The sequence below is a fragment of the Ostrinia furnacalis genome, unplaced genomic scaffold (assembly GCF_004193835.3).
Source record: "Ostrinia furnacalis isolate ACB-3 unplaced genomic scaffold, ASM419383v2 OfSCF4475, whole genome shotgun sequence".
Taxonomy (NCBI): Eukaryota; Metazoa; Arthropoda; class Insecta; order Lepidoptera; family Crambidae; genus Ostrinia; species Ostrinia furnacalis.
Window position 1 is genome coordinate 1 of NW_021134714.1, and position 62,618 is coordinate 62,618.

Genomic DNA, 62,618 nt, shown 5'->3' on the forward strand with positions numbered 1-62,618 from the left:
ATAAAGCTATAATAATAAAAAATAATAAAGAGAAGAATTGAGAAATAGTAATATTAATGTAAATATATTAATTCATAAACAATGTCTTGCCTTGGATGGACTCAATTTCTTTGAACTGCAGAGTTCAACTTAATGTAAATTAATACACAATATGCTTGAACAGTAATCGAATTTAAGTTTTTAAGGTATAATATGCCTGTATCAGGTAATAATCTTTACAAAAACAATAAGTAATGATGTGAGACTAACCTAGCATGGATCTCCGTTTTTCAGCATAAATCTGTTCGTAAATGAAGACCCCGGCTGCTCCCACCAGGCCCACTATAGCTGCACCCATCATAGCTCTTGAGGACAGGAAATTGTTATTCATTTTGTAATTTTTAGGAATTCCACACCAACAAATTATTCAATGATATTTCATATAACAGCTGGTTATTTAACACCAAGAGGTGTAAAGATTCATGTTCTACGTTTGTAGAGTATTATCAATGATCACTGGTAAATAAAAATACAAAAATAAACACAAAATATGGTTTAAACCGCGTGTAAAACACAAAAAATACACTAAATGTCTTAATTAGTGTAGATAAATGCAATTCGCTGTGTGTTTGAATCGGCCGGCACGTAATTATTGTAAAGAATTTTTTAACTACAAATCCAAAGCCGGAATTATTAGAAATTCAGCGCATTTGCAAGTGAAATCGTATTTTTTTGATGTGACAATCAAAATATTTGTGTCAAATTTGACAGCCATAGACAATTTAGTCACAGATAAAAAATGTCTTTATCGGGATATCGGGCGTTTACACCTTACGATTTTTGATACCACGTTGCTGATCAAGCCTGTTATGGCTCATACCACATTGTTCAGCGCCATAAACCAACATTTGTATTTTAAAATGTTTTAAAACTAAAATCTGTCAAATAGTAAACGCCGTATTTCGTTGAAATTGGTGTTTTTGTCCAAAATTAAACTAAAATACTGTAAAATAAACAATATTTAGTCAATATTTTAAGTATAACCTATACGTAATCTCCTAACGCATAAGTAGTTTTAGTTTTCTGTATATTGTGAGTACTATTCCGTTTATTTTGCAATATCGTTGAGCGTGCATTTTTCACTTAACTTTTTGTGTTGATTTATTTTAAAGAAAATGAGTACTGGTCAAGAAGAAATGCCTCCAGCGAAGCCGGATGATGATGCAGAGACAAAATCTTCAAATGAAGCTGCTAAAATACCATCTACTGATGAAGTGGATCATTCTAAAGACCCATCCTTAGAAAAAAACGTTTTGAAACCTCTTGAAGATGCGAATAAAAACACAGATTCTGGCTTCAAAGATCTGGGTTCTGAATCTACTGAAAAGAAATCGAGTTCGGATAATACAGACGATAATAGTGAGTTTGAGTTGAAGTGGGATGACGATGAATCCAATGAACAAAGTGTTGGACCCTCAGAGAAGGTACAAGCTGGTGAGAACGATAAAACTAAGGCAGACGTAGACGGTACAACACTTAGTGGCACTGATATCATCGATGAAAATAAACTGCTTGAGAGCTCAACGTCAAACAATGAAGAAACCGCTAAGACTTCACTGTCAAACAGTACTGAAGAAAAAACTGCAATTACTGATGATGTTGGTGAGATAGTTGATGAAAATAAACTACTCGAAGGCCCGGAATCCGATGAAGTTGATGAAGAGAAATTGCTGCTCGAATCTGATGATAATAGAGATGATTCTCCTTCAAAGGATATACGAATAGAAGAGTCCGTTAAAACTGATATCCCTAAAACTAACGAGAAATTATTAACTTCTACAGAACCTGACGTTCCTCCTTTAGATCAAGCATCTAACGCTGCAACTGAAAATGTAACTTCCGACTCAGACTTTCAAGATGCCAAATCCAAAGATCCTTTGAGTAATGAAGAGCTAAAAGTAGATCCGTCAAAGATATTTGCCTGCGAGACCATCACTAAGTTAATAAACGAACATACATCACCGATTGATAGTCCAACGCCATCCTCCAGTTCTAATAACAGCTCCTCTATAGACACAACAGACGATATCAACACCGAACATGGATTAAATAAACCGGATATGATGCTAGAGATACCGACTCAAGAGATCATTGAACTTTTTGACGAGACAGATTCCATTTCTACTCAAAATGATGATGAGATGGAAGTTGACGATGCCAGTCCTAAAACAGCTACTGTAGATGATAAAAAACCTGTAGCAGAAGAAAAGTCTGATGTATTAATTCTAGAACCATCTGACATGTGTAAAGATTTGGATACTGATAATCAAAAAGGCTGTGATGAGTTTATCATTAAAGATGTATCAGAAGACGATTGGTGCGAAATAGAAAGGAAATTGGAAGGATTTGAAGATTCTTTTAAAGCTTCACAGCTAAACCAAAAGTCTAAAGAACCTGAAAAAGATGATGCCAAAGAAAGAGAGGGAAAAACAGAAGAGACTGAGAATTTACCATTGACAGATGCTCAAAAGATGGTAATAGAAACTGAGAACAAAGCATTGTTGAAAACGCTCCAGGATTCTATTCTAGACTCTACTGCCGAATTGACTTCTGCTTCAATGAACGTTGATGATGATGATGAGTCAACAAGCCATCTTGAAGATGAACTTTTAACAGAATCTCCAAAACCAGCCCAAGATATTGATACAGCAGTAAAAGAACTGGAAGATGCAGTGAAAGAACCAGAAAATGCTGTGGTATCAGAAACAGTATCACAATCTGCACCAAATACAACTCAAGAAGACATAATAAACAGTGGAAAAGAAATTAATGCAGACTCAAATTTAGATAACCAGAAACTGGATAGTAAGGCAGATAATATACCTTCAGAAGTAACACAGGAGATTCAATCAGAATCAAAAACGACACAGCCTAATATTGCCTCACCTAAAACTGATCAGCCTTCGAATAAAGATACAATAGAACTAGCAAATGAAACTAAAATTGATGACAAATTACCTACATCAAACATTGAAGATACCTCAGAAAGTTTAATTAAACAATCATCTACAGATGTGGCACTACCACTAGCAGAGCCTACCAAAACATGTTCACCAGCAGACCTAAATGATGATGAGGTTTCATCAACACAAGAACCTGTTAAAACTATATTACCATCCAAGTTAAGTGATAATGTTGACACTTCTATACCTATAGAAGAAGAAAAAGATACTTCTACAATAAAACCAGTAGATATTCAAGTGGCAGATAAGATAGAAGTTGATGTTAATCCTTCAGGATCTAAGTTACCCATGGAACTTGAAGCTAAAATTCAAGATGCTACTGTTCCACCATCGACAGCCAAGCCAAATGAAATTGAAGATACTCCATCAACTGCTGAAAACACTGAAAAGGATTCTAAACTTAAGGATTCAGAAGAACTAGTCAAACCAACTACAGTAGACGACAATACTTCAACAATTGATGATAAGACTTCAACAACTGATGAAAAGACTTCAACTACTGATGATAAGGCTTCATCAACAAATGATGCCAAGATTTCAACAGTAGAAGCAGAACCAACAAAAGTGGTTGTATCACCAGAAGGGTCAGAAGTCACTAAAGCACAACCATCTCTTGTCACAATGGACGTAGAATCAACAAATGAGGATCAAACAAAAACTATTGAGCAATCCCCAACCCCACCAAAAGACAGTGAAGGATCCAAAATGCCTGATGAAAATGCCCAGCAATCAATGGAAATTCATCAGTCAACAGAAGTTCAAGTTCCTCTAACAACAACTAATGCCTCTTCAACTGAAGAATCTGCAGAAAAGACAGTCAAAGAATCAGCGATGGAAGTTGATTCAATAACATCAGTAGTTGAAACCCCAGCAATTGCAAAAGACAATGAACTGTCCAATTCAAAGCCAGAGTCTACTGTTGATAATATTGAATCATCTTCAAAGGTACTTCAACCATCAACTTCTGCAAATCTTGAATTATCACCAAAGGAACCCCAATCATCAACTTCTGATGTAGCTCCAACATCTAAACATGATGATGAAACGCCTTCTACATCAAAAACTGATGATGAAACGCCTTCTACGTCAAAAACTGATGTTGAACCATCAACATCAGCAGAAAATACAAAACCAGTATCAGACCCGGATTCCGATGAAGTCACAGAAACATCTGACAGTCTAGGCCTGTTGGCTGAGTCGTCACGGGTGATGGAAGACGACGACGATCAGGATGACGACGACGACGCCGATAACGATGCTGATGACGACGATGATTATGATCCAGAAGATGGTAAGTACTTTAAACTTGTTTTACTTCCTTTTAGAGTCTTCTGCCTGCGCTGGTAGGGTAAAAAGATTATGAGACATGTAGAGGCTCCTTAAGAGTGCAAACCTCCTAAACCAGTAGTTTTCAACCTGTGGGTCGCGACCCCCTGGGGGGTCGCGAAGCGCAGGGCCGATCACTGACGTTTGTCAACAAAATGGTGCTTGACTCTTGAGATAGGCTAAATTACACCATATTGTTAATGACATTGAGCATTTTTTTTTAAATGCCTTCTCGAAGTAAAACTTCTGTACGTAGTACTTATTATTATTCTGTGACTATACTTAAATTATTATTTTAGTTTCTTTTGATCACTTTTGAATACACAGTAAACAGTCAATTTTGCCGTTTTCACATACGAAGGCCCCTTAATCAAAACGCTGTAATGTGCGCACTTCCATACATGGTCATACTATGGTTATAACGGTTTCTGGTTTTGGTTACGGTGCGGATAAGAGCGTCGTGCGACTACTGACCGCCTCGAGTTGATACGGCTACGATCCGTTTCAGTTAAGTGTGCTTCGTGATTAAAAGCAAATATTTGACTTCCAGAAAGCAGTAACCAAATGACAGCAGAGCATTCCGAAGATTCGAACGCTCCCTTCTCGGAGACTGAAGCAAAGCAAGATCCTTGCATAGAATCTCCTGGTGAAGAAAAGGTGGAGTTCAGTTTTGCCATCAGCGATGTGTTTAGCAAGCAAGAAAAGGAAATCGAAGAGACAGATGCTGTGCAAGATCAGATTGAGGATCAGATTCAGGATGTGAGTATCAGAGAAATTACATCTTTAGTCTGTTTTTTTTATCCACAACGAGGAAGCTCTTGGCCTGTATCTCACCTGATGGTAAGTGATGATCAAGCCGAAGGTGGAAGCGAGCTTCGCCTGGAATCCTCAACCACAGAGGAACTGGCTATCTTACCTCCAACTGCCTGAACACAACAATGCTGTTAACATTGTTGTTATGGCGACAGACTTAGGTAAGATGGTGGTAGCTAGCCACCCTACCACCAACCGAATTGAACAGAAAAATTTGCCCCTACTGAGAATCGAACCCGGGACCTCTGCATCTGAAGTAGGTGGTCTTACCACTAGACCACAGAGGCGGTTGGCGGTTATGAATCGTGGCGTGATAGCCTATAAACCTTCTGATAAATGGTCTACCCTGAACAAAAATATTATCAGAATATTTACCTGCCTATAAAAAAACAAAAGCATGATATTTATGTTACATTTTTTTATCAGGATATCGAAGTGACAGCAGATGAAGTGGCTGTGGCAACCATAGACGATGTAGAGGCAACCATAGACGATGTAGAGGCAACCATAGACGATGTAGAGGCAACCATAGACGATGTAGAGGCAACCATAGACGATGTAGAAGCAACCATAGACGATGTGCAAGCTGCAGACGACACGAACATAGAGCAAAAGGAAGAGGATAAAGTAAGTATACTTCTGAATTCGTCAGTGCCAGATTAATCCCTAAGCAAAAGCATTAGACTAGTGGCCTAATTTTCATGTATTTTGACAGTCAAGATCTCGCTAATATCTAACGATTAAATTAATAAAACATGGATGACCGCTTCTAAGGCAAAATAAAAGACTGCTCCGCTGCCCGCATCCAGGCTCTTCCCGCGACCTTTACCAGATCGTCGGTCCACCTAGTAGGAGGCCTTCCCACGCTACGTCTTCCACCTCATGCATATGTAGGAAGTGAGTCGGACAGAATGAATTAATAAGGCAGAGATATCAAGATATAGCTATTTTTATTAATTATAAGAACAGCAATTTAATCAATGGTAGTGATTCAGTAATTAGTCTTAATTAAGTAGCGTACAGCTAACACTTCAATTGTGGCCAATGCTCAGGCTTTAGCCACAAGTGACTTTATTTTAATCCCAACTAATATTATAAATGCGAAAGTAACTCTGTCTGTCTGTCTGTCTGTCTGTCTGTCTGTCTGTTACGCTTTCCCGCTTAAACCTCGCAACCGATTTTGATGAAATTTGGCATAGAGATAGTTTGAGTCCCGGGAAAGAACATAGGATAGTTTTTATCCCGGTTTTTGAAACAGGGACGCGCGCGATAAAGTTTTTCTGTGACAGACAAAATTCCACGCGAGCGAAGCCNGTTCGCGATCGGGCCGTATCGAGCGCATAAGGCGCCCGATCAGTGGCGAACCCAACTAGAGGGTTGTCCACCGCGGTGTTGGACCAAAGTCCAGCCTACGGCGGGCTCACTCTAGTGGGCCCGATCGAGGGACTGCCTGCTCCGTCGCTGCGCGCTCGATTTATACCCGTTGCAAAACAACCGTAGTGGAGGTGGGGGAAAAGTGAAAGGCCCTTGCTCTGACGTTGTACGGTGCAGCTGTTGTTTACGAGTTTGTAACAAGTTCGGCGTGCGATGACGCCGCCGTCATATCTTTAATGCTGAGTCAGCCTGTCCTATAANTGCTTGCTCTGACGTTGTACGGTGCAGCTGTTGTTTACGAGTTTGTAACAAGTTCGGCGTGCGATGACGCCGCCGTCACATATAAGTCTGAAATAGCCTGTTATGACCTTATCTGTCAGATAAACAACAACGTTGAGTTGCACAGATCTTAGTCGTTACCGGACTAATTAATTTACTTATTAAATAGCGCTTATGTCAGATATCTGGTACTGGTTCCATAAGCTTAACTTTACCTGACAGATTAATTCCTGATAGGCTATCAAGGACTTTATTAGTAAGATGAAGTAGGCCCTTAGTATTATAACACATTAAACTATACGTAAAAGTTATCTGACAGATAAGTTCCTGATAAACTATCAGGGACTATATCTGCAAGATAAAACTTGTCCTTAATATTATGAAATATTTTACAGGATGAATCCAACAAGCAAGCTGATATAGAAACAGTTAAACTGTCAGATACGTCAGATAACGAGGCCGAAAACGAGTCTATGTTGAAGAAACTACTTGGTAATGATGAAAAAGGTAAGCTGTCATTCTAATTTGAACCTTAACACGTTGTGTTCTTGTCAAGAATTTAGTGAAATTGCAGAAGAAGATGGGTAGAAGTATCATTTGTGGCCACTTAAAATTTAAATGTGTATAAATTCCAAAAGTTAAAAAAAAATTGATACATTTTTATAAATGAAACATACTAAATAATAATAAATTGATAATTTTATAATGCTTTAAAATATTAGTAAAATTTTAAACGGCGCAAAGATACAGTGCTTATAACTGGTACTTCTACCCTATACCTTTTTTACTATGAACCTTATGATCTTATAATATGGTTCAGAATCCGATAAAATACAAGTATATTAACGCCCGTATTCACAAACATTACTATGAGGTCTCACAGTGCGCGTGGACGCACAGGGTGACACACAGAGCTCTATTCAACGCTGTGCGTTCGATTTGCTGCTTCATTTAAGCAAGCATCGTTTGTGAATACCGGCGTTATTCAGGCTATAGTCTGGTCCGTGAGCACGTAGAATTTTGTCCAATGACCCCAAGCTACCCATCCTTATCGCTCGCGCGTAATTATGTCGCTGTCGCGCTCGCACACTCACTGCGGGCGCCCGTCGCACAGTCGCGACAGCAATGTAATTACGCACGATAAGGATGGGTAGCTTGGGGTCATTGGACAAAATTCTACGTGCTTACGGACCGGGCTTTAGAAGAATCTCAAATGAAATCTAACAAAATGTTTCATTCAGAAGCTGCAAAAGAAGAATTTGTCGATAAAACAGAACAGAAGAATGAAGAGCCATCTGGAAGTGATATGAATATCGTTGAGTTGGAAGAAAGTTCTTCTGAGGATGGTAAGAAACAAAAAAATATTACTATTCATCTTATACTCTTAGAATAGTGTTGCTAACTATCGATAGTTGACCTCAAAAAATATTTTGGATATTGATAGTGCTGTTAATATTGTTATGTGCAATAGTATCGATAACAAACTATCAATAAAATAATTAAAACTGAACTTGAACAATTTATCGATAAAAAATATAGCTCAAAATGCCCATGCGGCCAGCGCTTCCCTGCTACCTTTATGATATCGTCGGTCCACCTTGTAGGTGGACGTCCCACGCTGCGATTATATACATAAATTTTGTTTTTACAGACATACAAGAAGTGAAAAAGGCTTCCAAATCAGAAAAAAGCACGCTCATAACAGTAGACGGTTTAAACATTACCATACCAGGGTGCGTGGAAGTGAGCAATGTGAAGGTCGCCCATACACCAAACGTGGAGAAAGAAGCAGTGATCCAGGGTACTGATGATAAGGTAGGTCAAAAGTCACAAAGACTTCTATCATCAGGTCATTTAAGGACGTCGCACACTTATCAACCCAGAAAGGGCGTAACCGTACCGTACGTAGCCGGTCAGTATTCTTTGTATGAAATTCCTTACTTAAACGCACACTTAGGCCCAGAACACACGATGAAACGCAATTGCAACGAAACTGCATCTAAGTTTCTGCCATAGATTCCGTTGAGAGACCACACATGACGCGACCAGTTTGAAACCGGTTTGAAATGCAACTCAAAAGTAACTAGAAGTTGCAGTTTCGTTGCAATTGCGTTTCACCGTGTGTTCTGGGCCTTATCCGCACCACATCGGTACACGCCTCACCTCGCGATTGTCAGCGCGCGAAATGCGATACGGTGTTGATCCCTTTCCGAGTTGGTAAGTATGCTATGACCTTTAGTCTCCACTGCAGGAGCACGACCCACTAAAAATCAGAAGCAAATGGTTTGGTGTACTGTACATCAAGCACCAAGCTTGGGGCCAGTCAAAAAAAGTGGATAAGGTCGCCACTCGAAAACTTTTCTGCCCAACGGCCATCAGCTCTACGAGCTATGTGCCCCGCCCATAGCTATTTGAATTAAAGATTTTCTAATTTTCAGACATCTGCAGAGAAGCCTAAACCAAAGTTCAGCCTGGAAATTTTCAGTCTAGATTCAGATGAGGAAGACAGTGGTGAGTTTGGGTTATTAACCTAATAAATTATACAAAGCGAAACTAGGGTACACTATAGTTCTAACGCTTAACTCAGTGACTGAGGTATGAGCGGCACGGGAGGGGTTTTTGTAACGTCAAACGTCAGCGAGACTTCAGATTTATGCTCTAAGTTAAAATAAAAATTACTATTAAATAGTACAGTCACGGAATGAAAAGGTTCGTCAGTTTTCAAATTGATTCCTTCAACGAATCGCGAGCACATATTACCTTTTGAAACTATGTTACAGAATAATCTCGAGTTAGAGAAAATAATCTTTAACTGTTCGTCAGTAAAGTTCAAAATTATTCAGATCAAAGTTGTTTGACGATTTATCTTGTCAAGAAGATTATTATGATTGATAAACTAAAACCTTCTTGTTGGTTCAACCTGCCATTATTATTTCTTTTAAATAAAAAAAAAACTATTGTCAATTGGTCAATGTCATCATTGCATTGCACTGATGGGATAGAAAAATAAACAAGCAAAACCTTATTCGTTAGCAAACGTCATATTTATTTAAATGTTAGCAGCACTGTTTCTTGCACTGTTATGTTGGCAGGTTTGACTCTTACAGTACCTAGTGCAAGCGAAAACCGACACTAAGGTGACGAACCTTTTCATTCCGCGACTGTACTTCAAGTCTGGTCGCCGAGCACGTAGAATTTTGTTCAATGACCCCAAGCTACCCATCCTTATCGCTCGCGCGCAATTATAGTCGGAACAGGGCGCCCGCAGTGAGTGTGCGAGCGCGACAGCAATATAATTACGCGCGAGCGATAAGGATGGGTAGCTTGGGGTCATTGGACAAAATTCTACGTGCTCGGCGACCAGACTATACAAATCGTCAAATATTTTGCTCTTAAGGATCCTCTACATGTCTCATTTTTTTTTACCTTATACTACCCTACACTGACACTATAATACCACACAGTTTCTCCTACGGATCTCATTTCCGATTTGTTTTCTAATTAAACTAACTTTGTCTTTATTTATTTCCCAGCACCAACCCCAGCCGTGGACCAAAAGCCCACAGAAGATAAAAGCATACCTAAAAAGTGCATAAACATGACTTGTACGTCCACAAGTAGTTCATACTATAAAGCCGACGCGTCGTGTGTTGCGTATTACAAAGCACAGAAGAAGAAAAAAGCATTGGTCTGTGCGCAGTGTGCTGACGTTGTTGTGAAACGGAATGAGGTAATATAGGCTCTATTTTTAGTGTGTTTAAGCTCAAAATGCTTTAATGGCCAGTTTATAAAGTTAGAAAATCGACGCAAAATGTGTTTTCACTTAAGGCAAAAGAAGTAAGGTGATTTGAGACTTATAGACAAGTGTCTTTAGGCTCAAATTGCGTAATTCTTGTCTTCTTGTGCTAAAAAGCTCAGAGAAAAAAGGCTTTAGTCTGTTCATAGTATGCTGACGTCGTCGTGAAACGGAATGAGGTAATTTGAGTCCTATTGTAGTGCAGTAAAGCTCAAACTTATCATCTTTATTGATCAGATTATTTTACTTCAAAGCTGAATAGTATTTTTTTAGTGCACTGGAGAAAACTTGTTAACTAAGCGTCACTGTAACGGTGGCGTAACGTACAGTCAGCGTGAAATAGTTCGTCACACCCAAAGTGGCCAAAAATTGACAACACAACCTTATGTCAATTGCAATAAAGACGTGTTGCGAACTTCTTGCCTACTTTGGGTGTCACCAACTATTTGACGCTGACTGACGCGTAAGAATCTAGTACGAAACATTTGGGCTTTTTTTTTGGACTATCCTGCGGATTTATTGCCGCGGTGATTCTGCCAATGTCAAGTGACATTTAGGCTGGGTTGCACCATCTTACTTTAACTTTGACAAACGTCAAAAATCTGTCAAACTCCATACAAAAAGCACCGGTTATCGTCATAATTACTGTCAAAATAAGATGGCGCAACTCAACCCTTAGTACATCAGTGAAACGTGATATAAATAAATAATATGGGAATTCGAAACTTATGTATAAGTGTTTTAGGCTCAAAATGCATTCACTCTCCACTCGCACTAATTTTGATCAGTTTCAAACCCTATACAGTATCCCATGCTTTTCATTACAGCGCCTAATCCAAGGCATCAAAGACCTAACTCCGCTCCTGAATATGGACACCATAAAAGCAGCGGCAGACGTGGTGGAATTATCCGACTCAGAATCTGAGGATGAAGATACTACTGAACCGGAGACTTTGGGCGAAACTGGTGCTAGGTGAGTGGGGTGATTTTGTACCCCAAAAAACTTATTCGTTTCAGCAAAATCACGTTCACCGCTGGATAAAAGCCTCCCCCAAATATTCCTGTAACGACTGGTGTAGATAGTGCCATCCACTCGGACGCACCCCACCATTCTTCCGAATGTTTGAGTGTTATCGGTACACGCGAATGCTCCATGAGTGCACACGCACACTACAGTAATGCCTTACGGCTTGCTCGGACCACACTCCCCGCACCCCGCGCGACCGGGACCACACATTGCTGGGGCGCGCCCGAGTGGATGAAACGATCTATACTGCGCTGCTCGCATCCAGGTACTTCCCGCGACCTTTGCCAAATCGTCGGTCCACCTAGTGGGAGGCCTGCTCACACTACGTCTTCCGGCTCGTAGTCACCACTTGAGAACTTTTCTGCCTGCTATTAGCTCTTATCTCAATAAAGTTGTCATAAGAGATTTTTTTTGTAAATAGACTTTTATAAAGCGCTAAAACTTTTATAAAAGGCTTTTATAAGACGCGTAAGCGTCCCAGTATTATTTTAACTTTACCTCAGCTTTGGGACAATGTATAAGCCAGTGATGAGAAGAAGCAGTACAAGAAACTAAAGTAAACAATGCTCAAAATCTAAACACCCATTTAGAGTTTGAAATTGAATGAAGTTTTGATTTTCGTTCAGTAATATGGGGGGCTATGCAATGCTAGGTGTTTCTTTACGTGATCGAATCAGAAATAAGGAGATCCGTAAACTAAAGTCGCTGACATAGTCCAACGGATTAGCAAGCTGAAGTGGCAATGGGCAGGGCACATAGTACGCAGAACTGACGGCCGATGGAGCAGCAAGATTCTGGAGTGGAGAACACGTACCGGAAAGCGCAGCGTAAGATTTCCACCCACATTAGGTGGACCGACGAACTCATAAAGGTAGCAGGAAGGCGCTGGATGCCGGCCGCCACCAACCGGCCATTGTGGAAATCATTGGGGGAAGCCTATGTTCAGCAGTGGACGTCCTGTGGCTTAATGATGATGACGATGACGACGCTGATTAATATGGTCCTACCTAAGGTTACTAAGTTTGCTAAATCATTATGGTTCTGGGGTGGTTGTGTACCCCAAGTAATCCAGTGGGGTGGCAGCGCACCCCATTGAACCCAGTGCGGTAATTTTGTTATCTCTTACCTTGCAGTTTGGTAGAAGCCAGTCTAGCTCAACTGATTAATGCAACGTGGGACAAATTCCGTATGGATTCGAGGTTGCACGATGCTGAGGTAGAAATGACTAAAGAAATGGAGAAATTGCAAGGCAAGTATTAATATAAACCTTCGTTTCAGTCGAATAACGTCCACTGCTGGACAAAGGCCTTCCTCAAGGATTTCCACAAAGACCGGTCCTGCGCCGCCTGCATCTAGGCACTTCCCGCGACCTTCACCAGATCGTCGGTCCACCTAGTAGGAGGCCTGCCTACACCACGTCTTCCGGCTCGTTTATTAAACCTTAGCGTCTAATAATATTGTATTCACAAACATTACTATGAGGTCTCACATTGCGCGTGGACGCACAGGGTGACTCTATTAGACGCTGTGCGTTCGATTTGCTGCTTCACTAAAGCAAGCATCGTTTGTAAATACGAGCGTGAGTGGGGTATCTCTGCACCCCAATTTAAACACTTTTCTTCTTCCAGAGGAAGGCGACAAAATCAAAGCAATGCTGAACGAATGCCAAGTAGCCACGGACAAATTGAGGAACGATTTGTACGCTACTTTTGAGTACCAGAGACGTGAGAGAGACGCCATCATAATATGCGACACTCCTCTAAGCAAAGTAAGTATCCATTCATCCGTTATTCAAATCAAATCAAATAATTTATTCAGTACTTAAACCCTTTCCAGGGCGTTTAAACACGTCCCAAATATAGCTTGCTCTACCACCACTTCGGGACAACATATGGGCTGATACTGAGAAGAAGTGGCGGAAGAAACTCTTAACTCAGTCACCTTTGTCAGCCTGTTTTTCAGCTAGATACAGCAAATACATTATGCAAGATATGTAATAAGTGCGAGCTATAATTTTTTTAACGTTATGGACCCACTAGCTTTCCGCCCGCGGCTTCGCCCGCGTGGAATTTTGTCTGTCACAGAAAAACTTTATCGCGCGCGTCCCTGTTTCAAAAACCGGGATAAAAACTATCCTATATTCTTTCCCGGGACTCAAACTATCTCTATGCCAAATTTCATCAAAATCGGTTGCGAGGTTTAAGCGGGAAAGCGTAACAGACAGACAGACAGACAGACAGAGTTACTTTCGCATTTATAATATTAGTTGGGATATATAGTTGGGATTTCTAAAAAGTCTGTTAACGTGTTAACTTATTGTTACATGATTTACTGGGCTGTTAAAGATATCGATCGTCCTAAACACGTTAGCGGGTGTTAAACCACTAACGGACTGTCAAACTGTCAAAATCAAGATTGAAGTTTCATACTATAGCCCAACGACTCTGAAACGTCAAGTGGCAAAAATCAAAATCTAACAACCCAGTATTGATAATAGCGCCCTCCGTAAATGTCACAATTTTAATAGTTGTCCAACGCGGCAAAAATCGGTACTACTAGACTAAGAGCTGGTGAACGCCAGACCTACGTCATTTTATAAAAGCTGAAAGTTTGTCAGCGTATGCTCCCAATATAGGCTATAATGTTGGTGAATCATGAAGTTTGAGCCATTGTGTTTTTGGCAGCTATCCTAAAAAAAACTGTCTGGCAAGGAGTTGGAACTGTCAAAACTGTCTGGCTGAAATACTACTTTTAATTATAATAATTAGAAGTAGTTTCCTCATCATCATCATCATCATTTCAGCCACAGGACGTCCACTGCTGAACATAGGCCTCCCCCAATGCTTTCCATGTTGATCGATTGGTAGCGGCCTGCGTCCAGCGCTTCCCTGCTACCTTTACGATGTCGTCGGTCCACCTTGTAGGTGGACGTCCCACGCTGCGTTTTCCGGTACGCGGCCTCCACTCCAGAACCTTGCTGCCCCATCGACCGTCAGTTCTGCGTACTCACTCTCTACACCCTCACTATAGGCCTTATACAGAAGCTCAAAGTTGCACAGCGTGCTATGGAGAGGGCTATGCTTGGTGTTTCTTTGCGAGATCGAATCAGAAATGAGGAGATCCGTAAACGAACCAAAGTCGCTGACATAGCCCGACGGATTAGCAAGCTGAAGTGGCAATGGGCAGGGCACGTAGTACGCAGTTTCCTCATCAGCCAGAAAATAATCCAGTATTGATAATAGCGCCCTCCTGTCATGCCATAGCTGGGACGGTTCAGTGTTTAGACAACTAGATATTAGAACATTTAAGATATTCTAGAAAATAAGTTGAGAGATAATTAATAAATGATATTTTCGTTTCAGTACTCGTGTTTGGAGTATGCAGTTCATCAAAGCTCAGGGCAAGTCCCTATGCCGGAGGTAAGGAATATTCCTATTAACACAGAATAATAATAAGTACTACGTACAGAAGTTTTACTTCGCGAAGGTATTTAAAAAAATGTATGCTCAATTTCATTAAAAATATGGTGTAATTTAGCCTGTCTCAAGAGTCAAGCACCATTTTGTTGACAAACGTCAGTGATCGGCACTGCGCCGAAGCTATAGGGCTGACTTCGGTAAAATGATGTGACGTGAGGTGCCAAACTGCGGAAAATGGCGGAGGAAATACATGAATTATCATGAATAATATTAACTACTTATTTACCTCTCAGTGTCTTGAGGCAACTTAAAAAAGTACATTCTGTGTTTTTATTATTATTTAGGCAGTTAAACACTGCACAGTATTTAGTACACCATTTTCTTTATTTTCTTCCATCATACACAAGAATACGCGTGCGTGAGTCAATGTTCGCTCGTATGTGAGGCCTTGTCGAATAGTATCCTGTAGGTGGGCCATCGTGCGTGTTTTGTTTTCGATGTAAACTCGCGGAGATGAACAGGCCTGCTATTAGTGAAATCCTATCTTAGGCTGAGTTGCACCACCTTATTTTAACCTTAACAATAACCATGACCAATGGATGCAGGCCGCTACCAACCGTGCGATGTGGAAGTCATTGGGGGAGGCCGATGTTCAGCAGTGGACGCCCTGTGGCTGAAATGATGATGATGAATAACAAATTCAAATTCAAACATTTATTACATAGAATAGGTATTTTACATATGAGGTCTTATAATATAATTTACACAGTGCTTACTATTCTGCTAACATTTTTAGCATGCAAAATGGTCATTAAAAAGTCATTAATGTTGAAGATACAGCAGTCTATCAGCCAATTTTTGAGATTTCGTATCATTGCATTAGTTGACCCTGTCTTAAATATCTCTGGGATTTTATTATAAATTTTTATGCACATACTGTAGCAGCTTTTTTTGTATAGCGGGGTTTTTGGAGAAAAAATTATTACAAGTCTGCTTGGAAATCTAGTATTTCTTGGGTATATATCCCTTGCCCTTAAAAATTACCTTAAAAATGACCGGTGCTTTTTGTATGGACTTTGACAGATTTTCTTTTTGACGTTTGTCATAGTTAAAGTAAGATGGTGCAACCCAGCCTTAATGTTATAAACTAGCCTCTGCCCGCGACTTCGTCCGCGTGGAATAGTTACTTGTCTTAGCGTGATGATATTAGCCTAAAACCTTCCTCGATAAATGGGCTATCCAACACAAAAATATTTTTCTAACCGGACCAGTAGTTCCTGAGATTAGCGCGTTCAATCTTACTCATCAGCTTTATGAATGAGTTGCACCACTTAACTCTGACCGTAACTTTAACAATAACCGGTGCTTTTTGTGTGGAGTTTAACAGATTTCTGACGTTTGTTAAAGTCAAAGTAAAAACATTACTATGAAGTCTCACAGTGCGCGTGGACGCACAGGGTGACACACGAACCAATCACATAGCGCTATTCAACGTTTGTGCATTCGATTTGCTACTTCACATAAGCAAGCATCGTTTGTGAATACGGGCGAAGCTCTTCAGCTTTAAATGTACTGTTTTGTCCCCAGAATAGGGTAAAGCGCCGTATGTCGTCCGCCAACGAAGTGCCGGCCAAACGACCGGCCATACCGCTCGGGTACTCGTCGCTAGATGGTGACACTGCGCAGCCTCAAATTCAGACCCAGACGCAGGTTTGTTTTATTTATTGCTAGCTGTTCCTATGACTTTGTTCGTGATAACACCATACGGGGTGTCCCAAAATTGGAGTCCCACTGACACTGGAGGTGGCCGAGTCTAAGACGCATCGAACAAGCTTAATATGTCCATTAAAAAGTTTCATAAGTTTTAAGATATGACCAATTTTATTTATTCATTTCCATCGAAAAGTTTGATGAGTTTTGAAATATGACTCTTATTAGTTATTTTTAGAAATGGACTTAGTATATTTGTTAGATGCGTCTTAAGCTCATTTACCTCTGGTGTCAGTGTGACGTGCAAATTTTGGGACAACCTGTATATGTAGGTAGGTACACTCAGCCTCAAATAGTTCGTAACACCTAAAGTAGCCAAAAAGTTCGCAACACGTCTTTGTTACGATTGAAATAAGGTTGTGTTGCCAACTTTTTGACCACTTAGGGTGCCACGAACTATTTGACATGACTGTACTTGAGATATGAATAAATAGATTTTATTGAACTACAAGAAAACTGGTAATTTTAAGAAGTACAGAATTTTTGTCGACGGATACTTTAATAAAATGGTTTTTTTTGTAGGAAAATCCGCCAGCACCTACTATAGAAACTACCAAACAAGATGATGATGTGAGTAACTGATCTATCTATCTGCATAATAATAATACTTTCTCAAGTTTTGAGATTACTGAAATTTTAAGGTTCAAGTTTACAGCGGCCGGTATTTTCAAGGATTTTTAAACCCTTCACTCTTAACTGTATCGTTTCATTATTATTGTAGTGTGCGAATAATCTTTAGTACAACGCAAGCTATGTACACTGTTTATACTTAAAACGTCAACTGCATGACATAATATGTCATATTATTGCTGTCACGATTCGCGAGAAATGTGTTCTGTTTTTGGGCATATTGCTGCGACACTGGCCACGCCCCCTTTTCACATCTCCCTTTATTTTTTGTGATGTGCTTTAAACACTACCTTTTCCCCCACAGAAAGACATAGCGGTTCTGAAAGTATCAGTGGAAGCAGCACCCTCAGACTTGCCTCCCCCGGGAGAATTAGTCCCGCCTCCCTTGAGAGCGGGACTTTGTGTGTATGCGATGCGAAATTCCTTCGGCTGCTGGATCAGGAGCAAAGTGTTGGAGGTCAACGGGAAGAGCTCGGTGGCTGGGGTGAGTACTCGATGGACCGACGACCTCTAGCAATAATTCTGTCGCGGGGGTAACGGACTTTGCCAACCTCTCGTTCCCACCGCTGCAACTCCTGTGTATCCAGGATCTACAACTTGACCGCCAATAACCCAACCAGTGAAGGTCAAGTTTGTCCCGGGGGAAAGTTCAACTGTCCTTGGCTGTAAGTAACGGTTACTCGATGGACTGACGACCTAAACAAGGCAGCTAGTAGAGATAACAAAGTGTTTAGAGACAGCGGTCTTTAACATACTGGTTTATAGAATCAAGGGTCCCTCCTTTTTTTCTCAAAAAGGGTCATACCATAAAGTTAATGTTCTTTCGGAACAGAGCAACAACCATGAGCTGTCAAACAAAACCATTTTGGATGACACTTTGAGTCATTTTTGTGTCAGTGGTCAGAATTATTTCACTGTGTTTTACCAATCAATCACCGAACCAGTCACCACATTTCTGAAGCACTACTTCTCATAAATATCCACCATTTCACGTAAAATCTGAAAAAATATCAGCGTGCCAATAAGGCCCAGAACACACAGTGAAACGCAATTGCAACGAAACTGCATCTTCTAGTTACTTTTGAGTTGCATCTAAGTTTCTGATATTGATTCCGTTGAGAGACCACACATGACACGACCAGTTTGAAAGCGGTTTGAAATGGTCGCGTCGTGTGTTTTCTCTCAACGGAATCTATGGCAGAAACTTAGATGCAACTCAAAAGTAACTAGAAGTTGCAGTTTCGTTGCAATTGCGTTTCACCGTGTGTTCTGGGCCTAAGTGCTAACGACATGTCAAATAGTTGCAAAAAACGGTTCTGTTTTTATTACACAGTGTTGCTGCTAGTGACATGTCGCTTGCTCAGTTCTTTATTTATTTTATTTTTCTTTATTCAGAAAACCACAGCTCCTTATAATATTAATACTGACAGGTATTTTTATACTTCTTAGAGTAGGCGCACACCGTTGATTTTTCGTCGGCCGATAGTTTAGTCGGGCAGTTGATCAGTATGGGCATGTATGAGAGTGCGCACACTACGCCGTTTCGATTTGGCCGATTCTTCATACAATTTAATATCGGGCACAACTATCGGCCAACTAAAAATCAACGGTGTGCGCCTACTCTTACAGCCAATAATTCTTTGTTGCTCTATTCCGCTAGGTACATTAATTTTATGGGTCATACAAAGCCAGCGGTCGTCTATACCCCTGCAGTGGAGACTAAATGACCTGATGATGATGATTGTAGCAGGAAGGCGCTGGACGCGGGCCGCTAATCGATCAACATGGAAATCATTGGGGAAGGCCTATGTTCAGCAGTGGACGTCCCATGGCTGAATTTTATTTTATTCACAACGAGTTAGCTCTTGGCCTGTATCTCACCTAATGGTAAGTAATGATCAGGCCGAAGGTGGAAGCGAGCTTCACCCGGAATCCTCAAACACGGAGGAACTGGCTATCTTACCTTCAACTGCCGGAACAACATAACAGTGCTGTTAACATTGTTGTTATGGCGACAGACTTAGGTAAGATGGTGGTAGCTAGCCAGGCGGACTTAGAACAAGCCCTACCACCAACCAAACCGAACCGAAATAATCGGGACCTCTGCGTCTGAAGCAGATGGTTTTACCACTAGACCACAGAGGCGGTATTTAAATGATGATGATGATTGTTTTCCTTTCAGATGTCACAATCGTTCACGATGTGTCGTGTGAAGTACGACCACAAGCCAAAAGGCAGCAGTCGTCTGTTTCCAGCACGATGTTTGGCTTATAACGAGCCGGCGAATGTCAGACTTACTATAGGTCAGTATTATTGGTAAAATGTAAAATTATATTTATTTAAAGTAAGTGCTCTTTCAAGTTAGATGTTTTGAGCATAAGGCTCACGACGTGCTCACAGACGAGCGATGTTATGTCGGCGACTGCTTGCTAGGGATGTTATAGATATGTAGTTACGGTTACGGATATTTTTTTATTTCGGATATCCAAAAGTTTCGGTTACGGTTACGGATATCTGTGCTTTAGAATGCAATTATCCGAAACTTTTTAATCGGTTACGGTTTCGGATATTTTTTTATTTCGGATATCCGAAAGTTTCGGTGACGGTTACGGATATCCATAACATACTAGCTGCTTGCGACGGTCAGCGACTGTCGGCGACTCGTGCCTTTTGCTCTCATGACATGTTGACACTCTTGACTATACATTAGTGTCTGCCTGTCTCCGAGAGTCGCGAGTCGCGATGCGTTGGCGAACGATCGTCTAATTTGAATATGTCGTCGGGTACTGTCTGAACCGGCGACTAAAGTCCGGTCCAAAACGTCTTATTTGATGGCTCTAAAGGCGGTTCGCGCTGCGACAGAGACAAGCGACCGAAACGAGAAACCGCGACCGTTACTTGGCTTTAGGCAACGAGACAGAGACCTAAGTCAAATAACGGTCGCAGTCTCCCGTCTCGGTCTCCTATGACGCAAACCCGCTACCTTTAGGCTGCTTCTCCAGAAGATATATGCGAGGAATATGAGCGGTGCTAAAGTCCGGTCGCCGAGCACGTAGAATTTTGTCCATTGACCCCAAGCTACCCGTCCCACGCGACTGTGTGACGGGCGGCCGCAGTGAGTGTGCGAACGCGACAGCAGTATAATTACGCACGAGCGATTAGGATGGGTAGCTTGGGGTCATTAGACGAAATTCTACGGGCTCGGCGACCGGACTCTAGAATTTGTAGCAATGCTGTGAAACTACGTATATTAATACTAATAATCGTCTTTAGGCACAAGAATCATCGCTCTCTTCAAAGACGCGCAGAATCCGCTGAAAAAGGACGCCTTCTACTCCGGAATCATTGCAGAGGTTCCCAACCCGGTCAACAACTACAGGTGAGATTGAAATAGACGTTGTCACCACCAATCAATGAGGGTTAGACGGGAGGTCCAAATGCTGCATGATTGGTTATTTTTGACATGACATTGACAGATATGTCAAAATCCACTAATCATGCAGCATTTGGACCTCCCGTCTACGTATTTCCATCTGGCGGACTTTTCAATCGCGAAAACCCTCATTGACGTGCTTTTTAAAACTGGTAAAACGAGACTCCCATAGATTCTGTGTGGCAATACAAGCAAGTAACGTCACTATTTTGTCAACTCAATTAAACTACTTTTTTAATTATAATGCAGCCAAAAATCTTAATTTACAGGTAATTTAAAATTAATTAAGTTTCTGAGACCAGAATGATTTCGAATTATTGGGGAATGGTGTCAAATAGTCTATTGTAGACTCAAAGCTTTCTTTTTGTTAATGGCAATCAAAAAGTGGGATGTCCACCCACAAGGTTGACAGTCTACCTCATAAAAGTAGCAGGAAGGCGCTGGATGCAGGCCGTTACCAACCGGCGTATCTGGAAATCATTGGGGTAGGCCTATGTTCAGCAGTGGACATCCTGTGGCTAAAGCGATGATGATGATCAAAAAGTTTAAAATTCACACTATTTTTCACAGGCGTACTTTAATTTTGTAGAGATAATGAAAAGGGCATTGTTGCCACAGTTTAAAATTACCTAATTTACGTAATTTTCTTCTTTACTTTATATTTCTTACATAATTTGATTTCATTTGACATCCTAAGGGGCCATCTATAAGTTACGTACACATTAAGGGGCGTGGAATGTGTGGGAGGGGTCCTTTTCTTGACGTCACATTTCAAAATCTTATGCCTCTTTTTGATTTAGCAAAAACATTTCACAACACACAGTCATGTAAATTATTGTTTTATATAAATTACCACAAACTGTTGTAGAACTACCCATTCATAAATTCAAAGCACATATTAAAAGTACCTTAATGAAAAAGGGCTACTATAAAGTCGATGATTATTAAAAAGATAAAAATGTTTGGGATACGTTTCTGCCTAGCTCGCATAAATATTTATAACTTTGTACATTTTAAAGCCTGTAAACCTTTGAAAAAGAGGCTGACAATAGTGACTGAGTTTCTTGCGCTGCTTCTTCTCAGCACTGGCCCATTTATTGTCCTGAAGCAGTGGTAGGGTTAATACTGGGACGTGTAAAAGTGCCTTTTAAGCCTATTTACAGAAATAAATGAGTTTTAATGAGTTTTTAGCTGGAGATCCTTGGGGCAGGCCTGTGTTCAGCAGTGAAATGATGATGATGATTGTGTTTCAGATACCTGGTATTCTTCGACGATGGTTACGCTCAGTATGTGCGTCATCGAGACACGCGAGTCGTTTGTGAGAGTTCCGCGCTAGTGTGGGAGGAGGTATTTATTTATTTATCAACTAAACTATACTAATACTAGCTGACCCAACTTTGTAATTTTTATTTATACAAACCATTTCTTTCAGCGGTGAGGAATAGGTTTGTCTGGACCTTCTCTGGACTATGACAAGTATTTAAAAATCAAAATCAGCTAGTGCCATATAAATAGGTTTTATATTTACTTAACTTTGTGTTGATATTTCAATCGTCAGATATCTTCTAACTAAGGAATAAACTTGTCATTTTGACACACATATTTCCTATATTGAAGCTGTCAATGTGCAAAACTTATTCTTCAGTAATAAGTTATCTGACGATTGAAAAATCTTCTCTCTTCCCAGCTTCTTCTCAGCACTGCCCCATTTTTTGTCCCGTACCAGTGGTTTAAAGAGTCCAAAAAGCTTTCTATAAGTCTACTTGCAAAATAAATTAATTTGAGTTAGAATCTGCCAGTTTACCTTCGTACTAGTCAAAATCGTGTCATTGTCTAGTAGGTAATGCCATAAAGCATTATCTGCCTGCCAGTTACTTAACCTTCGAGCTAAACAGGACAAAAACGATTTTTACCCAGGTGCATCCATTCTCGCGGGAGTTCGTGAAGGAATACCTGATAGCCTACCCTGAGAGGCCGATGGTGCGGCTACACGCTGGACAGAGCTTGAAGACTGAGTGGAATGGTGAGTTGAACAACTATAGGCTTAGCGAACAACTCAGTCAGTGCCTGAGGTGTGTTAGCGGCAGGAGAGGGTGATTTTTATGTCAAACGTCATTGACACTTCAGATATGTATAGATGACCCACGCTGAACTGTAAAGTAAAGTAAAGTAATGTAATGTAATGTTTATTTCTCACCAACATAACAGATAATATTATGATAACAAACAATCAGTGAAAACAAAGTAAGAATGTTGGTGGGTTGATACCTAAACTAGGAAGATTCCTGTGTCTCAGGTTACCAACCCTCCACCCCATACAATGGTCTATGTTATAAATAAATAGATTATATTTTATTAACATTTAAGAAAATAACAATTATAAAAGTATGAGAATTTTCTAAGGTAGAAAAAAAAAACAAAATTTCGACTCGAAAAGTATTAAAAATATTATGCGGGTAGTATGCAAAAACTTACATATGTATGGCAGCAGCTACTTCGCCTGGGTAAAAAAGTATTGCTTGTGGTACAAGTTATGAGCTGTTGGCTTAATCTAAAATTAATGGCGGAGCTATGTTTACAATACAGTAAATATTGCAATATTGCGTGAATAAATAGGTATTACAGAATAGAAGTGTTTTTATTACTATAAAAATTAAACTTAATCTTAAGTACACTATTGAAATTACAAGTAGGTATAGGTGAGGTTTATTCGTGCGTGTGTGTGTATGTGTGCGACTGTCTGGATGTCTACATGTTTGTCACTCTCTCTCGCAAAAACCACTGAACGGGTTTCGATGAAACTTCACAGCATTATTTTTCACAACCAAGTATAACATAGGTATAGACTACAATTTATGACGATCCGTGAAAAAACAAATTTCACGCGGGCGAAGCCGCGGGCAAAAGCCAGTAAGTGCCTGTCCCACCGAACTCAATGACAGGGGGGCGCTACCATCGTTCAACTATATGGCTTCCAATATGGCAAAAATCGGAACCAGCGATCCTGTATTGACGGTGGCGCCCCACTGTCAATGTCATGCATAGGACAGTTCAGTATTTTGGAACTATATGCTTTGTCACATCATAATATGTCAATTCCACTCCTCCCATACCTCAGGCACTGACTAAGTTAAGCGCTAGAGCTATAGTTCCTAAATCTGTTAGATATAAGCCGTCTAGGGCAAGGAGGAAAGAAGCAGAGAGGAATGGAGCGGACAGGAAAGGAAAGGAACTATGCGGATCAAAAACAAGATTTCTCAAAAATCACACCTACATCAAAAATCACAGCTCCGCTCCGTTTCGCTCCGCTTCTCTCCTCTCCGCTAGTAGACGGGCATCTTTAAGGTAGTTCGTGAAGGAATACCTGATAGCCTACCCTGAGAGGCCGATGGTGCGGCTACACGCTGGACAGAGCTTGAAGACTGAGTGGAATGGTGAGTTGGAGAACTATAGGCTTAGCGAACAACTCAGTCAGCACCTGAGGTGTGTTAGCGGCAGGAGAGGGTGATTTTTATGTCAAACGTCATTGACACTTCAGATATGTATAGATGACCCACGCTGAACTGTCCCACCAAACTCAATAAGAAGAAAGAAAGAAAGAAAAATGGTTTATTTGGTTCAAACAGACGTTTTACACAATTTAAATTACATACATAATTTATTGAACCAAAATGGCTCCTACTCAGCTTGTATCATGTTCCGTTCAGAACATGAATGCTGGTATTCTGTAGGAACCATCTTGAAAAGAGCGTCAACCAGGGACGCAATAAACATTGGCATTTTACATAAACATTATATAAACCCCTACACTATAACACAGGGGGGCGCTACCATCGTTCAACTATGTGGTTTCCAACATAGCAGAAATCGGAACCAGCGATCCGGTATTGACGGTGGCGCCCCACTGTCAATGTCATGCATATGACAGTTCAGTATTTTGGAATTATATGCTTTGTCACATCATAATATGTCAATGCTACCCCTCCCGTGCGCTCAGGCAATGAATAAGTTAAGAGCGTTTACGCGAAGCGCGGCGTTTCAAGGGGCATCATTGGAAATGATTCGCGCGCGGCGTTTTTTAATAGTTTTCAAATGTTTATAGCAAAACAATAACAATTAATTAAATATCGTTTCAAAGTAAATATTTTAAATAAGATGTTGTTTTATTATATTAAGCTATTTTTATGTTGAATAAAAGAAGAATATTGGTGAAAAAATCACTTTGATTTTTGGGTATTTCACGTTCTTTTAATTTGTGATTTCTTATTGTAAAATGCTTAAATCTAAAAATTTTCTCAGATAACTATTTGCCCAAGTATCTATGCTATAGGATATAAATGTTTTTTAAATCGTTTTCACAGTATTTTTATAAAAATTTCAGCTTGTAAACTGACGCTAAAGTGGAAATTTACAAAACCTGTGTGGACTTATCTTGATAGAATTCTTAAATACTAAACTAATCGCAATATTTTCTCAATTAACTATTTAGACGACGAAATTGCCTAACTATTTATGCCTATAACATATTTGTAGTATTACTGGTTAATGATTGTAACGAGTTGAAAAAGTACTGTTTTTGCGCCAAACGGCGTAAACGCTCTTAAGCGCTAGAGCTATAGTTCCTAAATCTGTTAGATATAAGCCGTCTAGGGCAAGGAGGAAAGAAGCAGAGAGGAATGGAGCGGACAGAAAAGGAACTAAGCGGATCTGTAAAAAACAAGATTTCTCAAAAATCACACCTACATCAAAAAATCACAGCTCCGCTCCGTTTCGCTCCGCTCCTCTCCTCTCCGCTAGTAGACGGGCATCTTTAAGGTAGTTCGTAAAGGAATATCTGATAGCCTACCCTGAGAGGCCGATGGTGCGGCTACACGCTGGACAGAGCTTGAAAACTGAGTGGAATGGTGAGTTGGTACTAGATCTAGATTTCGGCTGTAGAAGGAATGAAGCGGAGCGGAGAGGGATAGAATGAAGTGAAGAAAAAAGGGGGTGGGCGGAACATTAGCAGAGCTACGCTAATGTAAACAAAATGATTGCTCAAAAATGTTGGCATAGCTCCGCTCCTCTCCGCTCCAAGTTTGTGAAGGAGCTAGGTAACGTACTCCTGGGGGCGTAGTGTGAGTTTTCATCTAACGTATTCGATATCGAGTGCGTAAAAAAAATCTATGTAGATTTTAGTTCTTGATAGTTTATCCGCTAGGGGCGCTGTACAATTCGTCATACATCTAGTGTCATTTTTTCGCAGTCGATATTGAATACGTTTGATGTAAACTCACACTAAGCCCCTTGAGATCGCGAAGGCATGAAAGCCGTGTCACTATGTCTTGACACTAAAGGCCCTTTCCCACGGCAATCGAGTTTTGCGGAATGCAGGATCCCAATGAGGGCTATCGTTTTTATACTTAACAGTTGGCACCCTTGGCGATTGACAGGACCTTACTCTACAGTGGCGCCATCTTGATGAGTGCAAATACGATAGTCCTCCTACCACTTTAGCGCTCACAAGTTGGCGCCAATGTCTTCGCTACTAGCAAGTGACAGGACCTTAGAGCTCTTACACACGAGCAGCACATTGACGACAGCAAAGGCGACCACAGTCGCCGTCACTTGTCGGCAGCTAGCCGTCGACGTGCCCGCAGCAAGCTGTCGACACGTCGACGGCAGACGTCGACGAGTCGACAGCTTGCTGCGGCGACCGTGTCGGCGTACGTCTTTGTACAGGAGCCAGCCAGTTGAAAATGGATTTCATTGAAGAAACACTGTTGTTGCATTTACTCCGTCGTCGTCGACGAAAGAGAAAGAACCGGTCATTGTGGGTTTAAGAAATGTTATTGAATAGAGAACGAGACTACACACACCGACGCCCATGCTCTATTTTTTAATGTTTTATTATGGTAGCCTTCTAAATTCGAGTTCCATATTATTTCATTGTTTTTGACTGCACCTGCCGGCGGCAGCCGCGAACGCGTCGACAGCACGTCGGCAGCATGTCGACAGCTAGCCGTCGCCTTCTGACGTCGACTGCAGTTACATGCGTCGACAGCAAAATGCTGTTCGTGTGTAAGAACCCTTACTCTACAGTGGCGCTAACTGGTGAGCGCTAAAACGATAGCCCTCATTGCATTGTCGTGTACACGCAAGTGTGAATTTGAAATTCGAAATCCAAATTCAATCGGTTTTTTGGTCGCGATCCTTATCAGTGAGGGGCCAATGAAGAATAAGGCCCAGAACAGACGGTGAAACGCAACTTGAAACTTTCAAACTGGTCGCGTCATGTGTGGTCTCTCAACGGACGCTATGGCAGAAATTTAGATGCAGCTCAAAAGTAACTAGTAGTTGCAGTTTCGTTGCAGTTGCGTTTCACCGTCTGTTCTGGGCCTAAGAACTCACAATAACCATTGAAACCAACTTCCTTTACAGGCAAATGGTGGGCATCCCGCGTGGTCCAAGTCGACGCGTCTCTGGTCCAAGTGCATTTCGAAGAGGACAACCGATCCGAATGGATCTACCGCGGGTCCACCAGGCTCGCACCACTGTTCTTGGCGCTGCAGAGGAAGCGAGCGCGACCCATGCCTAGGACTAAGGCGCAGCCGCAGGTGAGAATGCACCCTATGCCCTTGATATAAGACTTATTTCTGTGTGAACGCAGCGGCAAGAAATGTGACTATGATCCAGGCTGGCAACTGCAAGCGACACTGTGCCTTATGTAGACGACATTAGGCTTTTATTCGTGTGAACGAGGCGAAACAAGACATTGCAGTGACGTGACTACGCTCCATGCTGGCAGCTACAAGCGACATTTTACCTTATGCTGAAGACATAAGACTCACATTGCAGTGGGTCCACCAGGCTCGCACCACTGTTCTTGGCACTGCAGAGGAAGCGAGCGCGACCCATGCCTAGGACTAAAGCACAGCCGCAGGTGAGAACCTTATGGCCTTGAGATTAGGCTTATAATCGTGTGAACGCGGTAGCAAGAGACGAGACTTCATTCCTAGCTGACAGCTGCAAGCGACACTGTACCTTATGTAAATGGCATTAAGCTTCTTTTGTAATGGATCTACCGCGGGTCCACCAGGCTCGCACCACTGTTCTTGGCACTACAGAGGATGCCTCAGACTAAAGCGCAGCCGCAGGTAAGAATGCACCTTATGTTCTCAAGATTAGACTTATATTCGTGTGAACGCGGTGGCAAAAGACGTGACTACACTCCTAGCTGAAAGCTGCAAGCGACAGCACGCCTTATGCTGATGACGTTAGGCTTTTATTCGTGTGAATGCGGCGACATAAGACATTGCAGTGACGCACCTACAATCCAGGCTGGCAACTACATGCAATAGTGTACCTTATGCAGACGACAATAGGCTCCTTTTAGAGTGGATCTACCGTGGGTCCACCAGGCTCGCACCACTGTTCTTGGCACTACAGAGGAAGCGAGCGCGACCCATGCCTAGGACTAAGGCGCAGCCGCAGGTGAGAACCTTATGGCCTTGAGATTAGGCTTATAATCGTGTGAACGCAGCGGCAAGAAATGTGACTACACTTCAGGCTGACAGCTGCAAGCGACACTGCACCTTATGTAAATGGCATTAAGCTTCTTTTGTAATGGATCTACCGCGTGTCCACCAGGCTCGCACCACTGTTCTTGGCACTACAGAGGATGCCTAAGACTAAAGCGCAGCCGCAGGTAAGAATGCACCTTATGGCCTTAAGATTAGGCCTATATTCGTGTAAACGCGGTGGCAAGAGACGTGACTACGCTTCAGGCTGGCAGCTGCAAGCGACAGCACGCCTTATGCAGACGACAATAGGCTCCTTTTAGAGTGGATCTACCGTGGGTCCACCAGGCAACCACTGTTCTTGGCGTTGCAGAGGAAGCGAGCGCGCCCCATGCCTCGGACTAAAGCACAGCCGCAGGTGAGAACCTTATGGCCTTGAGATTAGGCTTATAATCGTGTGAACGCAGCGGCAAGAAATGTGACTACACTTCAGGCTGACAGCTGCAAGCGACACTACGCCTTATGCAGTCGACATTAGGCTTTTATTCGTGTGAACGCGGCGACATTAAGACATTGCAGTGACGTGACTACAATCCAGGCTGGCAGCTACATGCAATAGTGTACCTTATGCAGACGACATTAGGGTCATATTTGGATCTACCGCGGGTCCACCAGGCTCGCACCACTGTTCTTGGCGCTACAGAGGAAGCGAGCGCGACCCATGCCTAGGACTAAGGCGCAGCCTCAGGTGAGAATGCACCCTATGCCCTTGATATAAGACTTATTTCTGTGTGAACGCAGCGGCAAGAAATGTGACTATGATCCAGGCTGGCAACTGCAAGCGACAGTACGCCTTATGCTGATGACATTAGGCTTTTATTCGTGTGAACGAGGCGACATAAGACATTGCAGTGATGCGACTATACTCCTAGCTCACAGCTACAAGCGATAGTACACCTTATGCAGACGACATAAAGCTCACACTGGAGTGGATCTACCAGGCTCGCACCACTGTTCTTGGCGCTGCAGAGGAACCGAGCGCGACCCATGCCTAGGACTAAGGCACAGCTGCAAGTAAGAATAAATCTTATACTGTTGAGATTAGGCTCTTATTTGTGTGACTAGTTCACACCAGCTTGTCGCTACTCCTTCTGGAACTATAGGCAGCCGACTGACACTACACCTTATGAAAATCGATTATGGCCTTGATATAAGACTCTTATTTGTGTGAACTCGGCGGCGTAAGACATGATTACACTTTAGGCTGGCAGCTACAAACGACACTACGCCTTATGCAGTCGACATTAGGCTTTTATTCGTGTGAACACGGCAACTTGAGACATTGCAGTGACGCAGCTACAATCCAGGCTGGAAGCTACAAGCGACATTTTACCTTATGCTGAAGACATAAGACTCACACTGGAGTGGATCTACCAGGCTCGCACCACTGTTCTTGGCGCTGCAAAGGAAGCGAGCGCGACCCATGCCTAGGACTAAAGCGCAGCCGCAGGTGAGAATGCACCTTATGGCTTTGAGATTAGGCTTATAATCGTATGAACGCAGTAGCATGAGACTTACTACGAAGCTGGCAGCTGCAGGCGATAGTACACCTTATGCAGACGACAATAGGCTCCTTTTAGAGTAGATCTACCGCGGGTCCACCAGGCTTGCACCACTTGGCTTTGCATGGCTTATAATCGTGTGAACGCGGTGGCAAGAGACGTGACACACTCCTAGCTGACAGCTGCAAGCGACAGTACACCTTATGCAGACGACGTTTGGCTTTTATTCGTGTGAACGAGGCGACATAAGACATTGCAGTGACGTGACTACAATCCAGGCTGGCAGCTACAAGCGACATTTTACCTTATGCAGACGAATTTAGACTCACATTTGGATCTACCGCGGGTCCGCCAGGCTCGCACCACTGTTCTTGGCACTACAGAGGAAGCAAGCGCGACCCATGCCTAAAACTAAGGTACAGCCGCAGGTAAGAATGCACTTTATGACCTTGAGATTAGGCTTATTATCGTGTGAACTCGGCGGCGTGAGACATGACTACACTTGAGGCTGGCAGCTACAAACGACACTACGCCTTATGCAGACGACATTAGGCTTTTATTCGTGTGAACGCGGCAACTTGAGACACTGCAGTGACGCAGCTACAATCCAGGCTGGCAACTACATGCAATAGTGTACCTTATGCAGACGACAATAGGCTCCTTTTAGAGTGGATCTACCGCGGGTCCACCAGGCTCGCACCACTGTTCTTGGCGCTGCAGAGGAAGCGAGCGCGACCCATGCCTAGGACTAAAGCACAGCCGCAGGTGAGAACCTTATGGCCTTGAGATTAGGCTTATAATCGTGTGAACGTGGTGGCAAGAGACGTGACTACACTCCTAGCTGACAGCTGCAAGCGACACTGTACCTTATGTAAATGGCATTAAGCTTCTTTTGTAATGGATCTACCGCGGGTCCACCAGGCTCGCACCACTGTTCTTGGCACTACAGAGGATGCCTCAGACTAAAGCGCAGCCGCAGGTAAGAATGCACCTTATGTTCTCAAGATTAGACTTATATTCGTTTGAACGCGGTGGCAAGAGACGTGACTACACTCCTAGCTGAAAGCTGCAAGCGACAGCACGCCTTATGCTGATGACATTAGGCTTTTATTCGTGTGAACGCGGCGACATAAGACATAGCAGTGACGCTACTATACTCTAGGCTGGTAGCTGTAAGCGACACTACACCTTATGCTGATGACATTAGACTCACATTTGGATCTACCGCGGGTCCGCCAGGCTCGCACCACTGTTCTTGGCGCTGCAGAGGAAGCGAGCGCGACCCATGCCTCGGACTAAGGCGCAGCCACAGGTGAGAACCTTATGGCCTTGAGATTAGGCTTATAATCGTGTGAACGCGGTGGCAAGAGACGTGACTACACTTCAGGCTGGCAGCTGCAAGCGACAGTACACCTTATGCAGGTAGCATAAGGCATACATTGCAGTGACCGTGACCTAAGTAAGACAACTGCACCTTTTGCTCACAATATTGGACGTTTACAAAACTGCAGCACCTCTTGTCATAATGTTGAGATTTTATTAGAATGAACGCGACTGTCCAAGCAGCGTAGGACGTCCAGCCACAAGATGAACAGACGACCTAATAAAGGTAGCAGGAAGGTGCTGGATGCAGGCCGCTACCAACCAGTCAAGCTGGAAACCATTAGAGGAGGTTTATGTTCTGCGGCTGAAATGACGATAATGAATCTTGGATGTATTTATATTTTTAACATTTTCATAGCCCACATTATAAAATAAACGATTACTTTCACAGATAAATATGCCGTACGTGGAGTATACGAGGTCAGAAGAACAGAACAAGAACGAACCCGCACCGCCGGCGCCGGCGCCACCTAGCGAGGTAAGTTATTATTACAAATTAGTATTTTTTCTGGCACTTTGTGCATAGAATCGTGACACCTATAGTGGCATGACCTATCTGACATTGACTAGAGCATTCTAGACTCCATTTCACTTAACATCAAGTGCGATTGCGGTCAAATACCTTATTTGACACCTGATGTTTTATACAGGGTGTTACTTTGCAATCTTGCCATATTTACAGAGGTGACTATATTACTGATACTGATCACAAATCCGTTAAAAAATAATGCCCGAAAATATTTTTTAAAATCTTGAGTATTTTATTTTATCGACAATCTGTTAAACACATCACTAATTATCGTAACGCATACACATCACTTGTTGGCGATGGCGATGAAGACTTTTTACCTTTTTATTGTATTTTTCAATATCTTTTGCAATCTATTGTCTTTAAAATGTCTTTTTGACACTTGTAAAAAACTGAGAAATCCATCAATCACAAATCACGTTATCAATTATACAAAAATGTCTGAAGTGTATTCAAACAACGAATAATTTAATCAAAATGGTGCCTGGAGTGTCTGCAAGACGTCTTAGACGAAATGGTTGATGACGTACCCTTAGCGTTACACCAAATGCTCTACTACCAGCAGGATGGTGCTCCCCCACAATAAGGACGTCAAGTGCGCGAATAATACGTTTGGTGAACAGTGGATTGGACGAGTGGTCCAGTAGCTTGACCACCATGATCCTCGGACCTGACACCAATGGATTTTTGGCGTGACTTGAAACGACTGGTATGCGCAGAAGAGATAAACAGTGTAAACGCGTTACATGAAAGGATTGTTTTAGTGAAACTGTGGGACAAAACGTTTATGTGTTGCGAAAACTAAAGCGGAATACCTACGCTTCGCCGTGCTAGACTGTGCCTTCATCAGAACGGAGGACACTTTGAACACTTGCTTTGCAGTACGTAAACTTTGTAAGTAGGAACTTATAAATAAATAATTAATTGTGAATAAGGTGATTTCATTTCATACTTAATTTATTAATTTGTAAAAATAGGGTACAATGTTAAAATTAATTAAAACCTTAATAATTATTACGTATTTTTGACGGTCCTAAGCCCGTAAAGTAGAAACTGAGAGTAGAAAGGAAAATCTGAAATCAACTGAAGAGTATTTTAAAATAATTATTATGACTGGATAAAAAGGCTAGTACCCAGAGCCATAAAACAACAGATTATTAAGAACTAGGCCACGCCCACTAGGTTTATTCCACTTGCACCTGTAGAACGTGCAAGACAAAATTGGTTTATTCCGATTTGTACTGAAAAACCAAATTTACTAAAATCTTAGTGTACTTTCTTTATGGGAGTCTCTTGTTTATCTTAAATAATAGGCACGGTAATAATATCATACAGTATTGTAACTTCATATAAACCGACGAAACGCGAGCATTCCTTCGAATTTCAAATCTCGGTACGCGGTCGAAAGTAAAAGTTAGGGGTGTCGCGAATGTGCCGAACGGACGTCGATGGCCTAGTGTTGAAAATGACTAAGTTGATTGAATTTGACTTACCGTCTTAAACGGTCAAATTTGTCAAAAACTACCTAGTCATTAACTGTCAGAAATGGTCATTTTCAGTAAGTTTGATTTGAAATGAAAATTATATTGTATTTAAAACCAGCTTTGGCCCACGACTTCACCCGCCTGAAATTAAAGTAACAGGTCATTATGATTAGTAGATTCAAAATTATTTTAGTATATTTTTTTAAATTAAATCTACTAATCACAAAACAACACGCATTTTTATCCTATTCCATTCAAAAAGTATTTTGTTTGTCTAAATAAAAAAAAATAACAATACTAGATAGAAATTCTAAGTAGACAGATGTAATTAGAATGGGTACTGTAGGTGAGCAGCCCTATCGCATGTTGTCATACCGTGACGTACCGCGGGGCTGTTGACATTTATTTCAAAAATATGGCCGAGTTGGAATACTGTATAGATAGTATTACCGTGTAATAGGTATTGTTACCTACTTTTATCTCTGTGAATATGGCAAGAATGCAAAGTAACACGGTGTATATTTAATCTTTAATGTCATATATGTAGTGGGTACATAACATGTTTACCTGACCAGCAGCTCGCGAATATATTTTTTTTAGCAAACTGAGGATAGCGCTGTAAGCGCTACATTAGGTACTAATGATTTCTCATGTATTTATCTAATATTATTTTAATTATGTTGTTTTGTAGTCGTTTCCTCTTCCCTAATAGAATAGAATAAAAAAACCTTTATTTGACACGAAAACACAAATGAAAATGAACAAATAAAAGAAGAGAAAACACAAAAAAAAAAAACATTAAACACACAACATTACAATAAACATAATAAATATCTTTTGCCAAAAAGCCGCCGCCCGCTCAGTATTAATCACTGACACTGGTTTTCAGCGGGTGCCTCTGTGTGTGTAATAAATAAAATAAGATGAACTTAATGCCATTGGGCTTTCTCTGCCAGTTAACCTTTAGGCTAAACAGAAAAACTTGTTCTGTTTAAAACAAAACTTACATCTATCCAATAACTTTCAGAGGGAGAACCGTCAGCGAGCAGTGGCCAAGAAGTCCACAGCGTTACCGCCCGTGCCGCACGCGCCTGCGCCGCCGCCCGTCGCCGATAGCGTCACCAGCAGAGTCGTGGTCAGTATATCCCCACCATGCGTGTATGATTTCCCACCATTCCCACCTCTCGTTCCCACCGCTGCAACTCCTGTGTAACCATGACTCTTCCTAAAAGCAGCCGCCGCCCGCCGCCGATAGCGTCACCAGCAGAGTCGTGGTCAGTATATTCCCACCATTTGTGTATGATTTCCCACCATTCCCACCTCTCGTTCTCACCACTACAACTCCTGTGTAGCCAGGATCTTGTTCTTACCTCTCGTTTCCACCGCTGCAACTCCTGTGTAGCCAGGATCTTATTCCCACCATTCCCACCGCTTCAACTCCTGTGTAGATCCTGACTACTTATAGTGTTTCCAGCAGAGTCGTGGTGAGTATATCCCCACCATACGTGTATGGTTTTCCAACAATCCCACCTTTCTTTCCCACCGCTGCAGCTCCTGTGTGATCCTGGTTACTGACAGCGTCACCAGCAGAGTCGTGGTGAGTATATTCCCACCTCTCGTTCCCACCGTTGCAACTCCTGTGTAACCATTACTCTTCCTAAAAGCAGCCCGACACTGACAGCGTCACCAGTAAAGTTATGGTGAGTATATTCCTACAATTCCCACCTCTCGTTCCCACCGCCCCTCAGGCTTATAACCTAGATACCTCCCCGGCTTAGACACAAGTATGAAGTAGCCTGTAACTAGCCGTGTGTCTCGCAGTCTTGGTGAGTATATCCCCACCATTCCCAGCTCTAGTTCCCAACTCCTGTGTAGCCAGGATCTTATTCCCACCATTCTCACCTCTCGTTCTCACTGCTGCAACTCCTGTGTAACCATGACTCTTCCTAAAAGCAGTAGCTGCCCGCCGCTGACAGCGTCACCAAACTAGTTGTGGTGAGTATATCCCACCATTCCCACCTCTCGTTCCCACCGCTGCAACTCCTATGCAGCCAGGATCTACAGCTTGACCGCCAATGAAAAGCTTGGAATCAGACAGCGCTGCGTTTGACATCATCAGCAGGGTTGTAGTGTCAGCAACAGAGTTTTAGTGAGTTTATGATCAATTTCCCACCATTCCCACCTTCCCTTTGTGTGTCTAAACCCAGGAGATTTCTGAAAACCCTGCCCTGCATAATAGATCGATGGGGCAAACGTGGTAAGTGGACAGAAATACGTCCCTCGAAATCTACCTTACGTCCTCCTTATCCTTAAGTATCTAAACCCAGGGGACCCTTCTTGAAACTCGTCTGAGGAGACCCTTCTTGAACTGTCAGAGGTCGTGACAAGGCAATCTGTCAACGATGCAATATGCGTTCTTTGCTCCTAACCGCATAAATACAAAATGTAAAGAGACCGACAAAGTTCGTTGTTTTCACTTTGACCTGACCGCAGATTGCAGAACGCATCCAGTGTGGCAAGTCCTTTAGCTCCATTGAGAAACAGCGTTAAAAGCTCACAAAAATTTACTAAATTGACTGCTTATACATATATTCTCTCTTACAGTACTACACGCCCAAAAAAGTGGTCACGCCTCTAAAGATGATCACTCACAACTGCGGAGCGCACTGTAAGAGGAAGGATGTACTGGCGCTGAAGGATCTGAGGACTTACAACCCGCTGGCGAAACCACTGCTTAGTGGCTGGGAGAGGTGAGTCGATAAGGCACCTTGCGTTGTAGTGTTAAGTGTGGTTTTGCAATTTACAGTGTGATAGGCTGAACATAAGCCCCTTTGAAAATCATTACTTAAACTATGTTATTAATTTGATATTTGGTCTGTCTATGCCATTTTAGTAATCGCGTGTATTGCCTCATTTCAAAATCAGGAAATAAAAAGTAATGTCTATTGACCAGAGTATCCACTACCCTATGTATTGACTTCAAAGCTGTGAAAATCCGCAATTGTTATGTTTGCCTTCCCACTTGGCGCCACTGTAAAGTAAGGTCTTGTCACTCGCTAGTAGCTGAGACATTAGCGCCAACTGGTGAGTGTAGAAGCGGTAGGAAAACTATCGCATTTGGCGATCGTTTTTATACTTAACAACCACTGACGAGTGATAACAAAGAAAGAAACATTTATTACGATGAACATCACTTAGTTAAGGACAGAGAAGGTATACGGAAAAAAAGACACAACAGCGCAACAGCGATGCCCATCGCAATGGGATCCCACTCAGCATATGCCGTGGCCCACAGTGGGGAAAGCCACGACGCTGATAGTACCTTACTCTACAGCGGTGCCATCTGGTGAGGGCAAATACGATAGTCCTTATTGCAAGATTCTAAATAAAACCTATATTAATCTCCAACTACCTTCATCCAGACAAATCGTCCGCTACAAAGGTCACAAGGAAGTGATGTACAAAGCGCCGTGCGGCCGCCGCTTGCGCAACATGAGAGAGTTGCACAGATATCTCCGTCTCATCGAGTCTGACATGGCGGTGGACCTGTTTGACTTTACGCCACACACGCACTGTCTAGCTGAGTTCGTGTTGAACAAGTGCCTGGTTGGGAAGAAGGTGCGTAAAGTTGATAATAGATGGCGCTGTTTAGTTTGGCTGAACCGCGGTGTCCAGATTTTTTTCTTGGTACTTATAATAGCCACTGGGCTTCAGTTTAGTCACTTGACGCGCGCGCGCACGGGTTACTTACCACTGTTGTGATAGTAAAATCGAGTTAATGTTGCATTATAGCAAATCCCCCTCAAATTCAATTTACTAATATAGTCTATGTCTCTCCATAGATAACAATATGTACTACAGTGCCTCTCTTTTTATCTTTATAAAAGTGTAAAAGAGAAAGACATACTGTCACAGCGACAAAAAGTCACCCGTACGCTCATATCCTAATATTCACTATAGAAAACTTACTTTAAAAGCTGATTTTTCAATCGTCACATATCTTTTAACTGAAGAATAAACTTGTCATTTTGACATATTAATGGACAATTTGACACCATTCTCCAATTGAAATCACAACTTTTCTAAAAATACACTTCATTCTGGTCTTAAAAACTTAATTTATTTTAAATTACCTGTAAATTACGATTTTTGGTCGCATTCTAATTGAAAAAAGTAGTTTATTTGAGTTGACAAAATAGTGACGTCACTTGCTTGTAGTACCGTACAAAATCTATGGGAGAGTTTCGTTTTGACAGTTTTAAAAAGTACGTCAATTGATTGGTTGTGTCAACATGTCTATTCTCATACTGAAACTGTCAATGTGCCAAACTTATTCTTCAGTTAAAAGTTATCCGATGATTGAGAAATCAGCCCTAAGATAAATTCGGTCTTAGTTTTATATTATTTTAGTTACAGATTTTTTGCCTTATCACTTTTGATATTATGCTATCAAACACCAAACTAACGTCAAATCAATTCCCAGGACCTATCCCACGGCCGAGAAAACGTGCCAGTCCCATGCGTGAACTACTACGACGAGTCGCTGCCGGAATTCTGCTCGTACAACACGGAACGGACGCCCACTGCTGGGGTCCCACTGAATCTGGACCCCGAGTTCCTGTGCGGGTGCGATTGTACTGATGATTGCGAGGTAAGACTATAGGCTATATTAACCTTATCTATATATATAAAAGAAAGTCGTGTTAGTTATTACTCCACTTATAACTCAAGAACGGGTGAACCGATTTAGCTGAAAATTGTCAGGGAGGTAGTTTAGAGCCAGGAGAAGGACATAGGATACTTTTTATCCCGTTCGAAATTTAAAAAAAAAGTCTGCTTATTTACCATTAAGGCGGAACAAAGTTCGCCGGGTCAGCTAGTTAATGATAAATAATAACGTTAAACGTATAGACTATAATTACAACAATACTAAGTTAATTTGCTACTTTAAGGACGTTTATCAACTCGAGGCGATCAGTATTCTTTGTATGAAACTCCATACTGCAACGCACACTTATCCGCACCGTAACGTAAACGCCTCGCCTCGCGGTTGACAGCGCGCGAAAGGCGATACGGTGTTGATCCCTTTCCGAGTTGATAAATCTTCATTATTATTATATATTCATATATATTAAATTCAAAGATAATAAAATACCTAAAATTAATAGTATAGCCTGACCAGGAACATAAAAACCCTGGCATAGAGGCGCTTCAATTGCATTTGATAGTGCAACACTGAGTACAGTCGTACATGTGTTAAATTAATAGGCTAAATTTATGTATCAGGATTCAGGATTACGGGCTAATTTGATATTTTCATAAACTAACGAAAAATATTATTAAAGGTAACCTGGTTTAAATAAATTAAATGAAACCATCAATCGAGCTAGTAGGATTTATTTTATTATTCATCAATAATCAAATTCAGAACTTGAATATTCAACTGCAATGTCTGCTCATGAACGCTTCAAACTCGGTACTTCTTTCCCAATTCCATAAAATTCAAAACTTAGAAAGTGACAAAAAACTTTAAAATAGGTAGTTGAAACAGACTACAGCTAATTTTCATAGTGGACTGTACTATACGATAAACATGTCAGTCAATTTGACAACCTTTGTCGGAAACATTATTCAATGAAAATATTGTCCGAACCCTTAGTATTTCTCTTCGACAAATACATTAACACATCGTGAACCACTTTTCTTTCACGACTATAAAAATATTTTAGCAATTTAATTCACAAAATCAATTGCACACATTTAAAATAAAGTTTGTTTACACTTTGACAACAATAGACTGACATGCAAGGTGACATGTCAATGAAGTTTTCAGTTACTGTTGCCATTAAAAGAAATTAGTACCATTAGTTTTCCGCAACATGGCGAGGGTTTTTATGTTCCTGGTCAGGCTATACAAATAATACTACATAGCAAAACTTTATGGCTTATATTAAGCCTATATTTGTATAGAGAAAAATATTTTTATCTGTTTTCTCTTCTCTCTGACTCTATTTATTGGTCCTTCGAGCCGGATTATTTAAAAACAATGCGAAATTTTAGCTCTCTAGTCTGGTTAATTTAACCCTTGTAGTGTTTAGTGTTTTCATTTCATTTATTTATTCCAATAAAAAAAACATTGTGTAGGAAAATTAATTAGTGTAGGAATACTACTAACTTGCCCACTATTCTCCAGGACAAGTCGAAGTGTGCTTGCTGGCAACTGACATTAGAGGGAGCTCGTACCATCGGGCTGGGCGGCCCACGCGTGGGATACGAGTACAAGCGGCTGCCTGAACCGCTACCTTCAGGAATATATGAATGCAACTCTAGGTAATAATTTTTTATTTTACTATAGGCCGCTAAAGCCTGGTCCGTGAGCACGTAGAATTTTGTCCAATGACCCTAAGCTACCCATCCTTATCGCTCGCGCGTAATTATATTGCTGTCGCGACTGTGCGACGCTCGCCCGCAGTGAGTGCGAGCGAGACAGCAACATAATTACGCGCGAGCGATAAGGATGGGTTGCTTGGGGTCATTGGACAAAATTCTACGTGCTCACGGACCAGGCTTTACCAACCGTGCGATATGGAAGTCATTGGGGGAGGCCTTTGTTCAGCAGTGGACGTCCTATGGCTGAAATGATGATGATGATGATGTTTATTTTACTATAGGTCTAACTGAGTCAGTGCCTGATGTATGGGCGGCACAGAAGGGATTCGTTTCAGCCAAATGACGTCCACTGCTGGACTAGCGATGGGCGTTATTCGTTATCACGGGTTATTAAACGAGTGATCAGCCTGACCAGTGATCACTCGTTATCCAGAAACGCCTAAACCAGTTTTTTTCTTAACGTCATACAACGTTAGAATCTCTTTGTTATTCAACACGATTGTTTCCACAACGCTCTAAAGCTAAACTGAATTCACACTTAAGCAAACAACATAAGGTAGATGTTTGGTTGACATAAAAAATAACGTGTTTCCCGCTTCGTTATGACAGATTTGAGGACAACGTCGTACATTGACGATTCTTAAACATATTTTTTGTAACCTAAAGGAGTAAAGCGAGTAATGTATGGTGTCTAATTAATAAGGATCGTAACGAAACGAGTGCGTGTGCGAGTGAGAAAGCCATAGGACGTTAACATAAGTGTGGATGAAATAGGTATAATGTTCGTCGTACGTTAGATATTCAATTGAATCTGAGTCTTATTCTGAAGGTCATAAGTTCCTAAATGTCTTGCAGCTAATCAAACACCTAACGTTATAATTATCACGCTTGCTTGAGAGTTGTGGAAATAACTTCGTTTAAAAAAAACTAGTTTTGAAAACGTTATTCGTCATTCGAAAATCGTCGCGTTTAGTTATTTCAAAAACCCATAACGACACATCCTTATGCTGGACAAAGGCCTCCCCTAAGGCTTTCCATAACGACCGGTCCTGCGCTGCCCGCATCCACGTTCTTCCCGCGACCTTCACCAGATCGTCGGTCCACCTAGTGGAGGGCCCACACTACGTCATTCGGCCCGTGGTCGCCACTCGTGAACTTTCCTGCCCTAACGGCCATCGTCTCTACGAGCTATGTGCCCCGCCCACTGCCACTTATGTCACTGACTTTTCTGAGGGCTTAGTGTCATCCGTCACTAGCGAGCGTGTTAAAAACTATATGAAGATGTTAGTTCTTGAAAGTTTCCGCTAGGGGCGCTGTACAATCCGTCATACATTTAATGTCACTTTTTTACGCAGTCGACATCGAATGCGTTTGACGTAAACTCACACTACGCCCCCTGTTTATTTTTTGGTGAATCGTGTTTGTATTATGTATTAATCTTTTCAGGTGCAAATGTAAGCACACGTGTCTCAATAGAGTGGCCCAACATCCACTGCAATTGAAGCTGCAGGTATGAAATAAGATTTAAAAAAGTTTTGTACTCTTTAGATACCACGGTTCATGAGTGCCTGGTGACAGACAGACAACGGACAATGGAGTCTTAGGCTGGATGTATTTTGTATGGAGTTTGACAGATTTTTGACGTTTGTTAAAGTAAGATGGTGCAAATCATCATTATGCTGAGACCACACTAGCGGCTAACGTCAATGCCCAATAGCGCGATAATGATTGCGACACTGACGCAGTGTGGTGTGGCCGCTTCATCGCAATAATTCTTGCGTTAATCTCTTGTATCGCCACTTAAGCTAAGCAATGTTAATGCCGTTGTCAAATTATCGCGTTAGGTCGTGGCTACACCTACGTTAACGTTCATTATCGCAAATAATCAATGGCATTTCTCGTAATTGTGGCCCAAGCACTAGTAATAGGCTCCCGTTTTTGCCCCTTGGGTACGGTACCCAATAGGTTCGGCCAAACCAACGGTTGCACGCCTGCTACTCGCGTTGTTTGGCTCAGCCAATCTTTAGAGAGACTTTGAAAAAATACTTTGTTTTTCTCGTCTTTTTGTCTTTGTTTTGTTTTATTTAAAAATGAAAATTGAAATTTATTTACTTTTGCAGGTATTCAAAACCCTGAACCGTGGGTGGGGCATCCGAGCGCTCAATGATGTGCCCAAAGGATCCTTCCTGTGCGTGTACGCAGGAAATCTGCTCACAGACGCCACCGCTAATATGGTAGGTCATCATCAGGTCATGTAGAAAGAAAGAAAACACTTATTTGGTTCATAAAAAAATTACACAGTTTAAAAATAAATAGATATGTGCAACAATTTGTTATTACAACCACAGAATATTAAAAAGTACTACGTACAGAAGTTTTACTTTGCGAAGGTATTTAAAAAAATGTATGCTCAATGTCATTAACAATATGGTGTAATTTAGACTGTCTCAAGAGTCAAGCACCATTTTGTTGACAAACGTCAGTGATGACGACAAACGGCAATGCGCCGAAGCTATAGGGCTGACTTCGGTAAAATGATGTGACGTGAGGTGCCAAACTGCGGAAAATGGCGGAGGAAATACATGATTTAACATGAATTATCATGAATAATATTAACTACTTATTTACCTCTCAGTGTCTTGAGGCAACTTAACCCTTAAGTAACACCGTGGGGTATTTTTTTACCCCAGGCGCATAAAAATTTACATATCTTTTTTTCTAGCGTAGCTAGTGCAATGTCGCTTTGTGTATTCTCAATCCAGAGTGTGCGCTTTAAGCTCGTAGATGCGGGATGTGAAAAAAATCATCCGTTTGGCTTGTACAGGTAGGTGGGGCAGAAATTTACCCCAGGGTGTTAGTTACGCATACTTTAATTTATCATCACCTAACATGTTATTAATATGTTTTTACAACATTGAAACAAAATGAGTAAATATTTATATGACGATTAAGTAGCACATTGTCTCTAGAATGCAGAGAGATAATTAGAGCTTGATTTACATGATACTTTTCGAACTTTGAAGACATCCCCTCAGAACAGAGCGTTCATAAATTTGACACAGAAATAGGGCTCAAAAGTGATAATTACCCAGTAATTCAGCGTGTCTGATGTGTTTTGAAAAAAAATAATTAGGAATAAAATAAACAAAAAATATTTTTAATTATTTTTTCATAATTTTATAAAAAAAATAAGTTTTATTGTCTTGCTTTATTATAAAGCCAGAAATTTTCGTTTTATTTCATTTTGTGTTTAAAATATGCATAAAACATCTATTTAATGTCCGATTAGTGTAAGTTTTTGGTTCCCACAATAACTTTCCAAGATTTTTCTAGAAGACCATTGTGGAGACTATTAGTTACTAATGACAAATTATTTGTTTTTTGTTATGATTGATTTAAGGTGTTTCTTTACGCTAGATAGACGTTCTTTTAAAGCAATCGTATAATTCAGTGAGTCCATTAATACATTGTAAATCACAAAATTAATTGATTTTAAATATTTACTTAAAATTTTTCAATTTCCTTTTGGGGTAATTTTTTGCCCCAGGGTGTTCAAAGTGTAACCAAAAATAAGGATGTTACTTAAGGGTTAAAAAAATACATTCTGTGTTTTTATTATTATTTAGGCAGTTGAATACTGCACAGTATTTAGTACACCATTTTCTTTATTTTCTTCCATCATACACAAGAATACGCGTGCGTGAGTCAATGTTCGCTCGTATGTGAGGCCTTGTCGAATAGTATCCTGTAGGTGGGCCTTCGTGCGTGTTTTGTTTTCGATGTAAACTCGCGTTGATGAACAGGCCTGTTACAACGCATAGATTAATAAAGCCTAGATAGATAGTAGGCGCACGAAAAGTGAGGCAACTTACTTGAAACTTTTTTGTTTTAGTTAAATGTTTTATTAAATAATTATTAAGTAACAAATAATAACATTTTTTACGATATATTTGGATAAAAATATCTCAATTTAAAACAATGTTTTATTTTATTTTATATTATTAGGGACAACAAACAATTGTACAAACGGTTTTACAAAAAGTCTTACAGATATATCTTAAATAAATGCACAACCAGCACCGTTATCCACGAAAATAACAAATAGAACAGTTTTGACAGTAATGACATGATTTTTGTCTCGCTTTTGACGAAGCGTTTGTATGAAGATTATCCATCTCATCTAGAATTTATTAATCTAAGTTAAAACTAAAACATAGGATAGATTTTATTCCGGATTTTGTATATCGATTAGTAAAATGATTGTTTTTCTTTAAGGACGGTCTCAATGAAGGCGACGAGTACTTGGCTGAGTTGGACTACATAGAAGTGGTGGAGGGAATGAAGGAAGGGTACGAAGAGGATATACCGGAGGCCGACAAGCGCTTGGACAAGGTACGGCTAATAAAAACTGGCTATTTTGAAATATATGATAGAAACAAATTGAAATGTCTCAGAATCTTCAAGGCAATTTATGCTAGCAATAGAGAATGTGCATTTTTTTTTAATTTTTTGCATTTCTTTAGCCTTGACATTATCAAGTCATCAAGTACTTTTCATCTATACTAATATTATAAGGCATGTATTTAAATGATCTTTTTAAATTAGCAAAAACGGCAAATAAAAAAAACTAAATGGTCATCTATTTTAATGATTGATCCTCTTTCTTTGAGACATAAAATAAATGAAATCGATCGATATTTTAACCTCTTTTGAACTACGCAAAAAAAAATTGAGATGTAAAAATTATATATGATCGTTACTTGTTGGTCCTCAAAAATAAAAGAAATGAGCACCAAATATTCAATATTGTGATACTTTTTTAAATAATTCGATTTGTATAAATTATTTTTTGTCTATATCAAATAATCTTCAAAATAATTATGTTATGGTACTTATTTTTATTAAGTTGTAGTCAAAGGATGTCACTGATCACGGTCGAGATCGGTATACTAAGAGAAAATCAACCTTGCGATTTGAAAAAAATAAAGAGGTAAAAATTATGATGTCGGGTTCAGGGATGTCAGAAGTAAGAAATTATTTTACATAGCGCCTCTAGTCCCAAACTAAGCAAAGCTTGTAATTTAAACAAACATGGCAATGTACCATTCTGCTTGCTTATTGGCCGCTAAGCCCTTGGCCAACTCAGTAACCAATGACGGACGATTGTCACTCAACCACAAAGTACCGCGTAAATTAAAAGATATTTTTTAATTAAAAATATTAACCAATAATATTTTTTGTTAGATCAAATATATTTTAAAGTTAAGTTATACATAGATCGAAATGTATTTATTAGGTGATCAATATTAAAAGGCAAACTTGATATAAAAATCATCAAATTAACAAAATTAAAGATCAATAACTAAAAAAGAGGATCAAATATTATTTTTGTTTACCGAATATTAAAAGAGTATATTAAACATGAATATTATGTTACCTTTAATGAAGATCATTCATAATTTATCCGTAGATCAACTAATATAGACCCAATAATTAATATAAAGATAAAATATAATAAAAAACATCATTTATTTTTAAAAGTGCACATACAAAAAAGATCAATTAGTTTTTAGAGGATCAAATAATATTGTCCCATATTATAAATGCGAAAGTATCTCTGTCTGTCTCGCTTTCACGCCTAAACCACTGAACCGATTTTGATGAAATTTGGCATAGAGATAGGTTGAGTCCCGGGAAAGGACATAGGATAGTTTTTATCCCGGTTTTTGAAACAGGGACGCGCGCGGTAAAGTTTTTCTGTGACAGACAAAATTCCACGCGGGCGTAGCCGCGGGCGGAAAGCTAGTAAGTAAATAAAACTCATTTATTTCGGACCGGAATCCATACTGTTAGTTATAAATAAACTTATAAACTATGTTAAAGGTTATAGCGCTTGACTTAGTGCCTGAGGTACATGGGAGTGTCACGGGAAGGGTGACATTGGCATATGACGTGACAGCATAAAAGTCTGAAGGAAATCTGAAGTCTCGCTAACGCAAAAACCCGTGCTGCTTCCATACCTCAGGCACTCAGTTAAGCGCTGGACAACAATAAAAAAGTAGTGGCAGTACAGATTATGTACATATTCTCAAATTTGGACAAAATTATAGTATTTGTTGATAAACAACAAAAAACCTGTTAGGTTTTTAAGGACAGAACAGACGGTGAAACGCAACTGCAACTTTCAAACTGGTCGCGTCATGTGTGGTCTCTCAACGGACGCTATGGCAGAAACTTAGATGCAACTCAAAAGTAACTAGCAGTTGCAGTTTCGTTGCAGTTGTGTTTCACCGTCTGTTCTGGGCCTTATCCTTACACTATGTTTGTCAATCAACAGAAGAACGTGGCGAAAGACTCAGAAGAATCTGAGATGTCCAGCTCGGAGGAAGAAGACGAAACCCCGTCGAAGAACGAGCAAGAAGACGGCGACTTTTGTCCTGGAATCATCACGTCTGGGGTCACTAAGTTTAGGTAATAACAACTGCTAAAGTCCGGTCGCTGAACATGTAGAATTTCGTCCAATGACCCCAAGCTACCTATCCTTATCGCTCGCACACTCACTGCGGCCGGGTCATTGGACGAAATTCTACGTGCTCAGCGACCGGACTTCAGTATGACGGCTTATACAAACGACGTGTCAAGCGAAACATCATGCATCTATTTCTGCAATTCGCTCATCATCATTTCAGCCATAGGAGGTCCACTGCTGAACAAAGGCCTCCCCCAATGATTTCCATGTTGATCGATTGGTAGCGGCCTGCGTCCAGCGCCTTCCTGCTACCTTTATGACGTCGGTCCACCTTGTAGACGTCTCACGCTGCGTATTTCGCTACGTGGCCTCCATTCCAGAACCTTGCTGCCCCATCGGCCGTCAGTTCTGCGTACTATGTGCCCTGCCTATTGCCACTTCAGCTTGATAATCCGTCGGGCTATGTCAGCGACAAAAAGTGATACTCAATAATAATTAATAATACAAGAAATACAAATAAACTTGCCGTTTCAAATTATAGACTGTAGTTCATTCTTAGCAAATAGTATTGAAATTGATTAACATTTAAGTACCATAATCTCTTGTAAAGCCCGGTCCGTGAGCACGTAGAATTTCGTCCAATGACCCCAAGCTACCCATCCTTATCGCTCGCGCGTAATTATATTGCTGTCGCGACTGTGCGACGGGCGCCCGCAGTGAGTGTGCGAGCGCGACAGCAACATAACTACGCGCGAGCGATAAGGATGGGTAGCTTGGGGTCATTGGACGAAATTCTACGTGCTCACGGACCAGACTATAGAATAGAACTGCCTATACGTCATGAATATAAACGAAATTCATAAGTAACAGAGTTGAAAATTGGATAATATCTCGACAGCAAACGCCTGCGGAAGCGAGAAAAAAATAAAAAGAAGAAAGAAGAGGAAGCTGCCAAGGAGAAAGATAAGGAGAAAGATGGAAAATCCGAGTCGGACTTCATCACCATCAGCGATGATGAAGAAGGTTAGTCAATCATTATCTTAATAATAATAACTCGAAATATGTCGATACGGACTGTGGTGTAGATTCTATTGTCTAGAACTCTAGACCAGCGATTCCCGAAAGGTGGTCCGCGGAACACTGGGGTTCCGTGGAAAGGCCGCAAGGGTTCCGTAAAAAATATTATCCCACGTTTCGTGACCGACGTTGTTCGCTCGCACCGACTTGTTTACGCACAAGGGAGGGGCAGGGCGTGCGGGCGGAGTAGTACGCTAGGAAAAGTATAATCAATTAGGGTTCCTTGGCAAAAAAAAATTTGGAAACCCTGGTCTAGACTAGCAGTGCAACGATAAATAGAATAATTTGTATTGTTGTTCCATCTCGCTATTTTCTTGTGCCAAGGCGCCATTTTTGTGCCACTGCGCCGTAATGTTATGGTAAGGCGCCATTATGTTATGTCAAGCGCCATTTTGTTGTGCCATGGCGCCATTTTGCTGTTTTATTTCTTTTCCTTTTTGTAACCAATAACATATCTGAAAATTTTGTTCACAGTTCGTGAGCCATCTCATTTCATGGCACAAGCCGGGATGGGGAGAGATTTCATATCAAAATACAAGTAAGTATTAGAAAATATATTTTACCTGTCTAATTTACCAGAGGCAAATGGAGGATTTGTCCTACACTCCCCACGCTGGCCAGACGGGTTGGGGAGGCCTGATGTTCGCATATTTGTCCCTAAGCCGCCTCTTACAACATCCACGGGAAAAATATGGGGCTGACGCTATACACCACTACATTTTTATCACCGAAAAAAAATCTGGGTAATGAGTTATTGATACTGATCCTATTTATGCAAAAAAAAAGTTAAATAAAGTTACACAAAATTTCATCCCAAAATTGGTCATTTATGGACACACGCGTCGCTAGCACTATTTACGTAAGATAATGTAACATTTATTAGAACTCAAAATTACTTGAAGTTTGCTAAGTAATAATAACACTGGAAGCGTGGTCGAGGCGTGAGCGAGACAGACAGATCGATGCAACATGCGAGCGCGTACGACTACTCTAGCGAGCAGCGGAGTGACCCAGCTGTGACGCGTAAAATATGGACTAAAGAAAATTTATTAAAAAAAGGATTTATTTAAAAATAGAACATTTTTTTTTTTACTTTACATTTTTCACACATTTCTACATAAGCTGTTAAAATTTTTTCGATGATAAAAATGTAGTGGTATATAAAAGGGGACATTGATAACCCATGGCCTTATTTTTTACTGTGAAACTCTTGAGTTTCTCTCAATTTTACTTACTTATACTATGACACCCTGTATATTTATGAAATACTAAAATACCGTATCATTTTCAGATCAGTTCGTTCGTACTTCGGCAAAGATGAGGCTTGTTACATTATGGACGCCAAGGTTCAAGGCAATATTGGCAGATATCTTAATGTAAGTAACTTACTAAAGCTTAAGTTTTGCTATAGTCTGGTCGCCGAGCATGTAGAATTTTGTCCAATGAGCCCAAGCTACCCATCCTTATCGCTCGCGCGTAATTATATTGCTGTCGCGACTGTGCGACGGGCGCCCGCAGTGAGTGTGCGAGCGATAAGGATAGGTAGCTTGGGGTCATAGGACAAAATTCTACGTGCTCGGGGACCAGACTTTAGATGGCACTGTTTAAAATGTCCATGAAGAAATGTAGCCAAAGTCTGTTGCACCGAACGAAACACATCGGCCATGTATTTTTGCCAAATAGTCGTCGACTACTAATGTTTCCGGGTAGTCGACTTGCCCGACTAGTTGATACATTTCTAGTAAACGTTTTGGTTTCTATATACATCACTGAGGGACAAAGCAACTCCCTTCTTCCTAGAGTCCACCATCTACTGGTGACTGTAGCCAACGAGATCATTTCAGAAGCGGTCCCTCTACGTAGGCGGTTGTTTTCTGACAATAAAATTGCCCAAATTATGCTTTTACTAGCTTTTTCCCGCGACTTCACGCGTGAAATTTAGTTTGTCACATATCGTCATAAATTATAGCCTATGTGTTATTCTGGGTTATAAACAATAAAACTGTAAAGTTTCAACAAAATTCGTTCAGTAGTTTTTGCGTGAAAGAGTAACAAACATCCAGACATCCAAACTTTCGCATTTATAATATTATAGTAAGATTATATTTGTTGTGTCATAATGTGTGTGCTGTCTGTTTTTAATAAGGGTTGTCCCCTCAATGAGGGTTTTCGCGAATGAAAAATCCGCCAGGTGGCAATACTTAGACGCGAGGTCCAAATGCTGCATGATTGGTTATTTTTGACATGACATTGACAGATATGTCAAAAGCCACCAATCACGCAGCAGTCAGACCCCACATCCACGTCCCGCCATCTAGCGGATCTTTCATTCGCGAAAACCCTCATCTAGCAATCTACATTTAATATATTTATAATATTTTGTCCACAGCACTCCTGCCAGCCCAACGTATTCGTGCAAAACGTATTCGTAGACACACATGACCCGCGTTTCCCATGGGTGGCGTTCTTCGCTCTGTCCCACATAAAGGCAGGTACGGAGCTCACTTGGAACTACAACTATGACGTGGGTTCGGTGCCCGGTAAGGTCTTGTACTGTTACTGCGGCGCGACTAATTGTAGGGGGCGTCTGTTGTAAGTCACGTGACTGATACTAGCTTCGCAATGTAGTCTTTGGTGTTTGCAGTTTTGTTAGATGTCACGTTGAAAATCAAGTGACAAATACTAGGTCCAAAATGTAGTAGGTTAATACTGTATCACCTTTTGTAGTTATGAATTTTGTAAGACATGATGATAATATCAATATTAAGTGACAAATACTAGGTCCTGAAATCTACTAAGTTAAATCTTAGGTTACTGTATTACCTTTTGTGGTTAATGACTTTGTAAGACGTCACTTGATAATATCAATCATCATCATCTCAGCCATAGGTCGTCCACTGCTGAACATAGGCCTCCCCCAATGCTTTCCATGTTGCCCGGTTGGTAGCGGCCTGCGTCCAGCGCCTTCCTGCTACCTTTATGATATCCGAAATGTACTAGGTCGATATAGGTGGCATAACGAAAGTTGAGGCGAACACGTACTCACACTGATGTAATATTTGAATACAGAACAGAAACATTCAAGTTGTAATATCGACGACCACTATCTCGTTCTTGTTAAATACGTGCAAGCGAGACAGAAAGCACTTGTCAGTCCGACTACGCAAGTCGTCAATACGACGAGCGTGTACAGATACAAAACTTTGCTTGTGTTGATCGTCTCAACTATTATTACGCGACCTATACTGCATGTCTTTGGTCGGAGATTTGACACTATCAAGTGACTAGCTTCGAAGAATACTTCGATATTACTGTCCCTTTTCCGTCATTTTAGTCATTACCTTATTACAAGAGACACTCTTGTTGATATTTCATATCATGTGCTAGCTAAGTTTTTTTGTTGTGTTTAAATGTAACAAATACTAAGTTCTCAAATTAGTTCTTTTAAGATATAATTAAGGAACAAATAAGTTCTACGAAGTAACGCCCGTATTCACAAACAATGCTTGCTTAAGTGAAGCAGCAAATCGAACGCACAGCGTTGAATAGAGCTCTGTGATTGGTTCGTGTGTCACTCTGTGCGTCCACGCGCACTGTGAGACCTCATAGTTTGTGAATACGGGACCGTAAGTCTCATGTATTATTATGAAACCCAATGTTAGAGGAAGATCTGTTACTATAGTATCTGTGAAATATGTCATTTAATATTGTAACAGTAGTGACTAACTAAAAACTAGAAGTAATAGCCACGCTTAGCCGTATCATAAGTTTTAAGATTAAATAGCCAATATTGTCTGCTTCTTCTGCTTCGCCTTATCCCGATACGCGGGGTTGGCTTTCCCAGTCATGCGCCACCATTTGATTCTGTCTTGAACGTCTTGTTGAAAATATTTGCCAATGTTAGAAATATTCAAACACAGTGTTATAAGTTTCAAAACATCAAAAACTTATGCTGAAAGTGTAACATAACATTTGTATTGTGTCAAATTAGCATTTAATATAGGTAGCTCAATTTACCACATTATGGCTGGTTGCACCATCTTACTTTAACAAACGTAAAAAATCTATCAAACTCCATACAAAAGGCACCAGTTATCGTTAAAGTTACGGTCAAAGTTAGGTCGTGCAGCTCAGCCTTAGACTTTAAAATTATCCTAAGTATTAAGTCCAAAATCAATAGGAAAAATTACATTTTATATTATTGTAAACTAACAGTGGGTTAGGTTAGGATCAGATTAAAATCTGACGAAATTCACAATTTTACGGTGACTTAAAACCGTATTCACAAACGATGCTTGCTTAAGTGAAGCAGCAAATCGAAGGCACAGCGTTGAATAGACCTTGGAATTGGTTTGTCTGTGACACTGTGAGACCTCATAGTAATGTTTGTGAATACTGGCGTTATACGTTGATTCGCTGGTATAAACTACATTTTATGGTATTGTGAATTGTGAGATATCCCATCAAGTTGTTTTGAACCTTTTTGACCTTAATTTTCAGTTTCCATCTTTGTCGATATACACCAGTAGGTCTAGGAAAGATAAGCCTATACATTTGTCATCTAAAATCATAGATAAATTATATCACGGCACGTATCTTAGCCCGGCACGGGTCGCGGGTTCGATCCCCCACGATACATTTGTGCGTGAACAATTTTGTATTGGTATGTCTATCATAGGAATCGAAATTATTTTTACCTATGTATATTTATTGTCTTGAATATAAATTGAATATCTTAAAGACTGCTTATGATTTAGTTGTTAGTATCATAATAATCTCGAATGTGCGGTTTGTAAATAAATATTGTGTTCATTTTTAGTGAAATAAATAAATTGAAATGTATATCCATTGTTTCAATTTAAACAGTTATATTTTATTTTGTTTTACAGTGATCGGTAATTCAATACATCCTTGAAAGAGGTTACGGTAAAACTAATTTGCCAAAAATATTTTACTAAACAACTTATGTTCGGAAATCTTTGGATTTTTAGCTGTCTGAAATTTAGATAAGGTACCTATTCATAACCTGTAGACTTCTCAATTAATTCTTAACAAAAGACATAATATCCCAACGCGAAAGACACCTAACTATTCCACTTTCACCCAAGTGAACAAGACATAAACCATCTTCAGTACTGAAACTTGCTATCCTAATAACCCATACACTTGCCCTTAGTATATCAAACAGCTAAGCGACAAGCGCAAAGCTGTCTTGCAAAAATTTCGTCTGCTGAAGTCAAGTACCACCACCTGAAACTCTACAATTTAATTAGATAACACACTGGCCAATATTGCCTCGTAATATATTTTTCAGAAAATTTCAAGTTATCGCAAGTCAAGTTAAGATCAGCGCCATCTGTGTATTCTATAAATAATGACCCAACTACCCCGCTGACTGAAATACGAAAACGGGTGGTTTTCGTCGAACCTTGTTTGTAGGCCACAGATAACACTTTGTTGATTAGTGCTGCCATCTGCAGTTACTTGCATACAGTATTTGTTGATGTGAAAGTATAGTTCCAAAATACTGGACTGTCCTGTCGATGACATTGACAGTGGGGCGCCACCGTCAATACCGGATCGCTGGTTCAGATTTTTGCCATGTTGGAAACCATATAGTTGAACGATGGTAGCGCCCCCCTGTCATTGAGTTTGGCGGGACAGTTCAGCGTGGGTCATCTCTATTTCACGGGTTCAAGTATTTTGGTGGGAATTTCAAATAGTTTTATTATTCCAAGCCTAGTTTCAGCTGAGTAAAATAGGACCACTCCATAGAGATATGCCAACTAATGCGCTGAGTTCTAAACTCAGTGTCGCATTAGAAATTGACATGTACAAAGTAATCAAAACATGCGCTCATTCTTCTTCTTATCGTGTCGACAACAAACCTACACAGTGTCAGCCCAAAACTCCGCCACAAGAGTGGCGTTGTCAGCAGCACTCATCAAATCCTCCTGAGTGCAGTTGCTTGGGCACTCGGGGCACGACATCAGGTGCTTCATCGACTGGGGAACAAAACCGCACCTACACTCCATGTTTAAGCCATCCAAGAATCCCTGCGCTTATTATCCACTGCGGTATCAGTACTTAACGTTCGAATAATATTTAGTAACCTACGCAAGCAATGTAAACTGTTTATGACGTCTGCAGCAATGTGTTCCGTTTTTGGGCATATTGCTGCGACACCGGCCCCGCCCCCTTGGCACATCTCCCTTTAGTTTCTGTGATCTGTGTACCACTCCCTATTCCCGTAAATATCGTAAGAGGTGACAAAGGAAGAAACACGCGAACATCAGGCCTCCCCAACCCGTCAGGCCATCGTGGGGTGTGTAAGCCATAACCTATAAGCTTCTTAAGATGTTGATTGATTACTTATTACTATTAAATGTATTATGTAATGTAAAACACAGATATGATTTAAAAAATACTTTATTAACACACGGACAAAAATAGCTTCAACACTAACAAAGATGTACATCAAATGTGTCGCTCAATAATTACTTTAGTCATCGAGTTACACGTGAACAAAATACTAGTCAACATTCTATTAACATTAATTTATTGCTGTTCAACCTCGTTCAGTTACTAATAAAAAGTTACACACGCGTCGAAAACTACTTTAATGTTTAATTTATTTAATTAAAATGTCATTTTAAACTAGTTTCCAACGTGTAACTCTTTATTATTCAGGCATTTTTCATATTGAAACTAAACTAGCTTTCTATTCAACTTTTCAGTATTTAACAAGATATCACGTGACATAGCTAGTATCTTTCACGTGACAAAATATCATGTGATTTTTTCACAGCTAGTATTTTTCACAGGCCGGCCATTATAATATAGCGTGTTCTAAGGTTGCCCCATCTTACTTTAACTTTAACAAACCTCTAGTCTGTCAAACTCCACACAAAACACCGGTTAAAGTTAAGATAGTGCAAAAAGAAAAAGGCTAAATATCACGTGACAGAACTTGTATTTATCACGCGACACAAAATATCACGTGACAGAGTTAGTATTTGTCACGTAACACCAAATATCACGTGATATTTGTATTTGTCACGTGACGGAGCTAGTATGTCTCACAGGCCGGGCATGATATAAGCAATATTGTGCAGTGTATGCTGCAATAGACGCGGTGGCGGCGCCAGCGCTGGTACCGCGCGGGTGACGCACAGCAGCGGCGCAAGCGAGCATAGCAGTGTGTCGAGGAGGACCGACACCGACCCGGATACCGCGATTTGGCCCTGGAACAAAGTTTTGAAATAAATAAATGTCTATTTGTATTGTACATTGCACAGGGTACAAAAATGATCAGAAATGAGGAGATCCTCAGGAAAACCAAAGTAACCGACATAAATTAAGTGGCAGTGAGCGGGGGACATAGCTCACAGGCCGATGGGGCAGAAAAGTTCTCCAGTGGCGACCACGGGCCGGAAGACGTTATGGGCAGCCCATTAGGTGGACCGACGATCTGGGAAGCACCTGGATGCGGGCAGCGCAGGATCGGTCGTTATGAAAATCCTTGAGGGAAACCTTTGTCCAGCAGTGGCCGTCATTTGGCTGTAACGAACGAACGATTACCTCGTTCTCACGCAGCAAACCTTTGTTTTGTCACCTGTTATCCGCTTTGCGCTTTGCACTTCAAACTCCTCCCATGTTCTTCTAATTAATTTCGTCGCGGGTCCAATGACAGTTTAACTTTACCTCGGGACAAACTTGACACGATACGTGATACACGTGACAGTACCAGGTGACGACTGGCTTCCAGGGTATTTACTCGTGCGGCTTAAGACGCTCCTAGTTCCATAAAATATCACGTGACAGTACTAGTTCTATAAATATCACGTGACAAATATCACATGACAGTACTAGGTCCATGTCACGTGACTAGGTTCTAGAAAAGACACTCCCCTTGGTTCCTATTAACGTGACAGTTACTAGTGCCTTTGGCGACCTGTTCCAAAATATCACGTGAATGTACTAGGTTCGTATCACGTGACTAGCTTCAGTGACACTTACTCGTGCTGTTTAAGACACTCCCTGTTCCTCAAATATCGAGTGACAGTACTAGTTCCGTGTCGCGTGACAAATATCACGTGACTAGGATCTAGAGCTCGGTTTTATTCTCGTGCTTCTTGGTACCTGTTCCAAAATATCACGTGACAGTACCAGGTCTGACTATATGTGATACACGTGACAGTATAGGTGACTGGCTTCCAGGGCACCGCGCGTGCTCCTAGTTCCATTAGTGTCACGTGACAGCACCTCGTGCTCCTTAAGACACTCCTTGTTCTATAAAAATCACTTGACGAATATCACATTACAGTACTAGGTCCGTATCACGTGACTAGCTTCAGTGACACTTACTCGTGCTCGTTTAGAGCTCGGTTTTATTCTCGTGCTTCTTGGTACCTGTTCCAAAATATCACGTGACAGTACTAGGTCTGTATCACGCGACTATATCCTAGAGTACTTACTCGTGCTCATTAAGACACTCCCTGTTCCACAAATATCACGTGACAAATATCACGTGACAGTACTAGTTCCATAAGTATCACGTGACTGTTCCAAAGATACCTCGTGCTCCTTGAGCCTCGCGCCGATGATGGCCAGGCTCTCGCCGAGCAGCCGTAGATGCGCCGCCACCTCCACGGCGCCGCAGCCCGACACGCGGCACACGCCGCCGGGACCCAGCCCGCCGGCTGACGACGGCTGGGGGCTGCTATACTAGGCCCGGCCGCGTGACACACGAGACAGTACCAGGTGACGACTGGCTTCCAGGGCACCTAGTTCTATTAGTGTCACGTGACAGCACCAGGTAAGTATCACGTGACCAGGTTCTAGAGTACTTACTCGTGCTGTTTAAGACACTCCCTTCTCCAGAAATATCAAGTGACAGTACTAGTTCCATAAGTATTAAGTGACAGCACCTCGTTCTCCTTAAGACACTCCCTGTTCAACAAATATCGAGTGACTGTCTAGTTCTATATCACGTGACAAATATCGAGTGACAGTACTAGATCAGTATCACGTGACTAGCTTCCATGACACTTATTCGTGCTGTTTAAAATACTCCCCTTGATCCCTGTTCCAAAAATATCACGTGACAAATATCACATGACAGTACTAGTTCCGTATCACGAGTACTTACTAGTGCTTCTTAAGACACTCCCCTCGGTCCCTGTTCCCAAAAGTATCACGTGACTGTCCCAAATATATCACGTGACAGTTCCGCAAATATCACGTGACAGAACTAGCTTCGTATCACGCGACACTTCTAGGTTCGTATCACGTGACAAGTTTCTAGCGTACTTACTAGTGCTCCTTAAGACACTCCCCTCGGTCCCTGTTCTAAAAAAATCACGTGACTGTTCCAAACAAATCATGTGATTGTTCCACAAATATCACGTGCCCGTATTACCTCGTGCTCCTTGAGCCGGGCGCCGATGATGGCCAGGCTCTCGCCGAGCAGCCGTAGATGCGCCGCCACCTCCACGGCGCCGCAGCCCGACACGCGGTACACCGCGCCGCCGGTCGAAAGAGCGCCGGCTGAAGACACCGGCTGATGGTAAAGAAAAATGTTTTTGAGCGTTTACGCCGTTCGGCGCAAAAACAGTACTTTTTCAACCCGTTACAATCATTAACCAGTTACATTACAAATATGTTATAGGCATGAATAATTAGGCAATTTCGTCGTCTAAATGGTTAGTTGAGAAAATATTTCGATTAGTATAGTATTTAAGAATTCTATTGAGATAAGTCCACACAGGTTTTCAAATTTCCACTTTAGCGTCAGTTTACAAGCTGAAATTTTTATAAAAAATACTGTGAAAACGATATAACAGACATTTATATCCTATAGCATAGGTCCTTAGGCAAATAGTTAGTTGAAAAAATTCGTAGATTTAAGCATTTTACAATAAGAAATCACAAATTCAAAGAACGTGAAATACCCAAAAATCAAAGTGATTTTTACACCATTATTCTTCTTTAATTCAACATAAAAATAGCTTAATATAATAAAATAACATTTTCTTCAAAATATTTACTTTAAAACGATATATAATTCATTGTTATTGTTTTGCTATAAACATTTGAAAAGTATGAAAAAACGCCGCGCGCGAATCATTTCCAATGATGCCCCTTGAAACGCCGCGTTTCACGTAAACGCTCTTAACCTCTTACCTACGGGAGGCACCTATAGTTGCCAAGTCAAAAGTCACTTCTCAATACGGTTTCGACAAAAAACAATAAAATCGCAAATTAAGGGTAAAATACGCTTGTAATTATGAAACTACATTATTTGCAGAATATAATATTCCAAATTTCAATACCGTAAGTCTCATCGTTCGTTTCAGCCAAATGACGTCCACTGCTGGACAAAGGCCTCCCCCAAGGTTTTCCACAGTGAACGGTCCTGCGCTGCCCGCATCCAGACTCTTCCCGCGACCTTTACCAGATCGTCGGTCCACCTAGTAGGAGGTCTGCCCACGCTACGTCTTCCAGCCCAAACGTAACTTCGTGGACGTAAGTCTCATACTTTTTAAAATATCTTGATGTAAAGTGGAGCAAACAATTTTATAGGTTAAAATACCCCGTTTTGAGAGGCGACTTTGGGTTTCCAAGTTTCCAAGAGCCCGTAGGTAAAGGGTTAAAATCCCTGACGCGACTTGATTGCTAATAAAATTGTAGCTCGTAGCAGAGTAAATACAAATGAGTAGGTCGTCTTCATAGAAACGCGCCGAGCGCGGTTTGTATGCGGCGCGCACGCACACACTGACAAAATTCGGCGCAACTACGACAAACCGCGCCCATGCGTTTCTATGAAGATGACCTCATCATCATCATTTCAGCCATAGGACGTCCACTGCTGAACATAAGCCTCCCCCAATGCTTTCCATGTTGATCGATTGGTAGCGGCTTGCGTCCAGCGCTTCCCTGCTACCTTTACGATGTCGTCGGTCCACCTTGTAGGTGGACGTCTCACGCTGCGTTTTCCGGTACGCGGCCTCCATTCCAGAACCTTTCTGCCCCATCGGCCGTCAGTTCTGCGTACTATGTGCCCTTCCCATTGCCGCTTCAGTTTGCTAATCCGTCGGGCTATGTCAGCGACTTTGGTTGACCCTTGACTTGGATGAAGATGACCTACTCATTTGTATTTACTCTGCTAAAATCAAGTGGCAGTGGGCGGGGCACCTAGCTCGTAGAGACGATGGCCGTTGGGGCAGAAAAGTTCTCGAGTGGCGACCACGGGTTGGAAGACGTAGCGTGGGCAGGCCTCCTACTAGGTGGACCGACGATCTGGTAAAGGTCGTGGGAAGAACCTGGATGCGGGCAGCGCAGGACCGTTCATCATGGCCCTTGGCTTGTCCAGCAGATTTTTGAAAATCTTTAAAAGCAGTTCTATTTCATTTCATTTCAAAAATAGATTTTTCTTTAATTTAAATTTTCTATCTACAGTAATAAGAGTACTTTCCCTCCAGGTGGCATTACAAAATTCCACCCTGTCTGCTTAACCTGTAAATTTTACAAAAGCTTGTATTTATAAATTCTTACCACCAAAGCCTGTGACGGCGGCGACGGGACCAATGGTTTGGGCTGAGCGCGGTTGGCGGGAGGCCTGCCAGGCCCCGGGTTGCCCAGGGGACGCGGGACGCCTGGGGAAATAAATAATAAATAAGTTACGTCCATATACGCAACAACTCTTCTTTCGACTTCTCAAATTTGCTGTGTTTTAGTAATTTTAGTTTCAAATAAATTAATAGTTAAAAAAAAACCTAAAAACACACTTTTTATTACTGCACCAAAAGGCTCGAACGAGCGAACCTAAACTCGATTAGTTTCCGTCGTTTCGTTTAGGAGTTCCTATGGCTATACCTTCCAGTCCCATCATCAGACCAGCTCGACGGTACTATAATATTGTATTGTCATCTAATCGTACTTCATATTTATTGTATAGGTATAGAATTAAGAGATTAAGAATCTAATCATCATCATCTAATCTACATATAAAATTGCTAAGTTTCATGATGATACAAGATTTAGAAGTGTGTGTAATTCAAATTCTTAGATTCCATTACATAGTTACATACACGACGACCTAATAAACGCGTGTTAAAATAAGGTGTTTGGACTTTTAATGAAAAGTGCATAAATCTTTTGTTTGCGCGTGTACTTTAATGCGATATCGCACTATTGCACTTGAGCTGGAATGAAAATGGAGCGTAACTGGAGTGTAGTCTGGAGGTGAAACGCGAATGAATTGGAGACATTACAAATTAAGGCAATCGGGAGGTCTAATTAACTGCGCACCTGGCGACCGTGACGTCACGTCGCCGCTCTGGTACTGGTACGGACGGGGCGAGCGCAGGGACGTGTGCGGGTGAGTGCGAGGAAGAGTCGCATTCCAGCGAGGTGCGCAGTTAGCTCAATTAACTTGTATTGTTATTGTTAAAATTCACAACGTTAAATTACAATTGACAAAAGTCAAGAGTAACGTCAAATTAGCGAGACGCGCGGAAGGTTTCGCGTTTTTCAATGTATACGCAAGTTACGAGTATGTGTCCAGTGTTTTATTTATGAAATAAGAAATAAGATCTACTATCTGTTCGCGACAAGTTTGCCGCTGGCGATATGACGTCACTCGAAGGAAAACGTCTATAACTATAGCAAACTATATTGAAAATATTTTTTACTTATTAATATTGATAAAAATTGTGTATTTGCGTAAAATAAGACACTTATTTGCGTTTAATCGCGGTTGGGGGACGCGCATTCCACGGACCGGCAAACTTAGCGCGAACGGGTAGGTAGTACCAGCTTAGTAATCTATGAAATCACAGAAATAAATTGATTTATTACTCATTCTACCAACTGGTCAATATGGAAATCATTGAGAGAGGCCTTTCAGCAGTGGCCGCCCTGTGGCTGAAATGATGATGATTACTCACTCATCATCATCATCTCAGCCATAGGACGTCCACTGCTGAACATAGGCCTCCCCAATGCTTTCCATGTTGCCCGGTTGGTAGCGGCCTGCGTCCAGCGCTTTCCGGCTAACTTTATGATGTCGTCGGTCCACTCATTCATTCATTACTCACTCAAGTTGGATATGATCTTATTGGCTGTAGGCTGTCCGCTCTGCTGTTCCTTCTGGATCGCGAAGCGTTTGGCCTTACGCTTCCACAAGTAGCGCTCATTGTAGTTCACCTAGAAAGGAAATAATTTTAGAGTATTCTGCGGGCCTAAAAAGGCCAAATCACGCAACATTGCTAAAAGGAATTCATTTCCAGAATTCATAGCAGATCATAAGCAATTCCTCTAATTTTCATAAAATGGTCTTACATTTTGGCAGAATTGCCGCAATTCAATTCATTCGCAGATTCATATTCGGCGTCAATGTTGCCACATGTGAATAATAAAAACCGTACTTTACCGGTTATCATTTCTACGACTTTTTTTACATTTTAAACTGAAAATCTTAATCAATTACCTCATATCTTGTTTTAAATTAATAAAAGTAATATAATAACATTAAAATATTTGAGTTTAGAAGCCAAAAATAAGAAATGAAAAATCATTCAGTATTTTATTTACGACTGGCAACAAGTTAGGTGTCGACTTAATGAAGGTCAAGTTTATGTAAACAATACCACGTAGATAGAGAATAGAGGTAGATGGGTCATTAGCGTACACCTGAGTGAGATAGCAATATATGTACATACCATATCTATAGCTACAACAATAGACTTAGTATTGGCTACGTTAAAAATTACCCTGATTTTAGGGGTAAATAGGTAAGCTGCGGGTGAAACTGAGGCGCAAAATCTAGTAAGTATTACTATAAAGGTGAAGTGAAAGTTTGTGTGTATGTATGTTTACCTTTTTACGCTTAAACAACTGGATGGACTTGATTGATGGCGTGTGCGTGCAAGCTTTTTTCTATATTTAAGAGGTTAAACTGAGTTTTTGAGGATTTAAATAAAAAACCACTTTAATATAATACTTTAATCAGTATCACTGACCCTTAAACAAAATTAATTTGTTTTAAAAATTCCTGACGATATCAGACTTTTCTGAAAGCTTTTTAGCTGCATGATGTATTCGAACTTTCAGATACTTTAGCATCTGGATTCAAAATGTCTGGAACATATTCGAGAATGTTGACTTGGATGCCAATGTACTCGGCCCGTACACTCCGTCCATTTATTTCTTAAACTTGGTTCATTCGGGAATCTAAAAACAAAAATACATGAGGGAATATTGACTAGGCCTGCTGGTATCCCCAGCGGCTTATAACCCGACTAATGACAGATTACATGTATTATCATAATGAATCTTCTGGCACATGATGACTTTCACTCCAGTCGGTTAATACCCAATTTATAGGTTTAGAATAATCAAATTTTTAACATAATTACGAGAAAACTTACATTTCGGTAACATCAAACAATCGTTTTCTTAATGTTTATTACCTTCAGTTACCATATAATAGCGAAAAAATGCTACTTACCGATGAAAGGTTATGTTTGGTTCTTTTCGTTCACTACGGCTTTTACAACCAATTATACAACAATTCACCATTACTGCAAACGAAATCACACAAAATACTGTGTAGAACAATGTTCTGATTGTTTTATTTGACATGAAATCACTATAAATTGATGAAAAACATCAAAACACCACGCAATTGTCTGCCACCAAAGCAAATGGTGGCAAACATAAAAAACCGATACGCAAGCGGAGACAGAAAAAAATGTTTTGTCCTGCTCTCCCATATTTATCTGACATATAAGCTTTCTCACTCTAATTTTTTTTTTNAAAGCTTTTTAGCTGCATGATGTATTCGAACTTTCAGATACTTTAGCATCTGGATTCAAAATGTCTGGAACATATTCGAGAATGTTGACTTGGATGCCAATGTACTCGGCCCGTACACTCCGTCCATTTATTTCTTAAACTTGGTTCATTCGGGAATCTAAAAACAAAAATACATGAGGGAATATTGACTAGGCCTGCTGGTATCCCCAGCGGCTTATAACCCGACTAATGACAGATTACATGTATTATCATAATGAATCTTCTGGCACATGATGACTTTCACTCCAGTCGGTTAATACCCAATTTATAGGTTTAGAATAATCAAATTTTTAACATAATTACGAGAAAACTTACATTTCGGTAACATCAAACAATCGTTTTCTTAATGTTTATTACCTTCAGTTACCATATAATAGCGAAAAAATGCTACTTACCGATGAAAGGTTATGTTTGGTTCTTTTCGTTCACTACGGCTTTTACAACCAATTATACAACAATTCACCATTACTGCAAACGAAATCACACAAAATACTGTG

The 62,618-nt window shown here is 40.9% G+C and overlaps 2 protein-coding genes and 1 long non-coding RNA gene across 3 annotated transcripts; 1 reads left to right on the forward strand and 2 right to left on the reverse strand.

Moving 5' to 3' along the window:
- The first annotated feature begins 925 nt into the window (after positions 1-925).
- egg (SET domain bifurcated histone lysine methyltransferase eggless) lies at positions 926-51,213 on the forward strand. Its single transcript, XM_028314002.1, has 35 exons — positions 926-1,071; positions 1,152-4,293; positions 4,879-5,087; positions 5,568-5,768; positions 7,190-7,301; positions 8,036-8,140; positions 8,446-8,609; positions 9,233-9,305; positions 10,328-10,524; positions 11,418-11,563; positions 12,751-12,866; positions 13,246-13,385; positions 14,980-15,036; positions 16,624-16,746; positions 17,329-17,376; positions 17,741-17,920; positions 19,619-19,739; positions 20,710-20,815; positions 22,123-22,216; positions 22,787-22,892; positions 27,290-27,465; positions 31,705-31,791; positions 34,354-34,461; positions 35,931-36,076; positions 36,749-36,944; positions 37,810-37,977; positions 39,520-39,656; positions 41,163-41,226; positions 41,837-41,950; positions 43,992-44,108; positions 46,054-46,187; positions 47,084-47,208; positions 47,737-47,800; positions 48,554-48,638; positions 49,652-51,213. The coding sequence occupies exons 2-35, from the start codon at positions 1,155-1,157 to the stop codon at positions 49,856-49,858; spliced, it is 7,365 nt and encodes a 2,454-aa protein (XP_028169803.1). The 5' UTR covers positions 926-1,071; positions 1,152-1,154; the 3' UTR covers positions 49,859-51,213.
- Positions 51,214-53,738: 2,525 nt separating this feature from the next.
- Positions 53,739-60,707, reverse strand: LOC114359560 (HMG box-containing protein 4). Its single transcript, XM_028314001.1, has 5 exons — positions 60,693-60,707; positions 60,363-60,471; positions 58,819-58,919; positions 56,684-56,824; positions 53,739-54,506 (listed from the first exon to the last, which is right to left on the reverse strand). The coding sequence occupies exons 1-5, from the start codon at positions 60,705-60,707 to the stop codon at positions 54,342-54,344; spliced, it is 531 nt and encodes a 176-aa protein (XP_028169802.1). The 3' UTR covers positions 53,739-54,341.
- Positions 60,708-61,254: 547 nt separating this feature from the next.
- Positions 61,255-62,050, reverse strand: LOC114359562 (uncharacterized). The gene is made up of 2 exons (XR_003656435.1): positions 61,775-62,050; positions 61,255-61,497 (listed from the first exon to the last, which is right to left on the reverse strand). It is a non-coding gene; the product is annotated as an uncharacterized LOC114359562 (long non-coding RNA).
- Between the last annotated feature and the right edge of the window lie 568 nt (positions 62,051-62,618).

Excerpts from the sequence above, each read along its gene's own strand:
- LOC114359560 (XM_028314001.1), bottom strand. Across the intron at positions 56,825-58,818 it reads CGCCGTCACAGGCTTTGGTG|CCGGTGTCTTCAGCCGGCGC; the intron begins GTAAGAATTTAT and ends CTTTACCATCAG. Across the intron at positions 54,507-56,683 it reads CCCGGCTCAAGGAGCACGAG|GGCCAAATCGCGGTATCCGG; the intron begins GTAATACGGGCA and ends ACTTTGTTCCAG.
- egg (XM_028314002.1), top strand. The coding sequence starts at position 1,155 with ATGAGTACTGGTCAAGAAGAAATGCCTCCAGCGAAGCCGGATGATGAT. Across the intron at positions 13,386-14,979 it reads GCGACACTCCTCTAAGCAAA|TACTCGTGTTTGGAGTATGC; the intron begins GTAAGTATCCAT and ends TTTTCGTTTCAG. Across the intron at positions 19,740-20,709 it reads GAATGTCAGACTTACTATAG|GCACAAGAATCATCGCTCTC; the intron begins GTCAGTATTATT and ends AATCGTCTTTAG.